A 72,089-nucleotide genomic window follows, 5' to 3' on the forward strand; every position below is an offset into this window, starting at 1 on the left:
AGCTGTGCCCTGATGGGAAGGCCACGGACGGGCTGAGGCTTGAGGATAACCTTCATTCCTCCTGGCAGGGCACATGTCAGACATCATTATCCATTCGGTTGAAATCAAAATGGAGCGTCCTGAAAGGGACCATTATTCACTGAGCTTTGCCCTAGCTAAGTACCACCGGCCTTAGATTGACTAGAAGGCTTTTATTAAAGCATAAATAAAAAGTGGACAGATGGCACTGAAGTTTCCCTGAGAGGTTAAAAAAGACCATATTCTTTAGACGAGCTAGGACTTCCCTCGGAGCAAAGCAATAGGTTACTAGGCTCTGGAGAGAATAAATAAAATGGTCCGATGTTCATTTTTCATTCTTAGTAAAATATTGATGGAGTACCATTGTCAAAATCTATTTGTCAAACTGCATACAGTGCCTTAAATTACAACCCTTTATGTTTCTGGACACAACATCACTTTTCAAAATGTTCCAAAATAATAGGCATTGGGAAAAAAGAATATGGAATTCTGGTTTATATGTTTGGTAATGAAACCATCAACCTTACATTTAAAGAAATTTTGTGTATGTTATACTATCTAGCAAAAGCCAATGAAACTTCTGACTATATTTACATATATGTTGAATATTTCTGTTCTTTTTATAATTAATTTCAGAAAGACCATTTTTGTCTACAGTTTTACAAACCATTATTACGTATTTTGAACATTTTCTTTCTAGCATTCATAAGCATGCAATTTGCCAGTTTAAACCCCACAGCTATAGAAGGATAACCCAAACATAGCCTGCGTTGATTTACTAGATACTTAAATAATATTCATTTGGGATTATAGTAGATAAAAATATTTTTTATTAGGTGACGATATTGTTTTACAGCAAGAGTGGGGAAACGGGAGAAAATATTTGTCCCGATTTTCATGTACAATGTTCCTTTCAGAGCTAACCTTTAGTTTAAAATGTTCTTAATTGCTTTACAGAGGACATAGAAAAGGCAGCCAGACATAACTTTCAGTAAGTAGTTAAGAGTTCCATTCTCTTTCAATTTCTTGTACCTTACCAATTACATTAGGACAAAGCACATGAAAACAGAAGAATATCCGTTCACGTTTAATAAAGCATTTGAATTAGATTTGCAAGTTTCAATTGTGTTCATTTTTTTTTATTTTAGTACAGTTGTAAATTTACAGAAAAATTGCAGAGATATCACAGAGTTCCCGTATACCCGACCCAGTTTTCTCAATTATTAGCACAGTAGTATGGTACATTTTTGATACATTACTGTCAACTAAAATTCAGACTTTACTCAGACTTCCTTAGCTTTTGCCTAATGTCCTCTTTCACTTCCAGGATCCCCTCCAGGACACCAAATTGCATTTAGTTGTCATGTCTCCTTAGGCTGCTCTTGGCTGTGACAGTTTCTCAGACTTCTCTTAGTTTTGATGACCTTGAAGTTTTGAGGAGTACCAGTCAGGCATTTTGTAGACTGTTCTCAGTTGCGATTCATCTGATATTTGTTTGTTTGCTTGTTTTTTTAATTAGACTGGGATTATGTATTTTGGGGAGGAGGATCACAGAGATTAAAGTGCCATTTTTATAATACTATATCGCGGGTACATACCTATCAACATGGTTCATCACTGGTGATGTTGACTTTGAATACATGAATAAGATAGGTTTGTCAGGTTTCTCACTGTAAAGTTACCCTAGTTTTCTCCCTTTTCCATAACGTGCCCTTTAGAAGGAAGTCACTATGTGCAGCCCACATTTTAGGAATAGAGAGTCATGCTCTACCTTCTTGAGTGCAAGGTATATACGGTAATTCTTTTGAATTCTTCTGTACAGGAGATTAATTTATTCCCCTCATCCATTTGTTTTATTCATATCAATATGGACTCATGGACATTTATTTTCTACTTTGGGTTACAATCCAATATTACTTTACTTATTTTTTTTGTTCAAAGTCTTCCAGCTTTGACCAGTGGAAGCTCTTCCAATTGGCTTTGTGTCCTTTTGACATATTCCCATCATTGTGTGTGTGTAAAGGGTGGTTTTCCTTTTGTTTTATTTTAGCAATTTCTTACTTTATGGCACTACAAGATGCTGCAGAATCATCTTGCTTATTTCCTGCCCGAATCCTTGAGTCTGCCATTTCTCCAGAGTCCTTTCACTTGTGAATGGTATTAGAAACAAAGATCCAAGCTCTAAGTGTGCTTCTTGCTTCTGGGGTATTCACTGCTTCTCAGCTGACAGGGCAAGAAAATATATTTGTGCATAGTAATCTGTGCATATACACATATCTGTAGGCATTTCTATATGTAACCATCTGTATCTATATTGAGCTAAATATGAGTTCATACTGATGTCCCCAACTCTTATCCGTTATACCACAGATCATTGTAGCCTCCTCTACCTATATCTAGTAACCTTCCACTCCAACAGTGAAAAAGAAGTTGGCACCCACCATCTGTCACCTGTTTACTTAACTGTCCAATTCCAGTACACATGTGTAGTAGTATCAGAATTATTAATCTGTTACCCAGTGGGAAACACCTTTATCAACTAGATTACAAGGCTTACATATTGTTTCTTCTGCCTTGAGTCTTACAGGCTCCACTTATTTCTAAAGTTACTTAAGTTAGTACTCTCTTGCTGTCATCACACACACACACACACACACACACACACACACACACCATTGGCTTTATCTTCAAAAGAGAAAGGAAGCAGGAAATAATCAGCTGGCAAACTTTGCCACTTTGTTGTTTCTACTTACAAATTAGAAAATGAAACAGGAATCAAGAACTCATCATGCAGATTACAATTGTAATATTTTATGCCAAAAATTCTTTTTAGAAAAGTAACTGGACAGGGTAGGCTCTGGAAGGGAGCAATTTTCTTATACTTCCAAGAGAAATTTAGAACACAACAGTTCAGGACATTGATTTTATTTAACTCCCCACCTGTCACTGCATCTAACAGGTCCGCTACACAAACAAAACCAGGGCATAAGACAAGAGAGAAGACAAGGTCCTTATGGTGGAAATGTACTGTAAGACTCTTACGGACTCCCAGGATACAGAGCACATCTGTGTAGTTTATCATTTGCATTAAATATAGTTTTATATTCAAATAGATACTTTCAAGGACAAGCTTTTGGTTATTAGTAATAGATGGTAAAATAATAGCTTAATGCTCCTTTAAGTAATAGATTGTAAAAACTTTAAGGAAATATTTTCTTTATAAATTCAACTCTGAAACTAATTAAAAATTTGAGCACTACTATTGATTGACAAATGAAGGCTCTTATTACTGAAAAATAAAGACAGATAATGACGGGTTAATCCTTACCATCTCTGCAATTACTGAGCACCTGCCTCAGGCTCTGCAGGATTTCCTTAAATAGTGCTTTCTCCAATTAATTTCCCTTTCTTCTTAGCTGTATGACACCTAATGACCTGAAAGTCTATTTTGAGCAAAGATGAATAAATTAGTCATCTATCTAGCTGAATATATTTATCCTGATTATGAAGGAGTGAACATATTAAATATATTAATTTATGTAATGTGTATATTGTCATAGCTCAAGATAGAACACTGAACAACAAAAACAACAACAAATCAAATTTCTAGAAGATACCATGCTTTCCTCACTGAAGGTTATATAATCAAGATATAATTTTGTGTTTGTCTTGGAATATTCTAATTGGAATATTAGTGAGCTTTTAAAGCCAACTTCTGGAAATGCTAGAATTGACTATCAAAAAATTTCTTCTACCTTCTTTTCTTTTCTTCAAATTTCATCTGCTTCTCTTTTTATGTACACAGGGGCAAAAGAAAATGAACTACTTTTCTACATCCAACACCAAACAATTGGCTGCACATTTTCACTGAATTGATTGATTTCTGTTGAAATAACAGATTCATAGATGCAGTGGCATAAACAACCACTTGAAAGTGGTCAGTTTCGCCCCTGTCTCCAGTTACTTCACCAGATAGTAAGTATGTCTATAAATGTGCCCATGCATTGAACTCTAGCTGATGGCTAGATGCTGCTTAGATTCCTGGGTTGAAGAGGACTTTGAAAATGCCCATAAGAAGAGAAGGGTGATGTAATTGACCAGCAATGCCTGTCACCCGAGAGAAAATGAGGAAAAGTGGCAAAAGTACTCTGCATTTACCCTTACCAGTTTACAATACTGACTGTTTGTGATGGAATTAACCCATGTTTTAGAATCAAATTAATAAAATTAAGTATTACGTTTTCTGACAATTATAATTTTTTGTTTTACACAAAATTGCTTCCATTTTTGTCCTCTGGCTATATCAATTTTTCTTACTCTTGATAACCCAGGACCATAAAATACATCACTTAAAGTGACAGAAGATATAATCTGTTTAATTTTTCCTGAAATCCTTATTACTAGATTATAGACTCCATGGGGGCAGGAATAACACCCTGTTCATTTCTTAAGTTCCTGCAATGCCATAACTCAAAATTTAAAATGATGACATGATTATGTAATACACAATCTGTTCCACTTATGTGGACACATGGCTTCACATCACACTTTCTTTTTTATTTTTTGAGACGGAGTCTTGCTCTGGCTCTGTTGCCCAGGCTGGAGTGCAGTGGCGCGATCTTGGCTCACTGCAGCCTCCGCCTCCCAGGTGCAAGCAATTCTCTGCCTCAGCCTCCTGAGTAGCTGGGATTACAGGCTCCCGCCACCGTGCCTGGCTAATTTTTTTGTATTTTTTTTATAGTAGACGGTATTTCACCATCTTGGCCAGCCTGGTCTTGAACTCTTGACCTTGTGATCTGCCCACCTCGGCCTCCGAAAGTGCTGGGATTACAGGCATGAGCCACCGTGCCCGGCCACCCATCCCACTTTCAAGGAATTCCAAAGTCCTTACTACGACCTCCCAGTCCCTCCATGACCTGGCTCGTGGCTACTTCTCTTAACCTTTTCCCACTTGCCTCTACCTCTCTTCAACCCTGAACTCCATGCAGGGCATTTTAGAGCTAAGCTCATAGAACTTAGCTAAGCTCTTAGAGCTAAGCTCATAGACCCAATTCTGCCCAAGGGTCTGTGAATTCACTGATTCTTTCGCCTGCAACTCCCTGACCCTAGGAATTTGCAGGGTCCACTTTCTCACTCACTACATCCAGGTCTCTGTTCAAATGTCATCTCCTCAAGGAGGAATATCCTATAACAGTGACCCATCCTCCTCCTTCTCCTGCTTTATTTTCCTCTAGCAGTTATCATTATTTCATGTTATTACTTTCTCATGTATATTTTATCTCTCTACCACTAGAATAAGGCTGGAAGTGTATCTTTTCTTGTTCACTGCTAGAGTCCTACCATCTAGAACACTAGATGACACATGGTAGAAGCTCAATAAATGGACTAATTGATTAATAAAACACTATTAGGAATAGCTTCTCCTAAATCTCAAACTCCAAATCAGAATCTCTGCCTAGATGCCAAAAGCCTTAGTATTTGGAAAAGAGTTAAACTCACCATTAGAAATCATGGATATCTCCACATCTCAAAGTCTAGGCCCTCACACCGAGACTGCCCAAAAAGAAACTATACCTCCCCAATTCCAAAGCCCAGGACAAGGTCTCTATTGTGCTCAAGATGTCTCAAGATGGGAATATACATTTTCTCCAGGATATTATCAAAACTCATGGACAGAACAAGGCAATCAAAATGACCTGACAGCACATTTCCTCAAAATCTGGCTTAGTCAGTTTAAAACGACATTTATTTTTAGATGACCAACAATCTAACCCATGCCTACCATGATTCCTTTTCACAATATTCTTACTGCCATGAAAATGACCTGAAAAAGCAGACCCAGGGCTCCCTACTGAAGTCTCGTTCAAATTCCAAAGCAAATACTTGAGCAGACATAGCTCCCAAGGAAAAACCTGAATGTTCAGACATAAAGTATCTGAAATTGTTTAACAAAAAAGCAGCAATAAAAGCAACCCTTTTTTTTCTAAAGACACGATAAGTGACCCCTCTAATTAAAAGTCTGAATGATTGGGTTCCTTCTGGGCACTCAGGTCTGGGTTCTTTAACGATTATCAGGCACTGTGCTGTGCTCTAAGGATGCAGTAAGCAAGAGAGACACGGCTCCAGCCTTCACTCTATTGAGTCTGTGGGGGAAACTTACACGGTTTCCACCAGAGGTTCTGAGAGTGTAGTCTTGGAATTAGCAGCATCAGCATCATTTGGGAACTTGATAGAAATGCAGATTCTTAGGTTCCACCTCAAGATTATTAAATCCCAAACTCTGGGGGCAAGCCCACTGTTCCCTTTAAACAAACCTGCCAGGTAATTTTGATGCACTCAAATTTGATAATCACTGGTTTAGAAAAATGACCTGAGACTTCCTAGGAAGATTTTGCAGGTAGTCCAATGTCAGGCTAGTAGAGTATTCTAGGATGTTATGTAGGATGAGACAGTCCTAGTTTGAGAACTAAAGTCCTGAACCCCAGGAAACTGCACAGCATCAAGCTAATTGGGACAGTTGTTCACGCTGTCAGGGGCATTTTCTTCTAAGTAAGGCCCTCACACTGTGTCCCTCTTAATAGTTAGGCAGGTGATGATTGGCCATCTCAAGACATGTCACATTATTCTACCCATTGCACTGCATAGTTTAATTGATGAGGGTCTCTCCACCTTCTCCCCATCCTGAACCTTTCTCCATCCAGCTAAGGTGAGAAGTCCTCACCTGCACAACCTTTTGTCCTGTTTGCCCAGGGCCCTAATTAACTATCTTCCCAGTTTCTCTCCTGCTATCTGGTTACCTGGATGCCCTTACTAGCTGCCTCCCAAGTTATGGACAAGTCCTTAGAGATTCTATTAAAAGTTCCTGTGGTTGAGGCTACATGACTTTTGAGACCTTGGACGCTTTTGCTTTTATGGACACCTTCCTTCTTCAAAATATTAAGAATTAAATTTTATGATTGCGTTGGTAAAAAGACAATATTCCAGACTGGATTATATTCTTTCTTTTCTTCCAATTAAAAACAAAACATATCTACAGGCCCCTCAAGTATATTGGTTGCCTGCCCCTGCACCTGCTGTGCCTGATGGATACGCTTGCCCTGCTTGTGGCTACAGACTGTCTCATTGTGACGTGCATCTACATTCATCCTCTGGCCTCTGTTCTGAGCCAATTTGGTCTGGTGTTTATTTTCATCCTGTTGACTTATTTTTACACTGACCCATCTCTTTAGACTGAAAATTTCACTGACTTGTCTCCTTCAATTCAGCTTCCAGCTTTACTCCCAGCTGCTGCCTTTAGAATTTCCCTGAGCTCCTTCTTGTGAGCTCACACACCATCCCAGCCTACCCTGCCCTCATCCCAGCTCTCTGACACCAAGTACCATGTCCTTGGCCCCTGGTCATCTAGGACCTGGGACAGCTGCCTGCTAGGCCAATCCTCTGCTCAGCCATCAGTCATCAGATGCCGACTCAGGTACAACTGCTACATGATCTAGGTTGAGTGTTTTCCATTTAAACCTTTTTTCCAGCAAAATCCTGCTTTCACATACACACACACACACACACAATATGGAATCCTATATATATAAAACATGTTAAAAAGTTGTGGCTGGGCATGGTGGCTCACGCCTGTAATCCCAACACTTTGGGAGGCCAAGGCCAGTGGGTCACTTGAGCTCAGGAGGTTGAGACCAGCTTGGCAACATAGTGAAACCCCATCTCTACCAAAATAAATTAGCTAGGTGTGGTTGCACACACCTGTGGTCCCAGCTACTTGGGAGACTGAGGTTGGGGGATCACTCGAGCCTGGGAGACAGAGGTTGCAGTGAGCTGAGATCTTGCCACTGAACTCCAGCCTGAGCAATAGAGCTAGACCCTGTTTCAATTAATAAATAAAATAAATAAATAAATGAAGTATACTGACCCAACAAAATTGGAAGAGTCTAGAACTTCTATCTTTCTTCCCCATGATACCATGCAGGTCCCTCTCCAAGACCTCTGGGCTCTCCGGAGCCCCACTGGCCTCTCCCAGCTGCTTCCTACTGAGCCTGACCACCTGCACATTATGTTGTGGGCACAGCAACTTGGGTAGTTGACACTCTTTTATTCTTAAGGCTTGAATCAGAGCAGCTGATGAGAAGCATATTGTTGTGTTTTACAGGGACACTGTGGACAACGGTTTACTGAGTCAAACATCTCAGGAGCAGAATGTTGAATGCCACCCTCTCGTTAAGATGGCATAGTAGAGCATGTGTGCATGTAATTATTTTCACTAAACACTATATATGTTCTAAATTTATTTGCACTTGAAATAGGAATGCTTTACTTTTAATAAGGTCTCAGGACACAATTGATACAGCACGATTACATTAAGTTTAAATATTCATGAAAGTATTACGCTATCTGCTACTTTTTAAACCGAAAATAAATCATTAATGATCCATTTCCATCTTTTGAGAGTACATCAAACAGGGAGTTTGCAAATTCAGAATGTGTATGTTTAATTGAGAGCTCAAGAAACCAGTGTGATGGTGAATATCCAGCAGCAGGAGAAAACGTACAGGTCTAAATGGACTAAAATTATAACGTTTCCAGAAGTTAAAACCTGTGTAAATAAGATCAGACAAACAGAGTCTGCAGGATGAAGAGAATGTAAAAAAGTAACATCTTTTCTTCCTTTACAAGTTTCTAATTGATGTAGTGTCACATGCCTATTTTCCAGACCTTCCAGCTAATTTTAAAATAAGAGTTTTAACTGCCAATTTTCAGATGGAAATAATAAAGAAAGTGCTAAGTTCAAAGATCTCCATCCTCCAAACTTTCCCAGCGTTCATCTCTCACTCATGATATAAAAATTAGCAAACCTTTGAATTTTATGTTGCTTATGCTTTGTCCTTTACTAATACAAGAAATTGTTTTCAAATCTTCTGCTTGGACAATCAACTAACAAGGAAGCCCCTTAAAATCTACATATGCCCAGCTCATCAGATTCTGTCACCCCCACTACACTCCTTGGCTGTATGTGGTGCTTATGCTCAAGAGATTTCCTGTGCTAATATTGCCAGCTGAGGGTGAGCTGGAGTGTTCTGCAAGCACGTTAGTACTCTCTCACCATGTAGGCAGAGTCCAACGTAGAAACAGGTTGTGCAATTAACCAGTTAGTATGTTAAGGCAGTAATTTGGAGCTGGAGTATACTTCCACATGGAAATAGCCTTGCACGTGGTACGTTCTAAGGCAAGGCCACAAAGCCTAATTAACTCATGATAAGCCAGAATTAACATACTAAAGCAAAGATTCATTGAAAATTAACCCCGTTTTCAGCTTTGTGTATGTAGAAAAATGCACTCAACTCCCAGTGGGGCCCTCAGTAATGTATGTTTCCTGAGGAAGTGACAGTGGGGAACCAAGATTCCATATGGGATGCAAAACAACATCTTCAGGCAATATAACTTACAAATCTATTTTCCACTTCATAAAGAAAGGCAGCTAAGCCACTCGTACTCTAAGTAGCTTAATTAGAAAACCAAGGGCAGTTATTGTTGATGGAAAGACAGATCAATGTTGAGGCTCACCTGCACACTTTTGTATTTGGGGTTCTTTGTAGGGCAAGTGATTGCATGTTATAGACAGGTCAAGGTCAGTCATTAATGAAGCAGGTTCCATGAGTAGGCTCCAGAGGTCCTCATCAAGGCAAAAGTAGTATGTGATGAGGGGCTCTGAATAACCCACCTTCTCTAAAGGGCCTTTGCCTCAGCTTGCTTCCACCTCTGACATAAGACACCCACCTTGCAGGACCTCAGGGCTGGTGACCTACCCATCAACAGGCATGCAATGGCAATTTCCACATTGAAAATAAAAGGGTAAGACTTTAATGCCCTCTTCTCTCTTAAAATACCAGAAGACTTCAAAGAGGAGGAGAAACAAAATCGTGAATGTAACATTGATGAAGTAAGTAAACATCTGTCACAAAGACACAAGTGCATATGAAGATGGTTGCCAAGTACAGTAAAACTTGAGCACCAAGTCAGATGCTGAATGAAGAGGTGCCCAGCACATCTGAAGCCAACCTGGCAAAGCACCAGCATCTCTAGAGTAGGTGGCACCTGAGAGATAAACACAGGATGCCTGCTATGCAACTGCAACAGTGAGGGGTTCCACTGTACAATCTCCTATAAAGTCCTTTGGCACCGGCTGTGAAGGAGGCAGGGCTGAAGAAGGAATAAACAAACCCTGCATTGCTACAGCCATGCCGTCGGGTAGCCCTACAGCTGCTGCTCTGGGTCACACCAGGAAAAGGAAAACGAAGGCCATATGCATCCTAGGCTTCTCTGCATGCCGATCTAGGAAGAACCTCATTAAAGATAACAACAACATAGTGGGCTGGCCTCAGACCTCTGCACAGAAGGTAAGAGGGTTGGAAGACAGTGGCCTTCTACTTGATCAGGGAAGAAGGCGGGACCCAGAACATGCACCTCTAGTCAAAGACAGCAGGGATAAATCCAAACTAGAGCCATCCCATTACTGGGTATATACCCAAAGGATTATAAATCATGCTGCTATAAAGACACATGCACACGTACGTTTATTGCGGCACTATTCACAATAGCGAAGACTTGGAACCAACCCAAATGTCCAACAACGATAGACTGGATTAAGAAAATGTGGCACATATACACCATGGAATGCTATGCAGCCATAAAAAATGATGAGTTCATGTCCTTTGTAGGGACATGGATGAAACTGGAAACCATCATTCTCAGCAAACTATCGCAAGGACAAAAAAACCAAACACTGCATGTTCTCACTCATAGGTGGGAATTGAACAATGAGAACACATGGACACAGGAAGGGGAACATCATATTCCGGGGACTGTTGTGGGGTTGGGGGAGGGGGGAGGGATAGCATTAGGAGATATACCTAATGCTAAATGACGAGTTAATGGGTGCAGCACACTAACACGGCACATGTATACATAGGTAACAAACCTGCACATTGTGCACATGTACCCTAAAACTTAAAGTATAATAATAATAAAATTTAAAAATAATAATAATAATAATAATTGATCACTGCCCTTCCAAAGTGTCAAGGTCATGAGAAACTGCCACAGACCGGAGAAGACTATGGAAAAATGAGGAGTAAACACAATGAGAAATCCTTGATAGGATCTTGATGCAGAAAACAAAGGGATATTAATTTAAAAACTGGTGAAATTCAAATAGAGTCTATAGTGAATAGTATTGTACCAAAGCTAATTTTCTGGTTTGAGTAATTGTGTTCTAATTTTGTGAAATGTTTACATTAAGGAAATCTAATGTTACTAAGTTGTAACAACAACTTTTTTGCAAGTCTAAAATGAGTTCAAAATAAAAACTTTTAAAAAAATTAAGCAGCAGATACATATATGTAAGAACTCAAATAATGCAGTTCCCATGAGCTCTTCTTGAATAAATATTAGAAGAACTTGCGCCAATGAATAGATGAGGAGAAATCATGACAAAAGAACAGTAAGTTCTTTAGCACTGGATCCCTTAAGTATAGGATTGGGATTAAACCAGCACATAGTTATAAAGCAGAAGGCAAATATTTTTTAAAATTACAAACTGTGCAGACCTGTAAATATAGTTATAACTATTAAAAGGTGGGAGTGGCGGTCAGCTATGAGAAGCAATAAAAATATGGTGATATAATAATGTTTAAAGAAGGGCTTCAAAAGATATTACTTAAAACTGATAAATCAGTTAACAGAAGTATACATAGTTTAAAAAAGAAAGCACTTGAAAAACTAATGACAATGACAGCATAAAAATTGTTGGTGGGAAAAAGAGGCAAAGTGGCAAAAAGTGAAAATTAATTTCATTCTTGCTTATAGTGGGTAATAAACAAATGCTGCCCAATAAATAGAGTATTAAGTATATTATAAAAGCTAGTTATGATAGTACCACTAAAAGGCTTAATATCAGACTTTCCAAATTAAAATAATGAACATAATTAAAATAAGGAGAACTTTTTAAAAACATAAACAGAAATTATAATTATATTAACTGCAGCATTGTTTTATAATAGCGAAAGACTAAGAAAGGTCTATCCATGGGGGAATAGTTAGATCAATTGTGATAAAGAGGAACACAATGCAGTTATTTTTAAAAATAAGGCCACTCTTTACAGTGATGTGGAGTGATATCTAAGGTGTATTAAGAAGAAAAAGAAAGGTCAGGACAGTTTGTGTAGCAAATTAAGAAAAGAAAAAATGGCTGGGTACAATGGCTCATGCCTGTAATCCCAAAACTTTAGGAAGCCAAGCTGGGTGGATCACCTGAGGTCAGGAGTTCGAGACCAGCCTGGCAAACATGGTGAAACCCTGTCTCTACTAAAAGATACAAAAATTAGCTGGGTGTGGTGGTATGTGCCTACAGTCCCAGCTACTCTGGAGGCTGAGGCAGTAGAATTGCTTGAACCTGGGAGGCGGAGGTTGCACGGAGACGAGATCACGCCACTGCACTCCAGCCTGGGTGACAGAGTGAGGCTCCGTCTCCAAAAACAAAAAAAGACAATTGTATTAGCACGTTTTCACGCTGTTGATAAAGACATACCTGAGAAGCTAAAGAGCCCAGAGATTTTACAGCACCTAAGGAAAAAGAACATTTCAATTATTTCAGGAAGCTTAGTTGAGCCCAGGAGAGATGCAGGGCGGTAGCTGGGGGAGGAAGTCGAGGTCAAAGAGGACAGAGATTAGTATACTAACATGTGAATGAAAGAATCCAGTAGAAAGGGAGAAGGTGAAGAGGCAGGAAGGTGAGAAGATGGGCAATGCTCCTAACAAGCGGGGAGAAGACAGACTCTGCACCTAAGAGGAGAGTTAGGCCTGGGACAGGTTCGGGGCCACCTCTTTCATCATAACCAAGGGGAAGAAGGCAAGAATGGGCTCAGGTGCAAATAAGATTTCAGGGCAGTGGCATGTAGGAGACGGAGTTTTGACTGAGATTGTTGATGTCTATTTTCTCATTGAAGTAGAAAGTGAGTCATCTACTAAAACTGAGGGGAGAAGTGGCAGGGTTGGAGGTATTTTTTAAAAGAGTACATAAGATATTATTAGGACTTTTTGTAGAATAACAAATTGCCAACTTAAAAAATTTGTGGAAAAAAATTGGAATCTCATAATTTGTACAGGCAAAAGTCTGCTGGGTCATGTGGGTTTTGTCTTTTTTTCAGCATTACTTAGCAGCCAAGATGTAGATATTTTAAAATGATTGCGGTTGGGGGCTGGGAGTCAACAGTGCTGCTCCAGAGTGAGTACCAGGGAAGGACACACAGTTATGATATGTGTAAATTGTTGGAATGACACAATGGAATTGAGGCAAGAAACAAAAGGAAAAAAAGACAGAAGAAAGCTGATGAATAGGAGCAGAGAGGTCAAGTGTCTGAAGTGTCAGACAGATGGAGAAACACACATAAAAAGAGCTAAGCAGATTGAAGGTCAAACAGTAGATGCAAATTTTCAACAAATGATCAATAAAACTGTAAGAGCTTCTTCTGCATATTTTAAAATGCAAACCAAAACATTCTCACCTCTCAGATTGGCAACAAATTTAAGTTTGATAATGAAGAACCCAGCAGGTTGAGGATATGGAGAAAGAGTACCTTCCTATACGGTCAGCAGAACTATGAATTGGCATCAAACTTCTAAAATTGGTAATTAACAATATCTACCAAAATTACAAGTGACCAGTTTGCCTGAGCAGGAAGTTTCATGGTAAAAAATTAGCTTAATGAGATACTTGGACAAGTTTTCCAAAATGCATGTAAAAGACATTCCTTCATTATGTATTCATTCATTCCACAATTATTTACTTGGCAACTATAATATTTAGGGTAATGATTATCAAAATGTAATTTTCAAAAATGAAAACCATGACTCTTAAACAAACATAGAATAAACACATGTCACAGATTTTATTTGACTTATTAATTATCAAGACAAACAGTAATATGGTAAAGCTGACTCAAAGAAAATTTTGAGGGAAGGAGATTTATATGGTCCTTTAAAAAGAGAATGCCAGAATAAAATTGCTACAATAGGTGGCTGATGCCTGTTATCCTAGCACTTTGGGAGGACAAGGTGAGTGGATTATGAGGTCCAGAGATGGAGACCATCCTGGCTAACACAGCGAAACCCCGTCTCTACTAAAAATACACACACAAAAAAAATTAGTCAGGCATGGTGTCACACACCTGTAGTCCTAGCTACTTGGGAGGCTGAGGCAGGAGAATTGCTTGCACCCGGGAGGCAGAGGTTGCAGTGAGCCGAGATTGTGCCACTGCACTCCAGCCTGGGCAACAGAGCGAGACTCTGTCTTAAAAAAAAAAAAAAAAAAAAAAGATTGCTAGAATATATACAAACTGGTTAAGTTGTGCAAGAAAAAAAAAAAACTGTAACCTTTGAAATTATCTTTTTCATGGGACAGAAATTATTTCTATCTTGACTGGACATAATCAATACATTAACATAGGTCTTTATAGAGTCTGAGACTTTAATTAATAGTAAAGAGCAAAGTCAGACAATGATACATTCTGCTAGAAGATTAAATGATTTCTAGGTGAGTTTATTAAATGATATCCCAGTATGACTTTGAAAGAATATGTCATATGCTTTTGCACTTATTTACAAATCCATATCATTTTTCTTAGTATAACCTATGTGCTTGGGATACAGCAATAAAGGCAAACACATTTTTTGCTTTCCTGGAGCTCACAAGAATGAGGACTTTACCTATTGGGCTGGAAGCAGCACTCAGAAGCTAGACTAGCCGTGTCTCTACTTCATCCCAAGGGAAGTGGGAGGTGGAGGAAAAAGTAGCAATCTCATATGAGAGTTGCTGGGAAAGCTGGGTCATTACAGTTAGGATGAAATGAAGTCTTTCTGCCTGAGAATAGAAGTTTGAAAGGGTATACTGAAAACATTTGGAAGGAAGGAGGGAAAAATTAGGAGTTTGAATGTTAGAGCAAAAACATAGAAGCATATGGAAATTAAGAGGAAGAAAGGGTCTAAAGGAGCCACCCAGAGTTGACATTGTGAGAATGACTAAGGACATTGATTCATGATGAGATGACCTGACTTCACTTCTCCAAAGAATTAATCAACTTCCAGTTTTCATTTCAACATATAAAGAGCCTCGAAGTTGTCATTCCTGTCCTCACAATAAGAAAAAGCTAGGCAAACTGAAAATCAATGACTTTCCTTGTACCTGTCAAAAAACTGAACTCATTGGGAAAACTGTCACTCCAGAATCTGGAGAATCAGGTGAATCTGGAGAAATACAGCAACCCAGATCTTCTTACCTGGAAGCAAAAGCCACTAGAGTGATAAACTGGTAGAAACAATTAAATGGTGATGTTGATGAATTGCTGGAGGCCGAATATGTCTATAGAAAGTGAAAAACTCCTAGAGGCTGAAGTCTTAAGGGAATCCTCCTCACTTACCTGGGTTTTCTCTCCAGGAATTCCACCAGGTTCTTACAGTGGGAAGTTTCCCTTTTTTTTGAGACGGAATCTCGCTCTTGTCGCCCAGGCTGAAATGCAGTGGTGCAGTCTCAGCTCACTGCAACCTCCGCCTCCTGGGTTCAAGCAATTCTCCTGCCTCAGCCTCCCAAGTAGCTGGGATTACAGGTGCCTGCCACCACACCCGGCTAATTTTTGTGTTTTTAGTAGAGATGAGGTTTCACTATGTTGGCCAGGCTAGTCTTGAACTCCTGACCTCAGGCGATCTGCCCGCCTCGGCCTCCTAAATTGCTGGGATTACAGGCATGAGCCACTGTGCCCAGCCAGGAAATTTCTTAAAATATCACCTTTGATTCTAGCAGAGGATGAGAAGATTAACTACTTAATTTTTCTCTATAACAAAGGCCTACTGTCCAAGTAAAGAGACTTTGTAAAATCTCAATCCTGAAACCTTAGTTCAGCTAGACAAAGAGGATGCCTTCCAACTCCAGGACTTCAAGTAAATAGATTGGGAATACTACCATCAGGGAGGAAAGGGGTTGGGGGAAATAAAGGCTAAACCACTTCAGAAACACTTAGAAAGTCACAAGCCAGAGCCCCATATCCTCTAAAAGACTGAGACTTAATCAGAAAATTATAAAACGCTCTCTTTCCCCTACTCCTTACTACCATGCCAATAGGACGCCCAGTATAGAGACAGTTGATTTCAGCTGAAAGAACTGCATGATGCAGACTCTCTCTGAGGAGGAGGACTTAGAGAAGCCCAAAGTGAGGAGAAGAGACAAGAACACAAATTCTAGTGGAATTTGACACATGTGGTACCTATAGCTACAATAAACATTAAGCATAGATTAACATAAATCCTCACATGAAAGGCTTATTTATTTCAGTTCTTCATACCCAATACAACATGCTTACGTTTCAGCAAGAAATGAAAAGGCATTCTAAAAGACAGAAAGAATACACACACACACAATGTTTGAAGAGACAAATAATCAGAACAAGATGAAGATGTGACACAGCTGCTGGAATTCTTGGACAGAAAATTTAAAATAACAATGATTAGTATGTTAAAGTTGCTCATGGAAAAAATAGGTAACATGCAAGAACAGATGGAAATTGTAAGCAGAGAGATAAAAATGCTAAGAAAAAAAGCAGAAGAAAATGCTAGAATTTAAAAATACCATAACAGAAATAAAGAATGCCTTAGATGGCTCACCAGTTGACTGGACATGACCAAGAAAACAATCAGTGAACTTCAATATTCAATAAAACTTCTCAAACTGAAACGCAAAGAGAAAAAGGAATGGAGGAAAAAAAAAACAGAACAAAATATCCAGTACCTGTGGCCGGTATCAAAAGGTGTATCATAGGCTGGGCGCTGCAGCTCATGCCTGTAATCCCAGCACTTTGGGAGATCGAAGTGGGCAGATCACTTGAGGTCAGGAGTTCGTGACCAGCCTGGCCAACATGGTGAAACCCCATCTCTACTAAAAATACAAAATGTAGCCAGGCATGGTGGCGCGTGTCTGTAATCCCATCTACTCAGGAGGTTAAGGCATGAGAATCACTTGAACCCAGGAGGTGGAGGTTGCAGTGAGCAGAGATCATGCTACCGCACACCAGCCTGGGTGGCAGAGTGAAACTGTGTCTCAAACAAACAAACAGACAAAAAGTATATCATAAACACAATTTAAATGCCCTGAGGAGAAGAAACAGAAAACGGAACAGAAGAAATATTTGAAATAATAATGGTTGAGAACATTAAAAAATTAGTGACAGACGCCACCACATATACAGATCCGGGGAGCTCAGAGAACACCAGGCAGGATAAGTACCAAGAAAAACCATACAGTTGTATCATATTTAAGACAATTTATCCCAGAAGTCACCTGGTAAGCGAGTAGGTGGTGGGAATTCAACAGTCTGAAAGTACTTGTAGGCATTTTAAATGATGTTTGACACTTCAATTCTTCTCTCTTTTTCACCTTCCACATCAAATTGGTCACAAAATTCTACCAGTTCTCTCAGAAAATACCTTTCAATTCCAGCATCTCCTTTACCTTCCTATTACCAGTGCCTGAGTCTGAGGCCTCATCATCTGTTACTTGGAACCAACACAACAATCTATCTGTCACCAATTTCTTCCCTACACATGGAAGACAATTGTTCAAAAAATCCAGCTGGCTCTTTCATAGCTGCAAATTGAAACCCAAATTCTGCTGAAAATCTGGCTACAAGTGACCTTTTTGGATTCATTTCCACTACTCACCTTCATGCACCCAAATTGAACATAGCTCCTCACTCTCTGGGCTGGAGTATACACTATTCCCTGTTCCTGGAACACTTCTCACCCCATTCTTCATCTGTCAGTCCTTATTCATCTTTTGTCATCCAATTTAAATATCTCTTTCTCAGTGAGTCTTTCCCATATCTTTGTAGTTGAATCAGGTGCTGGGTAATACTGCACCTTTATGGTATGTTGTTAGTAACTTGTCAAAGCAGTTACCATGTTACATCACCATTTATTTTTTCACGTGTTGACGTGTGGTCCTAGAACATGAGCTCTGCAAGGACGGAGTCATACCACACAGTAGGCGCTACAAAAATGTGTTACATGAAATGAAAATACGAGATGATCTTTGGAAAGATCCTGACACTCAAAGACATTGATGGTGAAGATACAGAAGGAAATTTTCTGAACATGAAGAAAACCAATTGAGAGATGGTTGTGGGCATTTCATGTAACAACTAATTTGGAAACAAGAAGCTGTTGTTGTATTGGCCAGGAAGGCCGGTGATCGTGGCATTTTATATTTCACTTGCATGAGAAAAAGCAGGTCCCTAATATGCAATGCTATATCAGAGATTTCTTCAATAAAGCAAAGTCTTTGGACTCTCCCGGTGGTATGTTCCTTCTTTCAGGGTTCACACCACCCACCCCGTCATAACAGGAAAAGCTCAATGCCCTATGCAACACCCAACATCCCAGCTTTTGATAACCATGAATCATTTAAAAAAATTCTCTTAATAAATATTGAACTAATACATTCTAAAAAATATCAAAACTTTTGTGTTTAGAAAATTTTAATGTTAAAAAATTGAAAGTTTTAATTTAAATAAATTTTAGCAACCGAGTGGTTAATTTATTTTTAAATATTACCTATTTTACTTTGTTTTGGTTCAAACTCAGGATGTAAACCCAATTATAATCATTTGAACTTTCTCAGGTCAAGTCCCTGGCAGCCCTGAATGCTTCCGATGTGCGCCTCTCTAGGCTTCCTCAAAGTTTGTCCACAGTGCCAGTCATCACCAATGTGGCGGTGCACAGCTACAGCCACAGATCAGGATAGGAAGGCACAAGTGCGGCCTCCTAAGCTGGGCCTAGGGCCTCGTCAAGAGTGAGGCAGCTGTCCCAGGGAGATCACGATGTTAGGCTCTCAACCCCTCCCATTCCTCACTGCAGAGGTTCTGGACTTGCTGTCTACAGATGCCAACATGATCTGTGGATAGAACTGAATTGCACCATCATTGGCATTCTTTGAATTTTATTTTAGAGTTTAAAAACATCATCCTTGAGGAAGAGTCCATGGCATGAAAAAGGCTGCAAAGTCCTGCAAGTTTTCTTTACCAAAGAACTGTATTTTGGGGGGGATCTGCATCCCCTGAAATACAATGCAAATTTTATCATATGTGCATTCTTCTGTAAAGTATCAGGGCTATCACCAGCATAAAATGGGGTCTAGCAAGCCAAGAAGTTAATCACACTGCTCCAAGGTGAGTTTTGTTCAACCTGACAGGTTTTCAGTTAGTTTCTTTAGGCATCTCAAAAATGTCTTTCCACCCAGTTTCTATAAACATGCACTATTTATTTTAATTTATTTTAGACCTACAGGAAAAACAGCCAATAACTGATCTGCATGTTAACTACTCATGCCTTTTTATTTAAATCCACTAGGCCCAGTTTAGGGTTTACATTGTCAACTCAGTGCTTCAGGCAGCCCTACATATATGACATCCCTGCCCCATGGGCAGAACAAGTCATTTTGGGTCAGGACATTTTACGGTTTACCAATACTTCCACAAATGCTATGCCATCTCATTTTTACAGTAAGCCTTTAAGGTAAGAGTCGCCTCCCCTATCCTCCCAGTTTCACAGTGGTGAGATTTAAAGCAAGTCCCAGCCTTCGCCTGATGCAGCAGGAGAGCCCTGCAAGGGGGCAAGGCTTTACACTGACTCCCACCTTATGTCCCCATCACTGGTCACTGGCAGTGAGCCGCCCTGGGGAGTGCAATGAGGGGATACTCCCAGGCGTGTTGAGCAGCTCTTTGGTCTAGGACAAACTGGGTCCAGGAGCTTGAAAACAGGTCTCCAAAGAGTCACAGGTGCCAATCATTCGAAGCCAAAGCACACAGCAGCTTAGGGGCTGGGTGCAAAGATAGAGCGAAAGGGATTCAGGAGGATTTAGGTGGAGCATTGACAGTACTGCTGCAAGATAACTGTTTCCTCCAGACAAATCTGAAATTAGATATAGGTCTTCAAACTTAAAACTTCACTGTTGTGTTGAGCCCTCCATTGTCTAGAAACCTTGCTTTTTTAGAACATTCCTGCTATCCTACTAACCAGAGGACATACTTGAAACCTAATTGCCACTCACTCTGTGCAGACTCTACTACAAACCTACACAAAGTCGCCTAATAAATCCCAAAGGATATAATAACAAGCCCTGCTAAATTGATTGCTAAAAATAATACTAATAGTAGGTAACATTCTTTGTTAATTCACTGGTGATAACTGCGGCTTCCTTCAATGTGACACAGGATGGAACAGAAGGAGAGACTGATGCCTATTGAAAGAATGACTTGAATAGAATATCTGAAGTAAGATGTATTCACAGGAAATGAAGTTTCATTAGCTCAGATGCCTCCATATGGAACTACTTGTTGGGTCAAGAGCTTTCCAGAAAACCATATGAAACCCTGGGAAATGTCTGTTTTGGACATAAGAATTCCCAAGGGATTTTATGGATTCAAATCTTTGTTATGGAAAAAGAAACTCTGAGCTTTGCCTGGGAAGTCTGAATTCTGGGAGACATGCCAAACTCAAAGCTGACGTGATTTGCAATAACCTACTTAATCAACCGTAAAAATCAAGGCTTTATCGGTTTTTTTTAGAGATAATCACACACTGTAATTTTGAATAGTAAGACTTATTGTGAGAAAACCATGTGTTTTAACTAGGGTATATGTTTGTTTAAAAGACTGACTACTAAATGTAAGAATTTCAGCCAAGAATTTTCCTTGTACATAAATATCCAATAAACTGATGTTTTCAGATTCCATTTGCCCATATTTTTAAAAGATAAAGTGACTTCAGAGACCTTTCATGATTTGAACTTGGCTTTGATAATTATAAAATCATCTTTCTAAATAAAAGAAATTGCTTTCACTGACAAAAGTCAGAAACTCACTCATCACTTATGTGCAGCGTGAAGCTGAATTTTTGTGTAAACAAATCAGAATTCTGAAACTGGGACACAGGCAGTTTCATTTTTACTAGCATGGCTCTGAGACTATTATTTCTCTTAAATAATCAGAATTTTGACCTTTTAATTTCAATGAAGACTATCTGGGAGAGTAAACTGTACTTTTCCAAAGGGCCTAGCAAAGCAGTTTTGAGGGTCTGGCAGAGAAAGAGGGTGAAATTGAAGGGAGAAACAGATCAGAAATGTCAATACCGAAAGAAATAGTGAAGCAAGCAAGAAGTAAAGTTGAGCCCTGGGGCCTTTCTGTTTTCCATTTGTGGCCCCCTCCCTTTTGTTTTTTTTTTTTTTTTTTTTCAATTTTTTTTTCTTTTATTATTATTATTATTATACTTTAGGTTTTATGGTACATGTGCGCAATGTGCAGGTAAGTTACATATGTATACATGTGCCATGCTGGTGCGCTGCACCCACCAACTCGTCATCTAGCATTAGGTATATCTCCCAATGCTATCCCTCCCCCCTCCCCCCACCCCACAACAGTCCCCAGAGTGTGATGTTCCCCTTCCTGTGTCCATGTGTTCTCATTGTTCAATTCCCACCTATCAGTGAGAATATGCGGTGTTTGGTTTTTTGTTCTTGCGATAGTTTACTGAGAATGATGATTTCCAATTTCATCCATGTCCCTACAAAGGATGTGAACTCATCATTTTTTATGGCTGCATAGTATTCCGTGGTGTATATGTGCCACATTTTCTTAATCCAGTCTATCATTGTTGGACATTTGGGTTGGTTCCAAGTCTTTGCTATTGTGAATAATGCTGCAATAAACATACGTGTGCATGTGTCTTTATAGCAGCATGATTTATAGTCCTTTGGGTATATACCCAGTAATGGGATGGCTGGGTCGAATGGAATTTCTAGTTCTAGATCCCTGAGGAATCGCCACACTGACTTCCACAAGGGTTGAACTAGTTTACAGTCCCACCAACAGTGTAAAAGTGTTCCTATTTCTCCACATCCTCTCCAGCACCTGTTGTTTCCTGACTTTTTAATGATTGCCATTCTAACTGGTGTGAGATGGTATCTCATTGTGGTTTTGATTTGCATTTCTCTGATGGCCAGTGATGGTGAGCATTTTTTCATGTGTTTTTTGGCTGCATAAATGTCTTCTTTTGAGAAGTGTCTGTTCATGTCCTTCGCCCACTTTTTGATGGGGTTGTTTGTTTTTTTCTTGTAAATTTGTTGGAGTTTCATTGTAGATTCTGGATATTAGCCCTTTGTCAGATGAGTAGGTTGCGAAAATTTTCTCCCATTTTGTAGGTTGCCTGTTCACTCTGATGGTAGTTTCTTTTGCTGTGCAGAAGCTCTTGAGTTTAATTAGATCCCATTTGTCAATTTTGGCTTTTGTTGCCATTGCTTTTGGTGTTTTAGACATGAAGTCCTTGCCCATGCCTATGTCCTGAATGGTAATGCCTAGGTTTTCTTCTAGGGTTTTTATGGTTTTAGGTCTAACATTTAAGTCTTTAATCCATCTTGAATTGATTTTTGTATAAGGTGTAAGGAAGGGATCCAGTTTCAGCTTTCTCCATATGGCTAGCCAGTTTTCCCAGCACCATTTATTAAATAGGGAATCCTTTCCCCATTTCTTATTTTTGTCAGGTTTGTCAAAGATCAGATACTTGTAGATATGTGGCATTATTTCTGACGGCTCTGTTCTGTTCCATTGATCTATATCTCTGTTTTGGTACCAGTACCATGCTGTTTTGGTTACTGTAGCCTTGTAGTATAGTTTGAAGTCAGGTAGTGTGATGCCTCCAGCTTTGTTCTTTTGGCTTAGGATTGACTTGGCGATGCGGGCTCTTTTTTGGTTCCATATGAACTTTAAAGTAGTTTTTTCCAATTCTGTGAAGAAAGTCATTGGTAGCTTGATGGGGATGGCATTGAATCTGTAAATTACCTTGGGAAGGATGGCCATTTTCATGATATTGATTCTTCCTACCCATGAGCATGGAATGTTCTTCCATTTGTTTGTATCCTCTTTTATTTCCTTGAGCAGTGGTTTGTAGTTCTCCTTGAAGAGGTCTTTCACATCCCTTGTAAGTTGGATTCCTAGGTATTTTATTCTCTTTGAAGCAATTGTGAATGGGAGTTCACTCATGATTTGGCTCTCTGTTTGTCTGTTATTGATGTATAAGAATGCTTGTGATTTTTGCACATTGATTTTGTATCCTGAGACTTTGCTGAAGTTGCTTATCAGCTTAAGGAGATTTTGGGCTGAGACAATGGGGTTTTCTAGATATACAATCATGTCATCTGCAAATAGGGACAATTTGACTTCCTCTTTTCCTAATTGAATACCCTTGATTTCCTTCTCCTGCCTAATTGCCCTGGCCAGAACTTCCAACACTATGTTGAATAGAAGTGGTGAGAGAGGGCATCCCTGTCTTGTGCCAGTTTTCAAAGGGAATGCTTCCAGTTTTTGCCCATTCAGTATGATATTGGCTGTGGGTTTGTCATAAATAGCTCTTATTATTTTGAGATACGTCCCATCAATTCCTAATTTATTGAGAGTTTTTAGCATGAAGGGTTGTTGAATTTTGTCAAAGGCCTTTTCTGCATCTATTGAGATAATCATGTGGTTTTTGTCTTTGGTTCTGTTTATATGCTGGATTACATTTATTGATTTGCGTATATTGAACCAGCCTTGCATCCCAGGGATGAAGCCCACTTGATCATGGTGGATAAGCTTTTTGATGTGCTGCTGGATTCTGTTTGCCAGTATTTTATTGAGGATTTTTGCATCAATGTTCATCAAGGATATTGGTCTAAAATTCTCTTTTTTTGTTGTGTCTCTGCCAGGCTTTGGTATCAGGATGATGCTGGCCTCATAAAATGAGTTAGGGAGGATTCCCTCTTTTTCTATTGATTGGAATAGTTTCAGAAGGAATGGTACCAGCTCCTCCTTGTACCTCTGGTAGAATTCGGCTGTGAATCCATCTGGACCTGGACTTTTTTTGGTTGGTAAGCTGTTGATTATTGCCACAATTTCAGCTCCTGTTATTGGTCTATTCAGAGATTCAACTTCTTCCTGGTTTAGTCTTGGGAGGGTGTATGTGTTGAGGAATTTATCCATTTCTTCTAGATTTTCTAGTTTATTTGCATAGAGGTGTTTGTAATATTCTCTGATGGTAGTTTGTATTTCTGTGGGATCGGTGGTGATATCCCCTTTATCATTTTTTATTGCATCTATTTGATTCTTCTCTCTTTTTTTCTTTATTAATCTTGCTAGCGGTCTATCAATTTTGTTGATCCTTTCAAAAAACCAGCTCCTGGATTCATTTATTTTTTGAAGGGTTTTTTGTGTCTCTATTTCCTTCAGTTCTGCTCTGATTTTAGTTATTTCTTGCCTTCTGCTAGCTTTTGAATGTGTTTGCTCTTGCTTTTCTAGTTCTTTTAATTGTGATGTTAGGGTGTCAATTTTGGATCTTTTCTGCTTTCTCTTGTGGGCATTTAGTGCTATAAATTTCCCTCTACACACTGCTTTGAATGCATCCCAGAGATTCTGGTATGTTGTGTCTTGGTTCTCGTTGGTTTCAAAGAACATCTTTATTTCTGCCTTCATTTCGTTATGTACCCAGTAGTCATTCAGGAGCAGGTTGTTCAGTTTCCACGTAGTTGAGCGGTTTTGAGTGAGATTCTTAATCCTGAGTTTTAGCTTGATTGCACTGTGATCTGAGAGACAGTTTGTTACAATTTCTGTTCTTTTACATTTATTGAGGAGAGCTTTACTTCCAAGTATATGGTCAATTTTGGAATAGGTGTGGTGTGGTGCTGAAAAAAATGTATATTCTGTTGATTTGGGGTGGAGAGTTCTGTAGATGTCTATTAGGTCCGCTTGGTGCAGAGCTGAGTTCAATTCCTGGGTATCCTTGTTGACTTTCTGTCTCGTTGATCTGTCTAATGTTGACAGTGGGGTGTTAAAGTCTCCCATTATTAATGTGTGGGAGTCTAAGTCTCTTTGTAGGTCACTCAGGACTTGCTTTATGAATCTGGGTGCTCCTGTATTGGGTGCATATATATTTAGGATAGTTAGCTCTTCTTGTTGAATTAATCCCTTTACCATTATGTAATGGCCTTCTTTGTCTCTTTTGATCTTTGTTGGTTTAAAGTCTGTTTTATCAGAGACTAGGATTGCAACCCCTGCCTTTTTTTGTTTTCCATTTGCTTGGTAGATCTTCCTCCATCCTTTTATTTTGAGCCTATGTGTGTCTCTGCACGTGAGATGGGTTTCCTGAATACAGCACACTGATGGGTCTTGAGTCTTTATCCAGTTTGCCAGTCTGTGTCTTTTAATTGGAGCATTTAGTCCATTTACATTTAAAGTTAATATTGTTATGTGTGAATTTGATCCTGTCATTATGATGTTAGCTGGATATTTTGCTCGTTAGTTGATGCAGTCTCTTCCTAGTCTCGATGGTCTTTACATTTCGGTATGATTTTGCAGTGGCTGGTACCGGTTGTGCCTTTCCATGTTTAGCGCTTCCTTCAGGAGCTCTTTTAGGGCAGGCCTGGTGGTGACAAAATCTCTCAGCATTTGCTTGTCTGTAAAGTATTTTATTTCTTCTTCAGTTATGAAGCTTAGTTTGGCAGGATATGAAATTCTGGGTTGAAAATTCTTTTCTTTAAGAATGTTGAATATTGGCCCCCACTCTCTTCTGGCTTGTAGGGTTTCTGCTGAGAGATCCGCTGTTATTCTGATGGGCTTCCCTTTGATGGTAACCCGACCTTTCTCTCTGGCTGCCCTTAACATTTTTTCCTTCATTTCAACTTTGGTGAATCTGACAATTATGTGTCTTGGAGTTGCTCTTCTCGAGGAGTATCTTTGTGGCGTTCTCTGTATTTCCTGAATCTGAATGTTGGCCTGCCTTGCTAGATTGGGGAAGTTCTCCTGGATAATATCCTGCAGAGTGTTTTCCAACTTGTTTCCATTCTCCCCGTCACTTTCAGGTACACCAATCAGACGTAGATTTGGTCTTTTCACATAGTCCCACATTTCTTGGAGGCTTTGCTCGTTTCTTTTTATTCTTTTTTCTCTAAACTTCCCTTCTTGCTTCATTTCATTCATTTCATCTTCCAGGGCTGATACCCTTTCTTCCATTTGATCGCATCGGCTCCTGAGGCTTCTGCATTCTTCACGTAGTTCTCGAGCCTTGGTTTTCAGCTCCATCAGCTCCTTTAAGCACTTCTCTGTATTGGTTATTCTAGTTATACATTCTTCTAAATTTTTTTCAAAGTTTTCAACTTCTTTGCCTTTGGTTTGAATATCCTCCCGTAGCTCAGAGTAATTTGATCGTCTGAAGCCTTCTTCTCTCAGCTCGTCAAAGTCATTCTCCGTCCAGCTTTGTTCCGTTGCTGGTGAGGAACTGCGTTCCTTTGGAGGAGGAGAGGTACTCTGGTTTTTAGAGTTTCCAGTTTTTCTGCTCTGTTTTTTCCCCATCTTTGTGGTTTTATCTACTTTTGGTCTTTGATGATGGTGATGTACAGATGGGTTTTTGGTGTGGATGTCCTTTCTGTTAGTTTTCCTTCTAACAGACAGAACCCTCAGCTGCAGGTCTGTTGGAATACCTGGCCGGCCGTGTGAGGTGTCAGTCTGCCCCTGCTGGGGGGTGCCTCCCAGTTAGGCTGCTCGGGGGTCAGGGGTCAGGGACCCACTTGAGGAGGCAGTCAGCCCGTTCTCAGATCTCCAGCTGCGTGCTGGGAGAACCACTGCTCTCCTCAAAGCTGTCAGACAGGGACATTTAAGTCTGCAGAGGTTACTGCTGTCTTTTTGTTTGTCTGTGTCCTGCCCCCAGAGGTGGAGCCTACAGAGGCAGGCAGGCCTCCTTGAGCTGTGGTGGGCTCCACCCAGTTCAAGCTTCCAGGCTGCTTTGTTTACCTAAGGGAGCCTGGGCAATGGCGGGCGCCCCTCCCCCAGCCTCGCTGCCGACTTGCTGTTTGATCTCAGACTGCTGTGCTAGCAATCAGCGAGACTCCGTGGGCGTAGGACCCTCTGAGCCAGGTGCGGGCTATACTCTCCTGGGGCACCGTTTCCTAAGCCCGTCGGAAAAGCACAGTATTCGGGTGGGAGTGGCCCAATTTTCCAGGTGCCGTCTGTCACCCCTGGAAGGGGAACTCCCTGACCCCTTGCGCTTCCCGAGTGAGGCAATGCCTCGCCCCTGCTTCGGCTGGCGCACGGTGCGCTCACCCACTGACCTGCGCCCACTGTCTGGCACTCCCTAGTGAGATGAACACGGTACCTCAGATGGAAATGCAGAAATCACCCGTCTTCTGCGTCGCTCGCGCTGGGAGCTGTAGACCGGAGCTGTTCCTATTCGGCCATCTTGGCTCCTCCCGGCCCCCTCCCTTTTGAAATATCTAATTCATTGAAGCTGCTCAGGATTCCTCAATGGGTCCCATCCAGATATGCTCAGCAGAATAACATATAGAGCTTTAAAAATTAAATAAAAGTTCCTGTTCCTGAGTCTTCATGTTCCCAAAATGTGTTCTAGGTACTCCTGGAGGCCCTGAGATACTGTCAGAGGCCTACGAGGCCAAAATTCTTTGCATAATAATACTAAGGTGTTATCTGTCTTTTTTACACTTTTTTCCCTTAAGTGTGAAGTAGAGTTTTCCAGAGGTTATATAATGTTTGACATCATAACAGATGAAAATGCAAAAGCTGGTAAAATAATCTATCTTCTCTTGTCAGACATTAAAGAGATTTGACAAGTGTTAAGGATTGTCACTCTTGTCACATCTATTTTTCTTTAAAATGTAGTTATTGTCCGTAAAAGTTTAAGACAACATATAACGTTTATTATATCATAAATGGATTAATAAATACATATCCTTAATATTTATCAGATTTACTTTGGAATATGTTAAATATTAATAGATACAATCCACATAATCAATAGAACCCTGGACCTTTAATAATTTTTGAAGAGTGTCAAAATGGTCTTAAACGTTTCATAACTCTCCTAATGAAAAAACTAAGATGTTTTGTAAAAGGTAAACTACAGTTTTAGATGCAATACAAGCTAACATAGTAATAGGTGATTTGTAGGGCTCAGAAACAAAGTAGAATCCAGGATTCCCATAGGCAACCAACTACCAAAGCCAGTTGTGCTTTGAAGATACCTGCTTAGGCCTAGAAATCTTGGGCTTCTTCCCTGAAGGATACACAAGGGCTAAAGCTAGGGACCTCTTGCTGGGAAGTCTGATAGAATCCCTCTCGTGAAACTGAAACTCCAGTGGTTTACGCCCTCAGTGTCGGGATAAGCAAGAATAAATGTATCAAAATGGGCTAGTCAAGAAATTTGCCTTTCTTAAGTTTGGTGCTGAGTGGAGGGGGAAAATAACAACCCTCTTAATAATTCATAGCTACTAAAGGGCTCTCATGCTGCAGGGTAGTCCAAAGTTATTCCACCTGTATTGTCTGAAAAAAGCTCACATGAAAATTTTAATTTGATAGCCTTTGGATAGTGGTGCCTTTGGACAACTGGCAGAACCAAACACAAATTCTCTCTCAATGAGACAATTGTATACAATTTTTTATCAGGTATAAACACCAGGCAGATGTGACAACAACCACAGAAAAGTTCTGGAAATCAAAAATACAATAAAACTTTAAATTCATACAATGGCTTTCCTGTAAGCTCTGTAAGGTCTCCCTCTGACTCAAGGCCAGAGAAGGTCAGTGAAGTCACCAATCCAACCACTGCCAGCTGAAGCAGAAAGGGATCAAGGGTAGACTGGCGACCTGTAATCCTTTGATTGTCATTACGGGGTGAAGCTAGGAGAACACTTTGGTCTACAGAAGGAAGACACAAGATGTAGGCAACAGAATGGACAATGCCAAGGCTCACGTGCCTGAGAAGGTATCCTGAAGGAGGAGGAAGAGAATTCTGCATTGGTCACTCAGCAGACACCACAGATCTACTGAGAACATACACTGGCACCTGCTTGTACCTGAAAGGTACAAGCTTGTGCCATAGCTTGTACCTGAAAGGAAAAAGAAAAGCAGTCAAGAACAAATAGATTCTTGTGGAACACATCCATAAGCTGATGGCTATAGGCCAATAAGGAGTTCATCAAGACTCAATCCAGGTAGGGAGAGACTACAGAGAAATTGCCACTGTCTCCCCTTTGCTGTCCACACATAGAGGCCTCATCAATTCACCAATAATAGGCCATACCATAAACAAGGCTATTGAAATTAAAATGTACTCAATAGACTGATTAGACAACAGACCAGACACATCTGAAGAGGCATTTCTTGAAAGAGAGAACAGATCAGAAGATACTATCCACATGCAGTACAAACAAAAAAAATATTAGAAAGTACAAAAGAGATTAAGGGATGTGGAAGATAAAGTGAAAAGGTCTATTATATTTCTAATTAGAGTTCTAGGAGGAAATAACAAAAGAATAAGGAAGAGGAAATATTTGAAGACAAATGGATGAGAAGTTTTCAAAATTACTGAAGCATATTAATCTTCAGATCCAAGAAACCCCAAAACACATTTAGATACTTTATTCCCAAATTATAGAATACCAAAAAATAAAAAGAACTAAAAGCAATCAGAGAGAATAGACTGATAACAAGAGAATAATTTATACCAGTCACAAAAGGGCAAACACTACATGATTCCACTTGAATGTACAATTTATGAGTCAAAGTCAGGAGCAGAGAGCAGAATGGTGGTTGTCACGGGCTGCAAGGAGAAGCAAATGGGGTGTTGTTGTTGAATGGGTATAGAGTTTCAGTAATGCAAGATGAGTAAGTTCTGGAGATCTTCTGTACAACACTGTGGCAACGATATTAACTAACAATATTTTATTGTACACCTACAATTCTGTTAAGAAGGTAGACTTCATGCTGTGTTCTTACCAAGATAAAATAAAAACAAAAAATGAAAATTTTATACTGAAAGTTGATTTCTCAGTAGCAACAGTGGTAATAGAAAGAAATGGAACAATATTTTAATCAATTTGAGAGAAAATAACTCTCAAATTATAATTTCATCTGTAGTAAAACCTTTTTATAAGAACAAAGACAAAATCAACATTTTTCAAATAAGCAAAACCCAGGAGAATTTACTACAAGATCCTCACTAGAGAACATTCTAAAGGAGATACTTTTTTAAAAAAGAAAATGTGCTAACATGGAAGCTTTGATATGCAAGGAGAAATGATAAACATATTGGTAAATATATGAAAATTTCAGTATTTATTGATCATAAAAGAATAATATTATCAAATTTGTGGGGCTAAAAAACATGATAGAATTAGGATAAAAAGTGAAAGTGTATAGAATTTTGGAGGGGATAATCATGTTTAGAATTATTTGAAAGACAGTAAACACATTGATTTTATTTAAAGAAATTGCTAAACATGCGTGTTTAAACTAGGTAGAATAGCAATTAGTTGACATAAGTATATAATTTTCAAACCAATGTTGATTTTTTTTAAATTTTAAGAAAAAACAATCTCAATCAAAAAGAAGGCAAATAAAGGTAGAGAGAAGTGAGGGGAGAAAAAAGGAAACAGAAAAACATGGAAAAATAGAATTCATGTAATAGGAAATAAATATAAATGTATGAGAAATCACAATAAAAGTCAATGGTTACACTATTGAGTTAAAAGATGAAAATTAATCAGATTTTTAAAAAATGTTGTTTATAAGAAAGACCAAAAGAGGAGTGGCAGACTATAGCCCATGGGCCATGTCTGACACCCATGTCTGAGAGCCCGTGGGCCAGGTCTGACACCCAGCATATTTACACATGACTCTTCGGCTAAGAATAGTTTCTACAGTTTTAAATGTTTGAAGAAAGAATATGTGACAGAAACTACATGTGACCCACAAAGGCTAAAATATTTAGTATCTGGTTCTTTAGAGAAAAAGTTTGATGACTCCTGCTCTAAAATATAAAATCATAAAATCCAGAGAGGAGACAGATTGGAGAAAGATACATTAATTTTATAACAGATCGTGATTCTCCTTCAATATCCAAATATTAATTAGATGCATGCACATCTTGCTAAATACCATGTTCATTAACCTCTCTTATAGTTAGATATAGCCAATAAGACATGAACTGAAGTGACTTACGTAGCTTCCAGGTCAAATCTTCAAATACATATGCCTCCCACTCCACTTTACCTCCTTCTCAACAGAACAGAGAAGAGGGAGTCAGGGTTGGGGTGAACCATCTTTGACCATGTGAATAAGGTCATGGTGAGAAGGCTGGCAAAGCATTGAGACAGAAGGTACCTGGGCTCTGTAATCCCTGTACTACCCACCTTCAGATCATTGCAGATTAGGGAGAAATAGTCTTCTCTCTTATTTAAGCCATTCTTAGGTGGGAATCTGTGTTACTGTAATTTAGCCTGTGTCTTAACTAGTACATCAAACATGTGCTAACTAAAAGAAAGTAAGGTGGGCATAATAATAACAGACAAAACAGACTTTAGAACAAAAAGGGATCAAAAGTCTCCTAATGACATAAGGCTCATTTTACTGGAAGACATAACAATTCTAAAATTACATATGACTCAATTCTGCACTTACATAACTTAATGGAACTACAAGAAATAAATAAATCCATTAACCCAGTGGAATACTTAATACCTCTCTCTCAGTACTCAATAGATAAAGCAGACAATAAAATTAGCAATAAAAGATTTAGAAAGAAAAATTAATATGCTTCATCCAATGGGCATATGGAGAATATTACATCCCATAATTAAATAATTTACATTCTTTCAAAGCACAAATAGAATAGTTTTGAAAACTGACCACATTCTAAACCATTAAGTTAACATTAACAAATTTCAAAGGATGGCAAGATAGATACAGAGTGTATTCTCAGACCACAATGCAAATTAGTTACAAGTCAAAGACAAAATAAACCAAGAGAAAAAAACATGCTTACAAATCTTGCAAAATTCTAAACAAGTCAGAGATCAAAGAACAATAATGCAAAGTATAAAATATTTATAAATGACCAGTGAGTAAAATGTTTTCTAACAAAACTTGTGAAATGTAGCAAAAGCATTACTTAGTGACAAATCCATAGCCTTGTTAAAAGATAAGTGGCCAGGCACGGTGGCTCACTCCTGTAATCCTAGCACTTTGGGAGGCCGAGGTGGGCAGATCACGAGGTCAGGAGTTCCATACCAGCCTGACCAACATGGTGAAACACCGTCTCTACTAAAAATACAAAAATTAGCCAGCCATTGTGGCACGTGCCTGTAATTCCAGCTACTCGGGAGGCTGAGGCAGGAGAATCGCTTGAACCCGGGAGGTGGAGGTTGCAGGGAGACGAGATCACGCCACTGCACTCCAGCCTGGGTGACAGAGTGAGGCTCCGTCTCCAAAAAAAAAAAAGACAATTGTATTAGCACGTTTTCACACTGTTGATAAAGACATACCTGAGACTGGGCAATTTACAAAAGGAAGAGGTTTAATGAAGAACTCACAGTTCTACATGGCTGTGGAAGCCTCACAACCATGGCAGAAGAGAAGGAGGAGCAAATCACACCTTACGTGGACAGCAGCAGGCAAAAAGTGCTTCTGCAGAGGAACTCCTGTTTTTAAAACTATCAGATCTCATGAGACCCATTCACTATCAAGAGAACAGCACTGGAAAGACCTGCCCCCATGATTCAGTCATCTTTCACCAGGTGCCTCCCAGAACACATGGGAATTATGGGAACTACAGGATGAGATTTGGGTGGGGACACAGAGCCAAACCGTATCAATAAGATTCGTTAAAGGTAAAACCGTGATTCTCATACAGATATAAAACTGACTTGTGTTAAATATTTTCTTTCATTCTTTAATCAGTAAGGAAACCAAGAAGATTCAAATGAGAATCCAAAGAACAGACACATTTTTAGATTAGGAATATTGAAAAGAATGTGTAAAATGAGGTAAAACTTATTTTCCGGCAGGGTGCGGTGGCTCACACCTGTAATCCCAGCACTTTGGGAGGCAGAGGCGGGTGGATCACGAGGTCAGGAGATCGAGACCGTCCTGGATAACATGGTGAAACCCCATCTCTACTAAAAATGAAAGAAAAAATTAGCCAGAGGTGGTTGCAGGCGCCTGTAGTCCCAGCTACTTGGGAGGCTGAGGCAGGAGAATGGCCTGAACCCGGGAGGCAGAGCTTGCAGTGAGCTGAGACTGCACCTTTGCATTCCAGCCGGGGCTACAGAGCGAGACTCCGTCTCAAAAAAAAAAAAAGAAAAACAAATAAACAAAAAAACTTATTTTCCACAGAGGAGAAAGGAAGTTAAAACTCTACCAAGCAGAACAGAATCTGCATGTCTACAATCAAAAATTATTTTGCATTGCTATCAGTTACCTACAACTTGCAGAGTTGTAAAATAGTTCCTAGTAAATGAAAGTATAGAATCAGATAACCCGGAAGGGTGTGCTATTTGTAGACAATGCATAGGTTTCCATAGAAGGGCATTTTTTTTCTTAAAGTCACCCTCCTTCTGATCAAAAATACTAAAACAGAAGGATTATTCATGATCACAAAGCAAGGTTGGTCTCATTAGCTTTGGCCTTATTTACAGAGTTGTAGCAATAGTGTTGATTTACCATATAGGCCTATTAGAGTTTGTTTTGTTGCAATAAACTAAACACATAACTTATAATATTTCGGAGGAAAAAAATGCCCAGCAAGATAAACCCAAAAAAGTAAAAGATAAGGTATATAAAGAAAAGAGCAAAAAATAAAAATTAACTAAAATGCAAACAGAGAGTTTCTGCATCTGCCCAACTTGCAGAGAGCTGGAAGACCCTTGTTCCCCATTAGAACAAAATCAGCCATACTCACTTTAAATTCATGACTTTTTTTGAACCCACTGAACAACTGAGACAAGCATGGGCTGGCCAGACAGTGTGAAAGCTCTGGGGGCTGCAGAAATGGACTCTGTCTACTTGGAGGCTCTTTCTCTACAAGCCCCATGGGCTGCTCACAGGAAAGATTAAGAAGAACTCTAAGAAGCACCACGGTGCAGACATGGGGGAGGACAAGAGCAAGACAGCAAGAGAGGCAAGAAACTACTGCTGCTCTCAAGACACCTGTGAAAACTCCTGGCAGCTGGTGGAAGGGAACAGAGGGAAATTCTATGCCTAGGGAAGGGGTAGTATTACACTGAGCCCAAAACTTGAGCCAGGGAAAAGGCAGAACTGAGAGAGCAGCACCCCCAAGCTCCAGATAAGCAATGCATGCCTAAAACCAAGGATTAATCACAACAACAAAGACCAATTTCCGCAGCTACAAGCTAAATTACAGCAGAACACCAATGGGAGGGAACAGAACAAGAGTATTCAAATAGATCTTCTTTGAGGTGCAAAGGGAAGACCTAAAACTCAGAGTTCAGCAGACAGACTCCAACCCTAAACAAAAGGTACCTCTAGCAGAGCAATTTCTAGCCTGTGGTACACTGAGAGTTACCATAGCAACAACAAATCTCAACCATAGGCAACCATATTCTAGGCCATGAAACAAACCTCAACAAATGTAAAAGAATGAAAATCACACAAACTATGTTCTCAGATCATAATGGAATGAAATTGAAAATCAATAACAGAAGGATATGTGGAAAATATTCAAAATGTTTGGATATTTAAAAGATTATTCTAAGTAACCATGGGTCAAACAAGAAGTCTAAAAAAAATTTAAGAAATACTTTGAACTAAATTCAAATTAAAATATAACACATCAAAATTTGTGGCCTGTAGTTAAAGTAGTGCTTAAACAGAAACTTATAGCATTAAATGCTTATATTAGAAAATTTAAAAGTTAAGAATTAATAATTTAAGCTTTCACTTTAAGAAATGAGAAGAAGCCTTTCTGCGCTACCTGCAGAGGGGTCCATACGGCGTTGTTCTGGATTCCCATCGTAACTTAAAGGGAAACTTTCACAATGTCCGGAGCCCTTGATGTCCTGCAAATGAAGGAGGAGGATGTCCTTAAGTTCCTTGCAGCAGGAACCCACTTAGGTGGCACCAATCTTTATTTCCAGATGGAACAGTACATCTATAAAAGGAAAAGTGATGGCATCTATATCATAAATCTGAAGAGGACCTGGGAGAAGCTTCTGCTGGCAGCTCGTGCTATTGTTGCCATTGAAAACCCTGCTGATTCCAGTGTTATATCCTCCAGGAATACTGGCCAGGGGGATGTGCTGAAGTTTGCTGCTGCCACTGGAGCCACTCCAATTGCTTCCCGCTTCACTCCTGGAACCTTCGCTAACCAGATCCAGGCAACCTTCCGGGAGCCAGGGCTTCTTGTGGTTACTGACCCCAGGGCTGACCACCAGCCTCTCACGGAGGCATCTTATGTTAACCTACCTACCATTGCGCTGTGTAACACAGATTCTCCTCTGCACTATGTGGACATTACCATCCCATGCAACAACAAGGGAGCTCACTCAGTGGGTTTGATGTGGTGGATGCTGGCTCAGGAAGTTCTGCGCATGCGTGGCACCATTTCCCGTGAACACCCATGGGAGGTCATGCCTGATCTGTACTTCTACAGAGATCCTGAAGAGATTGAAAAAGAAGAGCAGGCTGCTGCTGAAAAGGCAGTGACCAAGGAGGAATTTCAGGGTGAATGGACTGCTCCAGCTCCTGAGTTCACTGCTACTCAGCCTCAGGTTGCAGACTGGTCTGAAGGTGTACAGGTGCCCTCTGTGCCTATTCAGCAGTTCCCTACTGAAGACTGGAGCGCTCAGCCTGCCACGGAAGACTGGTCTGCAGCTCCCACTGCTCAGGCCACTGAATGGGTAGGAGCAACCACTGACTGGTCTTAAGCTGTTCTTGCATAGGCTCTTAAGCAACATGGAAAAATGGTTGATGGAAAATAAACATCAGTTTCTAAAAAAAAGAAAAAAGAAAAAAGAAATGAGAAGAAGAGCAAACTAAACCCAAAGAAATCAGAAGGTCAGAAATAAGATAAGTGCACAGACTAATGAAATTGAAAACAAAAGTCAGTAGAGAAAATCTATAAAAACAAAGTTAATACTTTCAAACATTAAGAATATTGATAAATCTTTAGCCAGATTGACAAAGGAAAAAAAAAGATGACACAAATTACCAACTTCAGGAAGAAAAGAGGATATTAGTACAAATCCCACAAATATTAAAAGAAGAATAAAGGAATATTACAAAATTATTTGCACATACATTTGACAACCTGGATGAAATGGGTCAATCCTTAAAAAACACAAATTACCAAAATGAAGTAGATAACTTCAGTTGTGCTGATTCTATTACATTAATTGAATCCCTGCTTTAAAAACTTTCAGGAAGAAATCTTCATTCCTAATAGCTTCTCTAGTGAATTCTACCAAACATTTAAGGAAAAAATAATATAATTATATACCATCTTTTCCAGAAAACAGAAGAAGAGAGATGACTTCCCAACTCATTTTATGAAGCCAGCATTACCCTAATACCAAATCTAGTCAAAAATATTATAAGGAAACTACAGACTAATAATCTTCATGAACATATACACACACAAAAAAATATTTAATACAATGCTAGCTAATCAAGCCATCAATATATAAAAATGAAAATACATCAAAACCAAGTGTGACTTATCCCAGGAATGTAAGACTAGTTTAGCATTCAATAATTTGTCAATGTGTACACAACCTCTTGTGAATCCATAATTCACTTTTTTAAAAAAATTCAGGTTAAATTTAAAATAAAATAGAAACCAGCAGGAAAAAACATTAATGCCAATGCAGAAATTATTTGATGAAATTCAATAGTCCTTCAAAATTAAAACTCTGAGAAAACTAGGAACTGAAAGAAACTGAATCTGATAAAGGGCTTCTACTGCTAAAGGGCTTCATCATATTTGATAGTATAAAACTGAGTACTCTCCTCTACAGTTTGGAACAAGGCAAAGATGGTTTCTCTTACCAGTTAGACTCAACCTTGTACTCAAAGTTCTAGCCATTGAAATACAGCAAGAAAACAAAAATTTTTTATTTCAGAAAAGAATAAAATGGTCTCTGTTTTTAGACAACAATATTGTCTATATAGATCTCCCAAAAAATCTATACAGTTTCTAGAACTAATAAATGAGTTTAGCATATTTGCAGAATATCTACATACAAATATCAATTATATTTTATATACTCTCAATAAATAATAAGAATTGAACATTTTTAAAAGCAATAAAATGTATAGTACACCAAAGAGATACTTAAGTGTAACTAATATAACATAGGCATGATTTTTCTGCTGAAAACCACATAAAAATAATAATGAAAGAAATCAGAAACTTAAATAATAAAGATATACCATGTTCATGGTTTGAATCATGGAATATTATCAAGTTGTTATGTCACTCAGGGTATTAACAGAGAGGCAAAATCAGAAGGAGAAAGATTGGAAGATTAGATAGATAGATAGATAGATAGATAGATAGATAGATAGATAGATAGAAACAACAACAATAACAACAAGTAATTGGCTTATGCAGAAGTCTGAAATCCAAGTAGTAGTCAGGACAGGACCATCACTGGCAAAGCTGGAACTCACAAGCAAGTGCCAAAGCTATTATCCACAGGCAACCAGGGAAAGATCATAAACAAGTAGAACCTCCACAGACGCTCTATCAAAGTTGCTGTTCACAGGCATATTTCTTCTTTCTTTTGGGGAAGCCTCAGCCCTGCTATTAAAGCCTTTCAGTTTCTTGAGTCAGATCTACCCAGATTATCCAGGAAAATCATCCCCAAATTAAGTCACTGACTACATCTTTAGGTAATTATATGTAGGCTTTTATTACACCTGCAAAATATTTTCACAGCAATACCTAGATTTCTGTTTTAATAAATGTAGAAAGAATGAGAGAAATAGAAAATCACCATTAAAACAGCAGCGTTATAATTGCTGGAGGCAAAATCCACTATGAATGGTAAAATTAAAGGGTGAAAGGGTAAGCACAAACAAGATATTTGCATAGCTCCAAATATTCCCCCAATGTGTGTAGTAATTACAAATGGAAAAAATAATAAGTTTACAGTGGAGAATTCTGACAGACATCACCTCAGCCAGGTGATCAAGTTTAAAATCACCAGCAATATATATCAAGAGCATGTGCCCGGACATGATGCACTAAACAGGGCACATACATCACCTCAATGGAATCCTTTCTAACAATGCATAACCTCCATCTAATTATAAGAAAGCATCAGAACCTAAAGCAAGAGGCAATTTACAAAATAATTGACCAGCCTTATCCAAAGTCACAATGGATACGGAAAGACTGAGGCACTATCACAGGTTGGAAGAGATCAAGAGACATGACAGCTGAATACATGTGGGATCTTGAATCATAAAAAGAGACTAGAGAGAAACTGGTGAAATGCAAAGAAGTTCTGTTATTTGGTTAATCGTATTGTACCAAGGTTAATTTCTTAGTTTGATAAACATTGTATAGTTATATGAGATGTTAACATAAAGGTAAGCTGGGTGAGGAATACGCAATAACTTTGCAATATTTTTCAACTCTTCTGTAAATTTAAATATTTCAAAAATTTTTTTAATGTAAAGAATCAACAAAGTGAAAATGAATTGTTGGAAAAGAGTAATAAAATAAACATACTCCTGGCAAGGTAAATGCCAAGAAAGCACTGAAGAAAACACAGGTTCTTGTCCCCTGTATTTTCCTCGAACTCCAATTCCAACTCAGTAGGTTTGGGATGCACCACAGGCCCAGGCATTAGATATTTCGAGATCCACAAGTGTTTCTGGGAGCCATAGAGACACTCATTTTGAATCCTATTTCTGCACTTCATCCCAGTACCTCCAGTCACTGTTTTATATTAACTCTTTCTTTATTTCTTTTCGGCCCCTCCTCACGGTGCTGTTAGGTGAGCAGCAGGTTGATCATAGACTATTAGTGACTTCTAGGCTATTCTCTTCCAAACAACACTCCTAATCATATGAGGTAATGTGTAGAGAAGTGAGAAGGCTTTGGGAGATCCAAAAAGGTTTGACCAATCTCTGAGTCGATAAGATAGGCCCAAGGTCAGTGGAAGCAGCATCCTGTTTTGGTACTAGGAATGTGCATAAAACCAGAAAGGAAGAAGGTGTCTAAACTTTAGTCAGACTTTGCTGAAGCATAGATTCTAGATTATGGGGTGAAATGCACTTAACATTGTCCAGACGCCATACTCCACTTGTTTCATGTTTTCCTAACACCCCCCCACCCCACGCCCCGCAACACACACACATAAAAATAGTTTTGTCTCCCTTTTAGAGGTGAGAATACGTTCACTTGGTGAGCTTTGGTAACCCGCTCACTGTTACACAGCTACCAAATTGCAAAGACAGGATTTGAAGCCCAGTTTTTCCTAATATTTAAGCCCTAATAATTTTACTGTATCTAAATATCAGCTAATATAATGCTTCAATTTATAGTTTACAGTTGAATAGGTGAAGTGGTTTTTACTTATTTTACTAGCTCCACAGCTGGCTTCACATTCTTTATTTCTCAAGGATGAATCTTTATCTTTAAAACTAAAAAATGAGCTGCATCCTCCCACAAAACTCTCTTCTTACAAAAGGAATTTTCATAAATCCTGTCTTGATTGACTCATCCTAAGTATGTAGAGTAAGATGAGATGCTTTCCAAATCTATAAAACTAGCCCTGCTCAGGGTTATTACGCACGAGTCCTGACAGTAATTATGTCTTTTCAAAGTGGCATTGTACCTCGAATTCATTTGGCATAGCAAGGCAGTCTAGTCCGAGCCTTACTGATGAATTATATCCCTGGTGGACCTTCTTTCTAAGTCATGTTGAATTAGATTTAATCGGAGAACTTCTCCAGCTGGCTTACTTTCTTATACCAAGTATTGAATTGAGTCTTTCTCTTCTGACTCCCTTGGTTCTTTTCAGATGAGAATAACCCATCTAATCAGTTCTACATCATTCTTGGATTTGAATAAAACCTTAAAGGCCTTTGTGACTTAGCACAGTAATAAATACCTCAACTGTAGGTAAAAGGAGCAAAGATAGAGCTGCCAGCACTAAAAGAAAAGAGGAAAAAGCAAGTAGACAGATCTTTGTGGTTAATTGCAAACTAAGTCTGTCTGACAAGAAAAGAGGATCTCTCTGACATATCTTTTCCCATATGATCTTAGCACAAGGTTATGAAATATCTCTTAATAGTAACTGCCAATGAATATTGCCATTGTCTTGATATATATTATTCAAAAATGGGTGTATGGAGGTAATATTCTATGCTAACTTTTTTTTTTTTTTTGAGACAGGCTCTCACTCTTTCCCCCAGGCTAGAGTGCAGTGGCATGATCACAGCTTACTGCAGCCTTGAACTCCCCGGTTCAGGTGATCCTCTCACCTCAGCCTCCTGAGTAGCTGGGACAGTAGTCACACACCACCACACCGAGCTAATTTGTGTATTTCTTTTGTAGAGACAGGGTTTCGCCATGTTGCCCAGGCTGCTCTCGAACTCATGAGCTCAACTGATCCTCTCACTTCAGCCTCCCGAGTAGTTGGAACTACAGGTGTGCACCACAATGCCAGCTAATTTTTTATTTTTATAGAGACAGGGTCTCATTATGTTGCCCAGGCTGGTCTCAAACTCCTGGGCTCAAACGGTCTGTCTGCCTCTGCCCCTAAAGTGCTGGGGTTACAGGTGTGAGCCACTGCACCCAACCTCTGTGCTAACTTTTTATATGAATATTTATTCATCTCCCCAAATTCATCATATTCTAGATTAAATTTAGCAACATCCTTCCTCCTACTTTGCCTGAAACTGTTTCTCTTTCTTAGCTTATCTATCTCTGGCAAGGGCCTCACGGTTCCCATATTGTACTTCAAGTCACTTCTAATTTTATACTTGCCTTTAAGAAGTACAATTGCTAAGGGAATGGAATTTGGAGCAAGACCTGAGTTCAAATCCTAACTCTACCCCTGATTGGTTGTGTGCCATGGATCAAGTTATTTTAACCAATTTGAGCCTGAGTTTATTCATCTGTAATTTAGGGATAATAAAGTTGGTCTCACAGTACTATTGTAAGGATTAAATGAGATAAAGCGCAAAAACATCAAGCAAAAACATTAGATGTATGTTAAGAGCTTTAAGTATTGAGGTTCTATATTAGTCAACCTGGGCTGCTATCACAAAATGCCACACACTTGGTGGCTTAAACAACAGAAATGTATTTTCTCACTGTTCTGGAAGCTAAAAGTCTGAGATCAGGGTGCCAATATGGTCAGGTTCTGGTGAAGACTCTCTTTCTGGCTTTCAGACAGTCACCTTCTTGCTGTGTCCTCACAAGGCAGAGACAGAGAAAAGAGAAAGAGAAACAGCTCCAGTGTCTGTTCTTAAAAGGACACTAATCCTGTCATGAGAGCTCCACCCTCATGACCTCATCTACACCTATTTACCTTCCACAGGCCCCACCTTCTAATACCATCACGGTGGGTCATCTAAATACACCAGCATATGAATTTGGAAAGGATGCAATTCAGTTCTCAACAGGTTCTTACTATGAAAAATAGAGAAGAGGAGCACTTGAGGAATGTGTCTGCTTTTCTACTCCACCTTGTAGTTAGTAAGTCAATCTGAAATTGCACCCATAAGCTGCCACAAAACAGTGCAATCTATTTCAAACAAAGGACCCTATGGAAATAATAAGAAGAAAACATTTTGGTTTATATCTATGCCTTTAAGAAAGCCAACCAGGCTGATAGAAGAAATGATAACATTATCCAGAGTTGATTTCTTAAAATAGGATCAGCTGTGGCAACTGGTGGCTCCTGAAAGGCCAACAGGTGGGCGGAGAAAGGCTCCAAAAGTGCGGTCCTTGCATTGGCTCTCAGGGCAGTGCAATGCCCACTTCCAGGGGATTCTTAATTTTACATTTGACTAAAGGGTAATTATTGATAACCTACTACATGACTTATGAAAGTCTAATGATGTTAGATATTCATAAAATATGTGCATGTATTTGTTTAATAATGACTCTAACTTATTATTCTACTAAAAAGTAACACCAAAAGTAAGTAAACTGTAAAGTTCGTACCATGAGCAGTAACAGAGTTAAAATTCCTGCAATTTTCAAGAAAGTTATTTTGAATTGGGAACACAATCTCTGTTTTTGGCCAGTTACTTATGTAAAGGATATTTCTTTTTTTTTTTTTTTCTTCTTTTGAGACGGAGTCTTGCTCTGTCACCCAGGCTGGAGTGCAGTGGCGCAATCTCGGCTCACTGCACCCTTTGCCTCCCGGGTTCAAGTGATTCTCCTGCCTCAGCCTCCTGAGCAGCTGGGATTACAGGTGCCCGCCACCACGCCCAGCTAATTTTTGTATTTTTAGTAGAGACGGGGTTTCACCACCTTGGCCAGGCTGGTCTCGAACTTCTGACCTCGTAATCCACCTGCCTTAGCCTCCCAAAGTGCTGGGATTACAGGTGTGAGCCACCGCACCTGGCCTGGATATTTCTTTTACATAATACTGCCTGCATAGCAAGTGCTAATAAGTAGTAATTATTATTATTGTTATTTAATTCTTTATAACCATTCACTTGCCAAATCTTAGATACCCTTCCTCTAAAGTTTTCCCCTCTTCATATTTGCCAAAACCACCTTAACCCAGGTAGGCTTCAGCTCATAGCTAGATGACTCAATACTCCCCTAGTAACTTCAGTCTCCCTGACTTCTCTGCTAATCCACCTGACAGCTAAATCAAACTTCCTTAAATACCACCTTAGACACCTGACAGCTAAATCAAACTTCCTTAAATACCACCTTAGAGTAGCCCTCATTGTCTCTAACTTTCTTAAGATCTACATCCACAATCTGCCCTTCCAGTTCAGTCTTCCTTAATTCCCAGTTTGCCAATACAAGTTATCTGTTCCCAGCAGGCCAAGGTCTTCACAGATTCACAGGGGTAATGGGGATTTCAAGAGTGATGTTCTGAATTGGAAAGCTCTGCCTCTTTTACTCCACCTATCCCAATCTTGCCAGTCATCAAGATCCATGTCAACAGCCTCCTCTTCCCAAAATTCTTTCCAAAGCATTCCAGTGTGCATTAATTTCCCCTCTACCAAGCCTCAAAGCACTTAAATACACTATCATCAATTCAACATTGACTTATGCATTGTCTAAAAAACTTTTTTAACCAATCCATGTATACTACTCATATATTCTTTCCTCACAAATAGGTAATTCTCCCAAGGATAGCGTGTATGTTTTATTCACCTCCTACATATTCAAATAGTGGTGGGCATGTAATATAATAAGTTGTCACATGATGTACAATTATTACTATCAGGCAAAGTGTTAGCATTTTAGCTGAATCATTTAGTTTAATACAAAAATTCTTTATGGTAGATATTTATTATTCTCCATTTTAAAATGATTATTCTGAAGTTTTTAAACAAAGTTACTTGCCCAAGGTCAAAGAGCTGGTAAACAGCAAAACTAAGAGTTGATTCATGGAATGTTTGACCCCTGAGTGTTGATTATAGCAGCTAGTCAGCACAAATTACATTGTTGGCAGCTCTTTAATACCAGTTTGCTCTAATACAATTTCAATAACTTCCATACCACCAAACACAGAGCAGAGTGTCAAGTCTCAATAATACTTGTTGGTTGATTGACTATAGGCAAATGTCACATAATTAGCCTAATAAGTTTTTAGTATTTCAATGGATAATAGAGCATAAAACCACTGAGCTTTCAGCTTATTTTCTAGAACTTGTAGTTCTACATATTTTCCACTTGGGGAAATAAACAAAGATTACCCAAATGGAACAAAACAGAGACTACTTATTCAGTTTGTTAGAGGAAGAGAGTCAGCCACCATCACTTGCAGCCAGAACAGACTCAGGCTATGGGAAATCTTTACAGTGGAAAAGGAAGGCCTTGGGTGTGCCTGGAGAGGAGGCTGTTGGCCTGGGGAAGCTGGAGGCAGCTAATTAGAAGTTAGATATTGTATACGATTGGTTTGGGGAACATAATTGACTTTCTCTGGGTGGTCCTGAGTTAGATTAGGAGTGAGAGTGGCAAAAAATAGAGAAGCTGGCAGTCACTAACCAAGGCCCGACCTTCCTGGACCTATTGATGAAGAGCTTGTGGTTTCAATTTCTGGGCTGTTTTCTACAGAAGTTGTGGGTCAGAGTTATATTGTCACATGTAGTCTGGGCCATTATCCATTGGTATATTCGGTCTCACACATTTAACTATCAACCACTTTTTTTTTCCTAATTCGCATTTTGTGGGTATTTGGAATATTTCTGATTATTAAGAAATCTAATTTAACATATATCTGAAGTCTTAAGTTTAGTGAATTAATCATTGGCTTTCCTAGGAAATGCAATTTTCTATAGAGACTCTTCATTTTATTAAAAAAAAAAATCTTTTTCCCAAAAACATGAAGAAACAATTACATCAAAAGATGACTGCAAATGTCACTTTTCCTACATAAAACACTCAGTGAAATTCTAGTGCCAATGAAAAATGTCAGATCAGCAACCATAGTCATAAAAAGAACACTGGTCTGGTTTCAATATATACTACAATGAACCCTCTCCTAGACTTGCCCCCAATGCTGTCTTAAATCTACGAAAAATTTGACATTTGGAAAGTTGTTGGGATTACTCCTCCCACTTCCTAACTAAGTAAAAGTCCTGCCTAGATTGTTTTGGACAGTACCCAAAATATAAAAGGCAGAGCCCCTTAAGGCACAATGTTTTTTCTCTGATAACTCTATAACTAGCTCATTTTATTTATTGTCAACTAGTTTTGTCAAATCCAGGGATTTAGGGACTTTAATCTCAGAAATACTTAATTTTTTTGGATGTTCATCTTACTGAATCACCAATTCAATTTCTCCTCTCTACTGTAAATTAAGTGGACTGCAATTTTCTTTATACTGCTCACATCAAGTCAGAAATTTGAATTGGTTTTAGTCAAAGCTTTCTGCCTAGATTCAAGAAAATACATTCTCCATTATTTAGAATAGTGCCCATTACCTCATAACTGGAAATAAGAGGAAAGTTGGCTTATTCCCATCAAGAAGACAAGAAATTTTCTCAGGAAAAAAAATAAAAATAAAAATCTTTTATTGTATTTTATTTATTTTGTATTTTATTTTATTTTATTTTTGAGAAGGAATCTCACTCTGTCCCCCAAGCTGGAGTGTAGTGGCACCATCTTGGCTCACTGCAACCTCTGCCTCCTGGGTTCAAGTGATTCTCCTGCTTCAGCCTCCCAAGTAGCTGGGACTACAGGCACCCACCACCATGCCTGGCTAATTTTAGTATTTTTAGTAGAGACAGGGTTTCACCATGTTGGCCAGGCTGGTCTTGAACTCCTGACCTCAAGTGATCCACCTGCCTCGGCCTCCCAAAGTGCTGGGATTACAGGCATGAACCACTGCACCTGGCCAAGTGTTTGCTTTTTAACTCAGTTGAGTGGGTAAGTGGTAGGTTTCAGACATAATTTGAAATTCTATCTCAAGCTGCATTTTCTAATTATTACTATCAATTAAATCACAAGCATTTAAGGTCAGCCCTGGGAAAGAAGGAAAAAGCTTTGTTTGTGGTCCACAGGCCGCTCTTTCTAGTGAGGGAGAAACACTTTCCTATTTCTGTCCCGTTGTAATAATCTCTTTATTTGTCTGTCTTCTCCACACTAAACTGTGAACTTCTCCAAGGTAGGGATAGAATTTCCCACAGGGAAGGAAATGAAAGAATATCTCAGGGGGCTGGAGATTCCTGCACCCCATCTGCCCACCTGCATGACTTTCTTCTCCTTGGCAAAGTTTAGCCTTCGACCTGACAGCATTTAGATTTTTGCCTTTCTGGAAGCCATGGTGGAATTACTTCCAGTTTGGTGACTGCGTCATTTGCTTCACCTCTGGAGTGGGCCAAGCAGCTCCCACAATCTCCCCATGGTGCTTGTCTATGTTACTGCTGAGCACAGTACAGTCAGCGTGTGATCTTTAAATAGCACTAAGTCTGATATTTCCAGTTTACGAACATTTGGAGAATAAGATAAGAGCCTTTGACAGCTGCATTTGACTGGGTTTTGATGAGAAGCAAGGCTAGAATGAGCCTGCCTCTAGGGTAGGGCACGTGGCCACATCTGCTTACGGCCGTTTATGAATAACTGATAATACATGACCAGACTGAAGTCATGCCCTGATAACAAGTCTGTTTGAAACAGCAAATACCACTTAAAAAATATATTAGAGATAAATGGTATCTCTTTTAATGCCTAGTCTGATAGTTAGGAGCCAGTTTACATTTTTTCCAATTAAAGTGATTCATTCTTGGTTGCATTAGTGGCAAGAAAAAGGGAAAGCTTTGGGAAAAAGAGCAAATGATTAGGGTAAAGATATTTTTAAAGTATAAACAAATGATTTCAGGATCAATAGCAAACATTTAAGCACTTTAACTTTAATATTAGTGTACTGATGATCACCAAATGAAGTTAAGGAATAGGGGAAAAGTAGATGAGATGAAAGGGGAAGGAAGGAAGGAAAGAAGAAAGGAAGAGAGGGAGGGAGGGAGGGAGAGGGGGAGGGCGGGAGGAAAAAAGGAAGGAAGGCAGAGAGGGAGGGAGGAAAGGAAGAAGGGAGGAAGGGAAGAGGGAGGGAGGGAAGGAGGGAGGAAGGAAGGGAGGGAGGAAGGAAGGAAGGAAAGAAGGAAGGAAGGAAGAAAGGAAAATGGAAGGAAGGAAGGCAGGTAGGGAGGGAGGAAAGGAAGAAGGAAGGAAGGGAAGGAGGGAGGGAGGGAAGGAAGGGAGTGATGAAGGAAGGAAGGAAGGAAAATGGAAGGAAGGAAGGCAGGTAAGGAGGAAGGAAAGGAAGAAGCAAGGAAGGGAAGGAGGGAGGGAGGGAAGGAAGGAAGAAAGGAAGGGAGGGAAGGAAGGAAGAGAGGAAGGGAGGGAGGAAGGAAGGAAAGAAGAAGGAAGGAAGGAAGAAGGAAGGAAGAAAGGGAGGGAGGGAGGAAGGAAAAGGAAAATCGCTTTTGTACTTTTCCAGGTTTACCTGCCAGTTTTACTCTTCCTGATGCTATAGCTGTATTATTAAAAGTATAGAATGAAAAACCACATGAATTATGACGTGCTCATTATGCACAGCAACCCAGATATGAGAGAAAGATTGATAAAGATTAATTCTGACACAGTAATAGAATTCAAATTAGAAATCTAGGTTCATCCAGTGGTTAATTATATTTTTATCAGCCTTGTAAACTAAAAAGGAAAAAAACTAAAATCATCTAAACCTGTAATTGATGTGTATGTCTTTTGAAGACACAACAATGAATTTAAACTTCCTGCACACAATTTTAAGGTAGTGGAGTTTTTTTCTCCTAATATTTCCAAAATCTGTGACTTTGAACCTGTCAGTCTACCTAAACACATTTTAATAACGATAAAAAAAGAACTACTCTCTGAACTGTATTGTAATATTTTTTAGCACAGTTCCTGAATATGTGCTTAGTGCTTTGGTATTGACACTTGATTTAGACACCACTTTGAAGCTCTGAATTTGGGTCATCGATACAAGAATTTCACAGTGTTACTTTCACTTGGTGATAAAAAGTGACTCTTTTTTGGAATTTCAGCATTACAAAAAAGCAGGAACGTTCAAATATTTCCAACACAAGTTCTCTCCCAGGGGCACTTGTGTTCTAATATATATTTTTAATATAAACTTGTGTTTTAAAAAATGTTAATAGCCATCTGCTTCTCATAAATTTCATCACTAGAATTTCATTGATGTTTGTCATTAATCTTACATGATATGGAGGATTAAGGAATTGAAGTATAATTCAGTTTGAGAGATTCTGCGTCAACAGATTCTCAGTTGCAACTGGTTAAACATGACTTTGAGTTTCTAAAAGACAGCATAGATCATTAAAAAAAAAAATTAGTAAGACATTTAAGTTGTTATAGATGAGGGAAAGTCCTTCTGACAAAAACTCCAACAAATTAGGAATTTAATAACCACACAGCCTGTGACACCGAATGGAGAAGAACAGGATTACAACAGTGACCTGCCACCCAGATCCGCTACCCTGAGCAGGAAGAGGCAGGAGAGGAAATAACACATCTAGGGCGTTAATAACATTCCCACACTTACTTCCAAGAGAGCTTCTAAAGTAGAGCAGGCAAACACAAAATGTTGGCTTGCTTCTTAAAATATATGCACTTTAAAATTTTTATTTGGAATTGAGCGAATCTAGTAAAGCGAAAAGTAAACTGGACCCTTGATGTCGATGCAAGCAATTCCCGAGACTAATAAAACAAGTCTGCTTTGAAAACTACTAAGGGTGTTTAATGATCTCTTATAGCTCTACTATTGTCATTGAATAGTCATAATGCTATAGGAAGTCAAAATGAAACTGGCCACCCGAGTAGTTAGTGAGAGAGCATGCTTTGTTATTAACCACTTGCTCGAGGTTCAGTGATACTAGAATTTGGGGGCTCTCTGCCAGATTCTAAGGAGCCAAGAGATCTGTCTTTGCCTTGTGCTGCCAACTGCCCTTCTGACCTGACTGTCCCATTTGGGTCACAGAATCCTGCCCACATGAAAGGCCTAGCTGAAATGCCACTTCAAGAAACCTTCCCTGATGACCACTACTTTATCTGTCTGGGGCCACTTTTGAAATGTCCAAGGTCCTCTCTGAATTTCACTGTTCTCTTTTTCCTGTTCTTTGTGGCACACAACCCAGCAGCCCTGTCCCTACAGAGCAGAGGCTGACTCCTTCCTTTTAAAATACCCACAACATCTTTAATAAATGGAAAATCCCAGTAGCTCCCTGCTCCACAGGGCTCACCATGTGTCAGGCAATGGCCAAGGCCCTGTGTGTGTATAAACTCACATCTCATCACATCCCTGAAGTAGGAAGTATCTCTATCTCCATTTTTCAAAAGAGGAAACTGAAGCACAGAGAAGGGTTGTGTAAGTTGCCCCAGGTCACAGAAGTGGTACGTGCTAAACTCCCTCATGTCTTTCACACACGAGACAATCAAATGCCATTACAGGGCCTAGATTTTATATTTGACCAGCCAACCAAAATTAGTCATGAAGCATTTGCCGAAGTCTCCCCACCCTTAACAACTTACTGTTGTAGGATGTGTGTGTGTGTCTGTAGGAAATTCACATCTATTTAGCCTCATACAATGCAAAGTAGTTTTCTGAGTGTTAAGACTTAATACCAGACTAAGTTCTGGCACAGTGGGATTGGGTCTGGGATAAAAGCGTGGGCTGACCTGGTCTGTGCCTAGCAATACAATACAAGACTGTGTCACCCAAAGCACTGGCTTGCTCCAGTCCTAATAGAAAAGTTGCCACTTGGTGTGGCTGTGTATATAGGCTATCAGAAATAAAGTAACATTTTTAGCTCATTTTCTTTTTTTTTTTCTTTTAGTATACTGGTTCTTTCTACTACCAAAGTAACAAATTAGTCAGATTTGGTGTATTTTGTATTCATTTTCTATTGCAGCTGGAACAAATCACCACAAATGTAGGCCACACAACACAAATGTATTATCTGGAAGTTGGTAGGTCAGAAGTCTGAGTGGGCTTGGCTGATGTGTGCTCCATGTTTTCCCAAGGCTGAAATCAAGAAGTCAGGGGTCCTATGTGACTTTCTGGGGGCTCAGGGATGAATTAGCTTCCAGGTCATTCATGTGGTGGTTGATTCCGGCTCCTTGCCTCTGTGGCACTGAGGCCTTGTTTTGTGCTGGCTGTCCGCTGGGGTCCCTCTCAGTGTCCTGATGCCTTCCACACTGGTGACTCCCGGCTGCTTCGGCATCTTAAAGCTAACACCTAGGGTTGAGCCCCTTCTGCACCTGGAGTCTCTCTAAGCTCCACTCTTCTTCAGCGCTGACTGCTGGCTCCTTCCTCTTTGTCATTTACAGTCTCACAAGATGACACTGGGTCCATCCGGATAATCCAGGATGATCTCCCTATTTTAGTGTTAGCTGATTAGTAATCTTAATTCCATCTGAAAAGTCCCTTCAGAGCAGTGTCTGGATTCGCTTTTGACTGAATATCTGGAAGACAAGTGTGCGGAGGCGTCCTTAGAATTCTGCCAACCACACATGTTGACCCTCAAAAAAGAAACGTGAAAATGTTTTAACCAGTTTTGTGATTTAATTTCGTGACTCTACATTCTGTGTTTTCTCACTTAACAACTCTGTTACTATTAATAACATATACATTGAAATGAGAAATTTAGGTAGTTACAATTCCGATAAAAAGATGCTTTAATCAGTAAGCATATTATTTTAAATGATATTTCTTTATAAACTGTAAATATACTAAATGAATTCCATGATCTGAAATATATGTGAATATATTAACCAGTTTGGATATGATAGTAAATTATGCATGTTTATGTTAAATTATTCTCAGATAATTATGGACATCTGATTATTATAGATATTATTCTCTTTAATGATATGTTTCAAAATGGAAAACATTACAGAAGTTATGAAAATGCTACACATTACTTTGCTGCCTTTATTTTTTCAACCATCCATAAAATTGTCTATAAAAATAATTTCAACATCAGGATTAAATTTTACTTTAGGTTATACATGCATCATAATGATACAACAAAATATATTTCTTAGAGATAAGCCAAATTAAGCAAAATGTACAATTGGTCACAGTTATACAATGCCAATGAGTAGTTTAAAGATTTGAGAATTTTATGTATTCTGAAGAAGGAATCAAGTGTCCCCAAAATCATTTTTAACAATATGGGGCACAAAGTAATGTCCCTATTATGCCACTGAATGAGTAAATGAACGAGATTTGGTGGTGGTAGGAAAGTCACTAATTTCCTCTATGAAATGCTTAATGAAATGATCCAAGAATTAGCCTTGTCTAACCTTGTCTAAAATCTGACCTCATATTCTAAAATCACGGTTTATAATAATTTTCATTCTGACTTTTTATTGTTCCATCCACATTATTCACAAACGTCCATACATAGCAAAAACATAAAATTTTTCCTGAGGGAAATTTCAAAAGCAATTAAATCAGGATTACTATAAGATTCTATCAACAGCATGAGAGATGCAATAAGCTTTTGATAACAGTTATGTATCCAAAATGCTGTGGATTCTCAAGAAATTAGTTAACAGCCCTAAATAGGGAGACAGAGGCAGTATGTGAGGGAGAAAGGGCATGGCATTTCTGGCAGTTTGCTGAAGGTATGACTTAGGCAAAGCACTTAACTTTTCTGTGGAAAGCAAAACAAAGCAAAGTGAAGGCAAAGTACTCCGCTTTCCTAGTCTGTAAATGAGATAGTGCTCCCTAACGAAGGAACATTTCATCTAAGCAATCTATCTCTCTGTGCTGCATTATATGGCTGTTTCTAATCGCTGGAGTCTTATAGAAAGTGGGCTGCAACTCACACCAAATTGCTAGAAGTGGCTGTGTGCGCAACGGCTCCTAATATCAAATATACGTATATATATTAACTGTTGGTGTACATAGCTTCCACAAGTTGAATGGTATCATGTGCCTAGATCATTAGAGAGAGACAGTGTCAACCTTTTGAAGTTCTCCAGCAATTATTCTACAGTGTTGGACTCTCAGTGTTTATGTTTCCTCTCCTCTGACATCTCCACTGCTCCAGCCAAAGGCCGTTTCCTGACTGTCAGCAGTGGAAATTTAAAACAGCTGCTCCCCAATCCTTTGGATAATAGGTTCTGTGTGCACATTGTGCTATCAGGTCTTTAAGACCACCTTCAATACCTGAAGAGGTCAGAGAGCAGAAGAACTTTGAAGTTGGAAGGGGCCTTAATAATCATCAAATCCAAATTCACAAAGTCAGGAGCCGCATCTGTGGCCCCTTCCCTTGGGCTATCCTTTGCCTCTGCACAGGGAATTTATGACCCTCACGGCAGTACATTTTTTGTTCCAATCACTCTAATTGTTAGCAACCTCATTCTTATATTTAACTGGAATCTAGCTGTAGTTTCTATATGACCTTAGATTCTGTTATCCAGAACCAAACAGAATGAACAGTTTGTTCACCTCTATGAAGAGAATTGTCCTATTCTTCCAAATATTTCATTCTAGTTTAAACATTATCATTTCTTCATGTGAGTGAAATAGTTTACAATAATCTTACAGTTCTTTTTATTAATTTCCACACACTCTCCATTGTGTTAATTCTCCTCTCTTAAAAAATGATTCAAATAACAGGACACTGTATACAGTTACATAAAAATAAACAGAATGGTCAAGAAAATAAGCAGGACACAAAAGAACACAGTATATTTACATCTATATAAATTCAAAATGGAGTTGTTTGGGAATGCATCTACAGATGATGCAACTATAAAACAAAATGAGTTAATGATTACTAGAAAAGTCATGATGGTGTTGACCTCTTGGGGAAAAAATGGAAGTGTGATTAGAGAAGGGCATGGGGCTGGGCTCAGGGATGTTTTGGAGTGTCAGCCATGGTCTTCAGCTTAGAGGGGATGAAATAGAGTGGTACCAGAAAAACAAAGTAGTATTTTAACTCTTTCAGCTGATTCTTTTGTATATGGCTTTCTGTTCTAAACAAGTTTACATTGCTTCTTTCTATGTCTTTAAGCATTTTCTATAGACTTTCCACTACAAAAGGTGAAGATTTATCTCTCTTTCACTAGCACATCCTCACCCACACTGCATACAGGCATATTCCTTTCCTTACAATCTCCCAATGTAGTTATATTACAATTTTGGTTATAAATATTTCATATTTACAGGTTGTGATAATGAATGCAATAATTACAGCTGAGTCCTGTAGTGTCCATGCCCTGAAAAGCTTTTTGTTTTCCTTGGAGTTGATACTAACTTTGTTTATTTGTTTGGTTTTCAAAATTATTTTCTTCCTCAGTTGTATAAACCTCCTCTCAATTCATCCAATTCACGTTATGTTTATTTGGTTAACAGTTTCCTTAAGAAATCCTTCCCAGATCTCCTGACTGTCTCTCATCAGACCTGGCTGCTCACTCAGTACTTCTGTTCTCATCCTGGGAATGCCTTTCATTTCTCTCTTTGGTTGACTTTCCATATTCTAGATGCCATGATCTCCTCCTTCTTCCTTTACTCCCATATTTTGTTGGAATGCATTCCTCTGTAGCTTCCTGTAAATGGCTGCATGGAAAATAATTTATTTGAGATATTGAATGTCCAAAAATGTCTTTATTCTGCCTTCTCACTTAATTGATGGGTTTCTCAGGTATAGAATTCTAATATTAGGAGCCATTTTTCCTCGGAATTGTAAAGGCATTGCTCCATTGTCTGCCAATTTCCATTGCTATTGAGAAGTCTGATATCTAGCAGATTCTTGAACTTTCATATATAGTCTTATAATTTTCTCTCTGAAAAAAAAAACGCTGTGATCTTCTCTTTGTTGCCAGTACTATAAAGTTTCACCATTATGCATCTTGCTGTGCAGCTGTTTTCATCCACTGTGTCTGGATAATCTGTGAACCTTTTCAGCCTGAATCCTGGAGTCCGTCAGTTCTGGCACATTTCTTTAATAATTCTCTCACTTTTATTTTCATACTTCTTTCTTCTTAAGTCCCATATAATTCTGATTTTAAACTTATTGAATCTTTTTTTTTTTTTTAAGACAAAGTCTTGCTCTATTGATCTCGGCTCACTGCAACCTCTGCCTCCCAGGTTCAAGCGATTCTCCTGCCTCAGCCTCCTGAGTAGCTGGGACTACAGGTGCCCACCAACATGCCTGGCTAATTTTTGTATTTTTAGTAGAGACAGGGTTTTGCCATGTTGGCCAGGCTGGTCTCAAACTCCTGACCTCAAGTGATCTGCCCATCTCGGCCTCCCAAAATGCTGGGATTAGAAGCATGAGTCACCATGCCGGGCCTAATTTTCTTATCTTTTATCTCCATTTTCTATACTTGGTCTTTTGCTCTGCATTCTGAGAGCTTTTTTCAGCTTTATCTTCCATTCTATGGAGGTTTCCATTTCTGTGCTTATGCTGTTAATTTTTAAGGGCACATATGTTGATCACTCACGAATGCTTTTTTGTAGCAACGCATTCTTGTCTCCTCAATAATATAGTTTCCCTTAACTCTCTGATAATAGTTTTTATTTTCCTTTTTTTTTTTTTTTTTTTTTTTTGAGACAGAGTCTTGCTCTGTCGCCCAGGCTGAAGTGCAGTGGCACGATTTGTGCTCACTGCAAGCTCCGCCTCCCGGGTTCATGCCATTATCCTGCCTCAGCCTCCCAAGTAGCTGGGACTACAGGCGCCCGCCACCACGCCCGGCTAATTTTTTGTATTTTTAGTAGAGACGGGGTTTCACCATGTTAGCCAGGATGGTCTCGATCTCCTAACCTCGTGATCCACCCACCTTGGCCTCCCAAAGTGCTGGGATTACAGGCGTGAGCCACCACGCCTGGCCAACCTATTTTCATTTTTTAAGTTATCTTTTTTCTCTATTTCCTCCAAATTACTTTTCCTCTCCCCCCGTCCCACATCCACTTGTTTTGGTCTCCGTTTTTCATATTCCATGATTCCTGGTTAGGCAACAAAAAGCTGCTCAACCAGAAGTTTTTGGAAGCTCTACAAAACAGAACAAAGTTTGTCAATTATGAGCTTCACTTTTGGGTGATCTGGCTGAGCCAGTTAATTAGAGAAATGCTAATGATAACACCTTTAGATCTTTTCTCCAGGGATGATTTAGCTTAACAGAGAAGAATTATCTAATCTCTTCCTAGAGTGAAGAAACCAGCATCCTATGTGTAGGGAAGAAGCCTGCTGGAGGTGGTGATAAGGGGTCTCAGTATTCCATAAGTGCACACTCACATAATTCCCTTGTTTCAACAGAGAGCACCAGCTCTAGGCTCCACCAGGTGTCCTCTTGTTCAGCCAGAGAGCCACTCTTTTACTGTCCCCAGAGACTAACATCCAGCCTTCTACCCAACCAGGAAGGGAATCTGGGAGTTACCAGCTTCTTAAAAATGCCTTCATGAAGTTTTCTAGGTTCTGCTTTCTCCTTCAGTCACTTTACAGGTGTACTTGGTGCTGTCAGTCCTTACTCTGAGGAGTTTGGCCAGTAATCAGATGCTTCTCAGCTTTTCCCACTGCCAGTGGGATTCAGCTTTCGTGGGTGTGCTAAACCAGTAGCCATCTGCTTTCCAGCTTTACAGATATCTCTTCCATTTTCTTTTCCTTTGTGGGCACACACACACACACACAATCTTTTAATAATTCAATTTATTATGGATTTGACAAAAAACATAGGTAAACACGTGTGTCTCATTTGCCATCTTAATTGGAAACTATCCATACACTGTATCATATGAACTCCTCTCAAGACAAATTTTTCCATATTTAATGTGTTCCAAAGGATTTCTTGAAAAAATGTAGACAATATCATTTTTAATTTTAATATTGTGTTTTTTACCCATTATTCACTCTTTTAAGGTAATTTGGAAGCTCAGTCATGTGGTAGGAATGACAATAATAATAAAAAGCACTAATTTAGGTATATCACACACTATACACAGATCAAAAAGTAATAGCTGCCCCTCACAGCTTTGTGTTATCTGCACATCTGATAAACATGTTGTCTTTATTTACATCATGGGTTGGCAAGCCGCAGCTGATGGGCCTAACTGGACTGCTGCCTGTCATAGCAGATAGTTTTATTGGAACACAGCCATGCTCATTTGTCTATATATTGCCTATGGCTGGTTTTGCACCACAATGGCAGAGTGGAGTAGTTTTGCAAGGACCATATGACCTGCAAAATCTAAAATGTTTATTCCTTGGCTCTTTGCAGAAAAGGCATGTCAATCTCTGCTGTAAGTTATTGATAAAAATAAAGATGACAAGGCTAGATCTAAACCCAGAGGTGAGGCAGCAAACCTCTGTGAAGGCTGACATTGACTCATTAACCAGTATAATTAGACATTTAGCAATAAGTCTATTTTTAACTCCATGAGTTTTTAGGTTACACTAAAGTACATAAGCTAAAAACAAAAATTAATGCAGATTTAAAATTGAATGAGTTGTTTTATAAGATAAGAAATCCCCTGTCACTTGGTGCTCAAGTGGTGATAACATTCAAACACAAAGAATCACTGTAAAAGATATTCATGTGCGAGATTTCTGAATCCTGTACGTAGATTCTAAGGGATTTTGAGAATTTTCAGAATGGGTTCTAAGGAAAACTAGTCCTATTAAAGGACAAAAAGAATGCCATAACAAGTTTATGAAATATCATTAAGTACATTTTCTCTCTTGGAGATTTAGAAAATATTAGCACATGAAAGATTTTGAGAATTCCTGCAAAAGAAAAATCTGAATAACTTTGTTTATGCAAACATTACCCTTTACCCATTCAAAAACCGTTCTATTTCTCAGAGTTTGTGATTCCATCTTATCTGCACTTATGTGGTAGGAAATACTGTCAAATCCTTTGCTGACATTGTTGGTACTAACCAAAATGATTAATGGTGTTTTTCATGGTTTTCAGAAACTCCAATAACTTTATGGTTCTTTGTGTGTGATGGCAGAGTTTTACCTGGAAGCAAGTCCAAAGGAAGCTGACAGTTAACAAAGACAGAGGCAGCACACCGAGACAAATGGTGTATATCATTTATTGCCTCCCTGTCCCTTATTCTGAGCCCAACAGAAAGAAATGAGAAGATAAAAATGATAGTCATTCAGCTGGGGACAAATGAGATCACTCTTGCCTGCTGGAAGCAACCGAAATGCTCTGCACTTAGCACTCAGTGAGCAGACAGCAGGGCAGCCCCTCAGCAGGGTTACAGTTTAGTTTGTTCACCCAATTTTGGACAGTATTAACAACTGCCTTTATTCTATAATTTGGTATATAAATCTATAAAGGGACATTGATATATGACCGTTTTCTGTCATCTCTTCTGCCATAAAGTTCTGCACCCTGCACCCTTCTTCCTACCTGCCACAGGTGATTCTAGCTTTCACTCGCGTCCATGTGAAGAGACCACCAAACAGGCTTTGTGTGAGAAACAAGGCTGTTTATTTCACCTGGTTGCAGGCAGGCTGAGTCCGAAAAGAGAGTCAGTGAAGGGAGATAGGGATGGGGCCGTTTTATAAGATTTGGGTAGGTAAAGGAAAATCGCAGTCAAAGGGGGGCATTGTTTTCTGGCTGGCAGGGGTGGGGGTCAAAAGGTGCTCAGTAGGGGAACTTTTGAGCCAGGATGAGCCAGGAGAAGGAATTTCACAAGATAATGTCATCAGTTAAGGCAGGAACAGGCCATTTTCACTTCTTTTGTGGTGGAATGTCATCAGTTAAGGCAGGAACCAGCCATCTGGATGTGTATGTGCAGGTCACAGGGGATGCGATGGCTTAGCTTGGGCTCAGAGGCCTGACACTAGCCATTAACGAAAGTAACTTATTTGAGCACTGTCTCATGCCTCAGCTCATTTAGTATTGATAAAATAATAAACCTTACACTTCTGTTCATTATACACTAAGTATATACTCAGTAAGGGCTGTGTCTACATTTTTACTAAGTAGCAGCATCTACCCTTTTTGTGTTAAAAGGAAAGCTATTTCTTTTCACACAAATCATGAAAAGGGAAGTGTCTCAATGAATGAGGATTTTCTCTATTTTCATGAACCTATCTATAATCATTTATTTCCTAATACATTATTATTTCATTCCAGAATCAAGCTATATTGTCATTCTCGTTTTGCAGATAAATAAACCAAAGCTTAGAATGATTCAATAACTTGCCAAAGGTCTCAGAAAAGAGCCAGAATTTAAACTTAGATCTCATGGACAACGTCCATGCTCTTTCTAACAAACCTTGCTGCCTTTTCAAATACTCTTTGTTTTTCTTATGCTCTAATTATACCGGTCTAGTAAGTCTATTTTTAAAAACCCACAAACAAGAGAAAGGAGGTTTGCTTACCACGATTTCTTCTTTGTAAACCAACATGGGCCTAACATCTCTTACCCTTTGCTTATAAGTCACCAAAAAAATGTTATGTTCAAAGATTTTACCAGGTAGCAGCATCGTACTAATTACTTTGCAGTTTCTAGCTGATAACATTTTTCTCTCTTTATTCTGTGTGGTGAAAATAAGATGATCAAAGTAGGAGTTCACAAATCACACAGTTTATTGCCATACAAAGAGAATTTTTTCTTAGGTTCACAATGCTAAAGAGGGGAAGAAGACATAAACAAACCACGTAGGGAATATACTTGACAGATGAGGCGCATTATCCACATAGTGAGTGCGTTCCACAATTATTAAACTCTAGTTGCTCAATTAGGATTGAAACAGGCCTCTGTGGAAAGGAAAATCTTATTAAAGATGAGGTGCATTTTTATAGAGGCAACTCTTGGGAGAAACTGGCTTGACCATCACAGCAGAGATTTCTGAAGACGCTTAAGATTCCCCAAAGCAGTGCTGATAGGTGAGGCTTCGGAGTTACTATAAAGCTGTACCAATCAAGACAGTGTGCTATTAGCATAAGAATAGACATTTAGAGTTGTAGAAAAAATATAGACTTCAGAATTAGGTCTACACTTCTATGGACAATATATTTTCAACAAATACCAAGGTAATTCAATAGGAAAAGGATACTCTTTTCAATTAATGGTGCTGTTAACAACTGTATCTCCATATGTAAAAATAAAATAAAAAATGAATCTTGACCCATACCTCATACCAAATATAAAGACTAACTTGAAATTGATCATAGATGTAAACAAACTATTAAACCTCCAGTAGAAAAGCATGGGAAAATATATTCATAAAGTTGGGGTAGAAAAATTTTTTGATAGAACATAAAAAATATAAATCATAAAATAAAAAGCTGATAAATTGGGCTTAATCAAAATAAAAATTTCTACTTTTTCAAACATACTGTTAAGAAAATGAAAAAGCAAGCAAGTCTAGCAGAATGTAGCCACAATACGTAAATCTCACAAAAAAACCCTGTATCCAGAATATATAAAGAACTCTTATAATTTAGTAATACAGAAACAGAGAATCTCAAAAAAAGCAAAAAGTTTGATGGGTTCATTACAAAAGAACATATATTGATGTGCCAATAAGCACTTGAAAAAAGTGCTCAACATCATTACTCATCAGGGAAATGTAAATTAAAGCTGCAGTGGGATATCGCTATACATCTACTAGAATAGCTAAAATTTAAAAGATTGACAATACTGAATGTTGACAAAGATGTGGAGCCATGAGGACTGTTATACCTTGCCGTTAGGACAATCGAAAGGTACAAACACTTTTTGGAAAACAGCTTGGCAGTTCTTTACAAAATTTGACATACACTCACCCTATGGCCCAGCAATTCAACTCCTAGGTATCCCCACTTCTTCACAAAAAATATATGTTCCCACAAAAATTTGTACTTGAATATTCAGCAGCTTATTCTTAAAGGCCAAAAACAGCCAAATGGATAAACAAATTATGGTATATTCATATGATGGAATGTTACACAACAATGAAAACAACTGAATTACTGCTACTTGCAAAAATGTGAAACAAGATAAAATAATTATGGTGAGCAAAATAAGTCAGACACAAAAGGGTGTATGCTATATAATTCCATTTTGTGAAATTCTAGAAAAAGTGAAAACAATTTATAATAATGGGCAGCAGATCAGTGCAGTGCACACCTGAGGTTTGTGGTACTGGTGGGGATTGACAGAATATGGGTAAAAGTGAAACTTTGGGGGTAATGAAATATTCTATATCTTAATAATGGTGGAGGTTACACGGTTGTATATACTTGTCAGAACGCATCAAAATGCACACTCAAAATGGGATATTTTATTGTGTGTAAATTCTATCTCAACAAAGTTGATTTCTTAAGAGTATACAGCCGGGCGCGGTGGCTCAAGCCTGTAATCCCAGCACTTTGGGAGGCCAAGGCGGGTGGATCATGAGGTCAGGAGATCGAGACCATCCTGGCTAACACGGTGAAACCCCATCTCTACTAAAAATACAAAAATTAGCCGGGCGTAGTGGCAGGCGCCTATAGTCCCAGCTACTGGGGAGGCTGAGGCAGGAGAACGGCGTGAACCCAGGAGGCGGAGCTTGCAGTAAGCTGAGATTGCGCCACTGCACTCCAGCCTGGGCGACAGAGCCAGACTTCGTCTCAAAAAAAAAAAAAAAAAAGAGTATACATACAGAAATAGAAACATGAACCCAGAAGTACATAAATAAGGGTTGTTATGCCTAGATGATAGAACAATGAATAATTTTTTACTGTCTTTATTTTGCTCTTCTGTGTAATTTCATTTTTCCAAAATAATTATATATAATGTTAGTAAAGTAATTCCAAAGTAATGATATATACTGTTAGTAAAAAAAAATTAAAATAAAAGTGACATTTGTTCGTTAAGAAAAAGTCATGTCAGGCCGGGCACGGTGGCTCACACCTATAATCCCACCACTTTGGGAGGCTGAGGCGGGCGGATCACCTGAGCTCAGGAGTTCGAGACCAGCCTGAACAACATGGAGAAACCATGTCTCTACTAAAAATACAAAATTAGCTGTGCGTGGTGATGCATGCCTGTAATCCCAGCTACTCGGAAGGCTGAGGCAGGAGAATCGCTTGAACCCAGGAGGCAGAGGTTGTGGTGAGCCTAGATCGTGCCATTGCACTCCAGCCTGGGCAACAAGAACAAAACTCCATCTCTAAATAAATAAATAAATATAAAAGGTCATGTCAGGCTGGCAGCAATGGCTCCTTCCTGTAATCCCAGCACTTTGGGAGGCCCTTGGGCAGATCACTTGAGGCCAGGGGTTTGAGACCAGCCTGGCAAACACAGTGAAACCCTGTCTCTACTAAAAATACAAAAAGTAGTTGAGTGTGGTGGTGGGCACTTGTAATCCCAGCTACTTGGGAAGCTAAGGCAGGAGAATCACTTGAACTCAGGAGGTAAAGTTTGCAATGAGGTGAGATTGCACCACTGCACTCCAGCCTGGGTGACAGAGTGAGACTACATCTCAACAAAAAAAAGAAAACAAACATCATGTCATTTTCATAATTTTCCCATTCTCTCATGGGTTCAAGGACAGGTTTATTTACCTCTTAATCACCTACTGAACCCCGTATCCCCAATAATATTTGGTGAATTGAATTGAAATGTTACATTTGCTCTGGTTATTATTCCCACATAGACAGGCTAAACTGCTTTCCCTTAATAACAATTTATTTCTCAAATTCATTCAGTTCTGCTCTGATTTTAGTTATTTTTTTTCTCCTGCTAGCTTTCTGGTGAGTTTGTTCTTGTTTTTCTAGTTCCTCTAGCTGTGATTTTAGATCATTAATTTGAGATCTTTCTAACTTCTTGAGGTAGACATTTAACACTCTAAACTTTGCTCTTAACACTGCTTTTGCTGCATCCCAGAGACTTTGGTATGTTGTGTCTCTGGATTTATTTCAAATAATTTTTTATTTCTCCCTTAATTTCATTGTTTATCCAAAAGTCATTCAGAAGCAAGTTAATTTCCACGTAACTGTGTGGTTTTGAGAAATCTTCTGGTATTGACGTCTACTTTTATTCCACATGGTCTGCGATTGTGGTTGGTATGATTTTGATTTTTATGAATGTATTGGGACTTGCTTTATGGCTGAGCATGTGGTTGATCTTGGAGTATGTTTTATTTGCAGATGAGAAGAATGCATATTCTGTGGTTGATGGGTGGAGTATTCTGCAGACGTCTATGAGGTCCAATTGGTCAAGAATTTAATTTATGTCCAGAATTTCTTTGATAGTTTTCTGCCTCTATGAGCTGTATAATGCTGTCAGTGAGGTATTGAAGTCCTCTACTAGTATCATGTGGCTGTCTAAGTCTTTTTGTAGGCCTGAAAGTAGTTGTTTTAGGAATCTGAGTCCTCCAATGTTGGGTGTGTATGTATTTAGAATAGTTTAGTCTTCTTGTTGAATTGAGCCCTTTGTCATTATCTAATGCCCTTCTTTGTCCTTTTTTACTATTGTTGGCTTAAAGTCTGTTTTATGTGATATAAGAATAGTGACCCCTGCTCTTTTTAGCTCCATTTGCATGATAGATCTTTCTCCAACCCTTTACTTTGAACCTATGGGTGTAAGATGAGTCTCTTGAGGATGACAAACGGATCTGTGCCTTTTGTTGGCATTTAGACCATTTACAGTCCAGGTTAACACTGATATGAGAGGTTTTGATTCCATGGTGAAGCTGTTAGCTGCTTGCTTTGTAGTTCCTATTGTGTGATTGCTTTATAGGCTCCAGGGGTTATGTACTTATGTGCATTTTTGTGGTAACAGGTATTGTTCTTTTGATTCCATGTTTTGAATTCCCTTAAGCATCTCTTGTAAGGCTGGTCTGGTGGTAATAAAGTCCCTTAGTGATTTCTTGTCAGGAAAATATTTTATTTATCTACTTATGAAGCTTAGTTTGGCATGATATCAAATTCTTGGTTGGAATTTATTTTCTTTTAGATTGCTGAAAATAGGCGCCCAAGGTCTCCTGGCTTGTATGGTTTCTGCTGAAAAGTCCTCTGTTAGCCTGCTAGAGTTCCCTCTGACCTTTTTTTCCAGCTACCTTTAAGGCTTTTTTTGTTTTTTTGTTTTCGTGTGGGGGTGTGTGTGTGTGTGTGAGTGTGTGTGTTGACCTTGGACAGTCTAGTGACTACATGCCTTGGTGATGTTCATTTGTACAGTATCTCATGGGTGTTTTCTAGATTTCTTGTATCTGGATGTCTACCTCTAGCAAGATTAGGGAAATTTTTTTGAATTATTCCCCCAAATATGTTTTCCAAGTTGTTTACATTTTCTCTTTCTCTCCAAGAATGCCAATAATTCATATGTTTGATTGCTTTACATAATCCCATATTTCTCAAAGACTTTATTTAAAAAAATTATTATTATTATTATTTGTTGTTGTTGTTGTTGGACTGGGTTAGTTTGAAGGTCTGGTGTTCCAGCTCTGAAACACTTTCTTTTGCTTATTCTAGTCTACTGATAAAGCTTTCAACTATATTCTGAAATTCCTTAAGTGAGTTTTCAATTCCAGAAGCTCTGACTGATTTCTTTTTAAGATGATTATCTCTTCCTTCACTTCCTGAATTGCTTTAGAAGTTTCTTTGTGTTGATTTTAACCTTGTCTTGGAGCTTGCTGAGCTTCCTTGCAATCCATGCTTTGAATTCTTTATCTGTCACTTCTGAGTTTCCACTTTGTTTGGAGACCATTGCTGGAGAACTAGTGTGATCCTTCAATGGTGTCACTACATTCCTATTTTTTATGGTGCCAGAATTCTTGTGCTGGTTCTTTTTTATCTGGAGATGCTGGCAGTTCCAGTTTTTGTAGTTATTTTTCTACAGGTAGGATTTTTTTCTTCTTATTTCTTTCCTTATTATATTATTGGGATTTTTTCTTTCCCTTTCCTTTTCCCCACCTCCCCAAGGGCTGGAACTGTAAAGAATGTTGGGTAGGGTCTTTTGGCTTTCCTTCTCTAGCCCTATGCACTTCTTTTGGCATATTTTATACTGGGCTGTGTGATTTGGCCTACAGGCTAGTAGATGACACTTACGGGTAGGAGCTGGCTGTGGCCAATGTTGCTGGGTATATACTTAATCCATGTTTACTGGGAGAAGCTTTCTGTTGCCTTGGGCAAGGGGTGATCCAAGGAATGCACAGCAGTCTGAGCTCCCTGCTCAGCTCCAGGGGGAGAGGGAGGGAAGATGAGTGGGAAGGCCCACCTACAGGTCCCCCAATGGCAGGTACAAGCATGAGTGTGGAAGAAGAATCCAGTGGGAAGCCACCTAGCACCCAGAAGTATACCTAAGCCTGGAACTGGAAAACCTCCATGGCCCCCCAAAGAGGCAGGGGTGGAGGTAGGGCCTAAACTCCTAATCCAGGACAGTGAGTGGTCCAGATGCCTGAAGATCTGCCTGGCCATGGGGAGGAAAAGGCCCTGCTGTATCACAGTGTCTGAACAAGAAAGGTGGAGTGGCCCAGGCTGCTGAACCAGGCAAGTGGGTGCTCCAAATGCCTGGGGATCTGCCTGGGCATGGAGCAGAGAGGGCCACCCTCCACCAGGATCTCTGCACAGAAGGACTGAGGCAGCTCGGGCTGCTGAACCAGGGAAGCAGATGATCCAAATGCCCAGAGATCTGTTTAGGTGAGGGGATCATTCATACCCCAAACCTCAGCATCACACAATATACCCATGTAACAAACCTGCACACATGCACCCTGAATCTAAAATACAAATTGAAAATATAAAAATAAAAATAAAAGAATTTAGAACCTTCTCAATCCATGCTCTTACTCTGGGCCTCCCCTGTTTTCCTGCACAGTCACCAAGCTTCATAGTTCTGCCAAATGTGTTCACAGAAAACTAGAGATGGACAGTCATTAAACCAGTAAAAAAGGATTTTATCCAGGGACTATCATTACAGGGGAAAAGAGGCTTCTGTATAGAACTGGGCTCAATTCTGAATACAACAAGGAAAAGTGCAATTTACAGCTGAGGAACAGGGTGGGGGTCAGTAAACAGAAAATTACTAAGAAGGGCCGGGCACAAAGGCTCAGGCCTGTAATCCCAACACTTTGGGAGGCTGAAAGTGGGTGGATCAGCTGAGGTCAGGAGTTGAGACTAGCCTGGACAGCATGGTGAAACCCCGTCTCTACTAAAAATACAAAAAATTAGCCGGGTGTGGTGGCACATGCCTGTAACCCCAGCGACTCAGGAGGCTGAGGCAGGAAAAATCACTTGAACCCAGGAGGAGGAGGTTACAGTGAGCCAAGATCATGCCATTGCACTCCAGCTTGAGCAAAAAGAGCAAAACTCTGTCAAAAAAAAAAAAAAAGAAAGAGAGAGAGAGAAAGAAAGAGAAGAAAGAAAGAAAGAAAGATAAAAGAAAGAAAGAAAGAGAAAGAAAGAAAAGAGGAAGAAAGAAAGAAAAGAAAATTACTAAGAAGGAACATCAGGATGAGGGGAATTCTAGCTAAACTGACTTGACAGGTTTCCTGATGAAGGCAGGCCAGCGTGATATCACCTGGGGAATGGAGGGGGCTGGGGAATTTGATCAGATAGCAAGGGTGGAGAATTCTCACTAAATGGACTCAGCAGGAATCTTGCTCCTGAGGACAAGGCCTAAGGAGAGAGCCAAGACAAAAAAAAAAAAAAATGCTTGAGGAGCGTGACTAAAGCGTGGTTATGGAGAGTCTTTGTCAGGCGTCTTTTCTCATTCCACATCAGATTTCAGGTACCCGCCCATGGATGACAACTTTTTCTCCCAGGGCCTGGATGTGCTCCTAGCTGGTGAAAGAACACATCCTTCTTTAGAAGGGCCTGATACAGACTCTTGGGAAGAGCAAAAGGAGTGCGCCCTTTGTGCAATTTTCTCCTCCTATTCCCTTCACTCCTTGCAATATTTTGCCCTCCTTTGGCTGGGTTCTACCATCATTTTTTGATCACAGGAGGAATTATTTCACTTGCCTAGAAAGATGATACAGAAGACTTACTTGGTTCTTCTCACTTTCTCCTTCCTCCTGTAGGCAAAGAAGTTTGCATTTGCATCACAGGCCTTTGGTGAGTGCCTACACCAAGAAAAATTAAAGAAAGTATCTAGTCTATCTTATAAGCATAGGAGACTCTTTCTGGCAGGGGCCATCCCTGGTAAATTGTATCATGGACAATGGGTGTGTTCTCAGCAGAGGGAGCAAGCTTCTAACACACTGGGAAACGGGAAGCAGGTCAGACATAAAGCAGTTGCAAAGGTTTCCTAAATGTCTTTCCCTGTTGCTTCACAGTGCCTCCTCCAGTTATCACAGTGTGTTAGTCTGTTCTCACATTCCTGTAAAGAAATACCTAAGACTGGGTAATTTATAAACAAAAGAGGTTTAATTGGCTCATGGTTCTGTAGGCTGCTCTTCAGGAAGCATAGCAGCTTCTGCTTCTAGGAAGGCCTCAGAAAACTTTCAATCATGGCAGAAGGCAGAGGGGAAGCAGGCATGTCTTACATGGCTGGAGTAAGAACAAGAGAGAGAGAGCGGGGAGGTGCCACACACTTTTAAACAACCAGATCTCATGAGAACTCTATCACAAGACAGCACTGAGGGGATGGTGCTAAACCATTCATGAAGGATACACCCCCATGATCGAATCACCTTTCACCAGGCCCCACTGCCAACATTGGGGATTACAATTCAACATGAAATTTGGGTGGGGACAACAGACCCAAATAATATCACATAGCCTTTCAATAGACCACTTCAAAGAACTGCTGAAACAATGGCACTTTTAAAGAATGTGGTCAGAGGAATTACAGTCCAGCCTAGCCATGCTCCTGGGATGAATCAGGGGAATGCCACTGGGGCTGTGGGGTGGTAAACAGGAAGGGACATCATCCCAGTGGTACTGAGCTGCTGGTGCAGACAGGACTGAAAGCTGTGACTATAGAACCTACAGTTCAGGGCTAAAGAAACTCTTGTCCAGGTGTACAGAAGTTTCCAAGGCACGTATTTAACAGGTGAGGTGTAGTTACCTATATTTTGTATCTCTTCCAATACCATGCACCGCCTTCTTGATTTTCAGTATGTACCTGTGTGTAGAAGATAAGAAAATACAGTCATCGTATAGGACTCATATAACAGCATATAGAACAGTTGCTAGATAATTTTCAATTGCTTTAGTTCTTATGGAAAAGGATAAACCTAAACTTAATTCTAATGGGTAAATCTGTGGTATTTGAAATGCTCCAGGCCTAGCTAGGTTACTGCCATACTCCATGTCGAAGAAGAGCATTTATAACTGATGAAATAGGTCTTTCAGTGGTGGGAAAATCAACCTTTAATCCCGTGGTGAGTGTTTTCCATAAATGAGTGTTTAGGGCTGCACAAAGCATTGATAGGAGAGAGACACAGCAGAGTCAACGGGTCATGACAAATTTGAATAAAAACGTCTGGATAATGAAACCTCCCCGCTTTTCCTTTGTATTTCTTATTACATTTAAAGAAACAGTTTTTTAACATGCCCTGTCTATTCTCAGTATAACATGCAATATACAGAAACATTCAACTTAAACAGTTGCTGATTAGAGCACTCTTTGAGACTTTACTGTGTGGTCTCTTCCCTTTCAGCTCAATCAATGTTTGTCTGCGTAAGAGGCAGGTGCAAGTTTAATTAAGTGTGATCAATGAGATTATCATTTGCAAGTTCTTAGGTATAAGATTAAAGAATATATTCACTCATATGAAAACTGTAATTATGGCTTTAGCAATTAAACAAAATATTTTTCAGTCAAGAATATTAGTTACATGAGGACACAAAATCTATTTATTCTAAAAAGAGCAATATAGAATGATATAAATTTAAAAATCTAAAAAAAAAAATTAAATTCATTGTTGCTTATATAAAAGATTTGCTTAGTATTTCGGTAAGTCAGGCTCACCTTAGCATTAGCTGTCAAGATAGATTAGAATCATTACATGGGCCAGGTGCGGTGGCTCATGCCTGTAATTGCAGCATTTTGGGAGGCCGAGGCGGGTGGATCACCAGGGTCAGGAATCCAAGACCAGCCTGGCCAACGTGGTGAAACCCCGTCTCTACTAAAAATCCAAAAAAATTAGCTGGACATGGTGGCAGTCGCCTGTAATTCCAGCTACTCAGGAGGCTGAGGCAGGAGAATCACTTGAAACGATGAGGCAGAAGAATCACTTGAAACCATGAGGCAGAGGTTGCAGTGAGCTAAGATTGCACCATTGCACTCCAGCCTGGGCAACAAGAGTGAGACTCCATCTCAATAAAAAGAAAAAGAATGTCATTATGTGAAAAAAAAATATATATATGTTTAGTTTGCTCATCTAAACCTATTTATTTTGGGGGTGGTAAATACAGTAAGGTGGTCTTCAGCAGCCTTCCCTAAGAAATAAAAATAAATGTGTGCTTTTTAAATATTATAATTCATGTATTTCTGAAATTACTGAAGAATATTTGAATTTGTTCATTAAACTAATGAGATAAATAGATTTGATATGTTGACAACTTAAATGTGTAATTTTCATTTTCATCAAATTTATGATTCCTCGTTCTGAGTGTATAACAAGTAGCTATTCTGGGATTGATTGGCACTTTGGGAAGGCGAAAATAGGATAAGGCTAGAGAACCTTGAGACTATGGTGACAATTTGTTACCTCTGCCCAGAAAAAGCTGTCATCAATGGTCTATTACCTGAATAATAGTCTGTTACCAAGAAGAGCCTGTCCAGCTGTAGGATTCTGGACAATTCAGTTAAATTATACTTATTAGTGGAAGCGAACAGCTACCCTGAATGCTCTGCGTTATTCTCTATAGTTCATACTCTCCTACCTGTTGGGATTTTTGAGGTAGCACAGTAACCATCACCACTGTGATCTCTACTGAGGATCTGAACAATTGAGAATTAAGACAATGAAATTAGGGAGATGAAGACTAAGGCACAAGTGTTATCATGTGGCTCATATCCTCAGGTAAATGTGCTTCTTAATACTGAGCCTAAGATGTCATCCAGGGCAGCTGGTGACAAGGCACAGGCTGGGAACAGAGAAGGCCTGGCCTTCCTATTCTTCTCTCCCTCACAAAGTCTGTGCCTGTATGGGAAGTCCTGGGAATGCTTATTCCTTATAGGCAACTCATCTTAAATGGAAGTGTCTGGGCTAATGCGCTCAGACTCTCCTTCCAAAATCATCAGATGGGTCATTGCATATTTCTAGAGATGGAATGATTAAGACACACAGAAACAAAGTGATGTTTTTCCAGAGGGAAGGATACATTAGGATGGATTCACCCCCTCATACTGTCCTTGGGAAGGCTATAGTCAAGAGTGTCCTATATAAAGAGTTGAGGGTCTGTGACGGTCCCATTTTCATTGTATAATCCAAGGAAGGCAAGATGGTTTCATCCTGCGTGATAAATGTAATTTCTGTGGAAGTCTTCCTGGAGCACTAGTTGGTCAGGATGGTTAGCCGTGGACCACAATGGATTGGTAAGCTCTGCCGTAGTGAGGCAGAGAGGTTGAGTTAGCCAGCACGTGCTGCCAATTTCCCATCACAAGCCCTGGGCCTTACAACTGGGGGTCTGTGAAGTCAGGAACCATCTAAGGAAATGAGGGGAAGATGCATAATGTGGCCTCCAAATCCTGCTCTTGTGAATGCTCTCCAGAAAGTGCTTTTATCATGTTTCTCCCCACTCAAACAAGCATGAAAAGGCATCCCCATTGCCTCCTTGGTAAGGGTCAAGTGCAGCTTCTACACTAGCATTTCCCCCGCCTTCCTGTCATGATTCTGCTGCACCAGTTTGCATGGGCTCTGTTTCCTCTCCCATAAAATAAACTAGTCAACATCTGCAGAACCACCCACCTCTCACAGAAGGCGTGTCTTACCTGGAGGCAGGGTTAGAAATCAAGCAACATGTGAATCCTTTGAAATTGGTTGCATGCATGTACATTTTTCTTGAGAGAGGGTTTGTGGCTTTTATTAGACTTTTCAAAAGATCTGGGCCTCAAAAGGAAAACAACCCTGCTCATCACGATCTCTGGCTCAGATCATGGGACTGATCATGGGACATGGCACAATATCCTTTCCCAAAACACCCTCTGTGTCAAATACTTTCATCTGGACCACTGTCCCAGATGGAAATGTGTCAAAGTTTCTGCCTTTCATCACAAAAGCAGGGAGATATTCTGCATGTTCTGTTACTTGAGATGTCCCTCTACCTTGCTCAGCTGCAATCCTAGCTTCACTTCTCATTACCTCTCACTGCCACAGGATGCACCTGACTCTCTGCTCACACCCCTACAATCACCACCAATCCCACAGCTCACCTTTTAGTAATTTCCAGTGGCCCTGCTTGTTGAATTTCTTAGTCAACCCAGGTGAGCACTTTTCCCAGTAGTGACCAGGGTGAGTTCTGGAGGTAGTGAGTTTCCCCTAGAAGTGTAAGTGCTGGACGTATGATAGCCACTTTGGCTGAGGCAGGGTCCACCTCAAGTTCATAACACCGTCTAGTAGGTCAGAAATACCTGCTTGTTTGTGGATTCAATTTTTGACACAGGGAAGAAAGTAAACCACAGTTCATCCAGGCTTTCCGTCTATTTGGGAACTATGAAAAATTCCTAGACTGGTCCTTTACTGGGCTGCTTTCTCTAAACGTCTCTTCAAAGCTTGGTCTATAAAAGTAGTAGCCAAGTTACTGGAGAGAGCTTAAATCTGCACTTTTCTCCTCATCAGTTTCTACAATTCCCTATTTTCCACTGAGCTGTAAAGATCACTGGAAGAACTCTTACTATAACATTTTGCACTTCTTTGTGTATAATCCCAACCCAAAAATGGAACTGTCTGTGGGGAAATCTAAAAACAAAGGAAAACAAGACAAAAAGAAGCATGTTCTTAGATCTTCAACTGATGAACTCAAAACCTTAGGAACTTTTTATTCCACCATTTTAAAAGTACTTAATTCTGGAAAAAAATAATTGAGGAAATGTTCAATTCCATTTGAATTTAAGAGACATATTGGAAAGAAGAGGACATGATGAGACATAAATGTGATATTTTATTCAAACCATTTTCCCAGGTTCTCCGACTCTCTCCTTCTTCTTACTTCTTCACTTAACATGAAGTTTTCATTTAGAGTCAAATCTTAGTTTATAAGGAGCACATGCTGAAACTGTAATTCGTGTTTTCTTCTCTATTTCCCTATCCTCTATCTTTTCTTTCCTCTTGTTCTTTGGTTCCTCTTCTGACTAACTCACCGGATGTCTAAATTATTTGGTTTTTATTGAATTTTATTTATTTATTATTTATTTTGAGACAGGGATTCACTCTGTCACCCAGACTGGAGTGCAGTGGCACTATTATATCATAGCTCACTGCAGCCTCAATATCCTGGGGTCAAGCCACCCTCCTGCCTCAGCCCCCGAAGAGCTGGGACTATAGGCATGTGTCATCACACCTGGCTAATGTTTTATTATTATTATTATTATTTGTAGAGATGGAGTCTCGCTATGTTGCCCAGGCTGGTCTTGAACCCTTGGGCTCAGGTGATCCTCCTGCCTTGGCCTCTCAAAGTGCTGGGATTACAGGTATGAGTGTCCACAGTCAGCCTAATTATTTAGTTATTAAATTGTTTAGTCATCATTATTTTTACTCAGTGTCTAGAAGTTTTTTTAATTTTTTTATTTATTTTATTATTATATATTATAATTATATTATAAACCCTAGAGGGGTTTCCCAAGCTTCCTTTAGCCACAGCCAAGAGAAAACACATTGGCTATGCTGCACCCACCTCATGGCACCCACCTCATGGACAGGGAGAGAATTGCTCCTATCCACTTTCCAGAAAACAAGGCTGCTGCCTAAGCTCATTCTGATAATGGTACCAGGAACTTGCTCTCAGCTAAATGTAGGAGAGACAAACTCAATCTTCTCACCAAACAGAGCTGGTAGTTGCTCTGCACTCAGAATAACCCCTCAACACACATCCCACCCCACTCCATGCACACACCTATCCCTGGCCAAACCCCACTTGGACTTGTAATTTAGGACTTGGAAAGTTCTGAGGGAGTATCATCTACCCTACATCCTTAGGAATGCATCTAGTAATAGCTTCCTCACCCTAAGCAAGCAAGTCAGGCATAGTTGAACTTGGAAAATTTTCAAATCACAACATTCTTACTCTAAGCTGAAGTCTTTAATATCTCATTTGAATCAAATTCATGAATTTTGCCTTACAGAAGTGATAAATTATCTTGTCTCCAAGTCATGCCATGTAAAAAATTATCTGAATTTCTTAACTGGATAAAATAGGTAATAAATTAATTTGCTTACCAAGTTTATGTCAGTTTGTTTAATTAGGCTAATAATTGCCATTCACTAGAAACGTTGGTAGGTTAAGCAAATTATCCTCTTCTGTTTTCATTTCAGTGGTTTAGTAGAAAAGGAAAATCAGTTGAGAGGTCTTAAATTACACTCAAATAACAGAAAAAA

At 39.4% G+C, this 72,089-nt stretch overlaps 1 protein-coding gene across 1 annotated transcript; it reads left to right on the plus strand.

Moving 5' to 3' along the window:
* The first annotated feature begins 34,917 nt into the window (after window positions 1-34,917).
* On the plus strand, window positions 34,918-35,953 carry LOC112134637 (small ribosomal subunit protein uS2-like). The gene has a single exon (XM_054561072.2). It carries the CDS (start codon window positions 34,991-34,993, stop codon window positions 35,876-35,878), a length of 888 nt encoding a protein of 295 aa, XP_054417047.2. The 5' UTR covers window positions 34,918-34,990; the 3' UTR covers window positions 35,879-35,953.
* Window positions 35,954-72,089: the final 36,136 nt, after the last annotated feature.

This window comes from Pongo abelii, chromosome 7 (genome assembly GCF_028885655.2).
Source record: "Pongo abelii isolate AG06213 chromosome 7, NHGRI_mPonAbe1-v2.0_pri, whole genome shotgun sequence".
Lineage (NCBI taxonomy): Eukaryota > Metazoa > Chordata > Mammalia > Primates > Hominidae > Pongo > Pongo abelii.

Excerpts from the sequence above, each read along its gene's own strand:
- LOC112134637 (XM_054561072.2), top strand. The coding sequence starts at position 34,991 with ATGTCCGGAGCCCTTGATGTCCTGCAAATGAAGGAGGAGGATGTCCTT.